The 72089-nt window shown below is 35.6% G+C and overlaps 3 protein-coding genes across 4 annotated transcripts; all 3 read right to left on the bottom strand.

The window, feature by feature from the left end:
• Positions 1 to 14001: 14001 nt before the first annotated feature.
• Positions 14002 to 47695, bottom strand: LOC145292939 (methylthioribulose-1-phosphate dehydratase-like). Of its 2 annotated transcripts, XM_080139110.1 has the most exons (9): positions 47557 to 47695; positions 36021 to 36115; positions 33690 to 33738; positions 29239 to 29356; positions 25800 to 25922; positions 23661 to 23734; positions 20726 to 20832; positions 18802 to 18934; positions 14002 to 14166 (listed from the first exon to the last, which is right to left on the bottom strand). In XM_080139110.1, the coding sequence occupies exons 1-9, from the start codon at positions 47572 to 47574 to the stop codon at positions 14161 to 14163; spliced, it is 723 nt and encodes a 240-aa protein (XP_079995236.1). In that variant the 5' UTR covers positions 47575 to 47695; the 3' UTR covers positions 14002 to 14160. The 2 variants fall into 2 exon arrangements, with proteins under 2 accessions (XP_079995236.1, XP_079995237.1); XM_080139111.1 differs by lacking the exon at positions 18802 to 18934.
• A 5911-nt stretch (positions 47696 to 53606) lies between these two features.
• On the bottom strand, positions 53607 to 53960 carry LOC145292715 (uncharacterized). Its single transcript, XM_080138752.1, has one exon. The coding sequence runs from the start codon at positions 53958 to 53960 to the stop codon at positions 53607 to 53609; it is 354 nt and encodes a 117-aa protein (XP_079994878.1).
• A 57-nt stretch (positions 53961 to 54017) lies between these two features.
• Positions 54018 to 54635, bottom strand: LOC145292714 (uncharacterized). Its single transcript, XM_080138751.1, has one exon. It carries the CDS (start codon positions 54633 to 54635, stop codon positions 54018 to 54020), a length of 618 nt encoding a protein of 205 aa, XP_079994877.1.
• Positions 54636 to 72089: the final 17454 nt, after the last annotated feature.

The following is a 72089-nucleotide window of genomic DNA, read 5'->3' as shown; positions in this document are numbered from 1 at the left end:
AGAAATTTCAAAATGGGGGTTGAATTTAAAAAAAACAAAACTTTTGTCTAAAATATTATATTCGGTTTATTGGAAAGAGCAGAAAATTTCACATTGACCCTGAAAATATCGTAAAACTTTCGATATATTTTTAAGGTTTAAAAATTGAAAAAAAAATCGCTCATAAAATTCAATTGATTTCATAAGTAAAACAAAAATGGCTGGTTGAACGCGCACCAGCACTTTGTAAACACTGTTTTTTAAAAAATAATCTTTCTATTCATTTTTTAAACAACTTTAATACAGAAAATTAACAACCCACTTTTAAAAGAGAAATTACGAGTGTTTTATATTTTATTTGCAGTTTTCTGTTAGGGGTGTCAAAAATTCCCCCACAATTCTGATACACCTACCGCAGGGTCCCGATTTCGAATCTCGCTAGATTCAGTCATTTTGATGAGTCGTAGACGACAAAACACGTGTCAGTGGATAATTATATTTAATATATATATATATATATATATATATATATATATATATATATATATGTAATTCTGGGATTTCATGTTAATATTAATCTGATTACAGGTTGAGCACAAATGTTTGAAAGACGGTGTACACTAGTGTACAATAATGCCAAATATCTTAATTTATTTTTGTTTGTTTCTATTTGCATGCTTCCCCACGAGGGCAGAGTTAGACACAAGGACGGCTGTAATAAAGGGAAAATCCAAATCCCTAAAAGGAGTACTCTGCAATGCAACAAAAATTTTAATTGTCTCAGTCTAGAAGGATTTCTCTTCACTGGCTGGCACATTTATATTGAAAGTTAGGAAGTGAAATGACTGCTTGGCATCATCATCATTCTTTTTCTTTTTTTTTTTTTAGAAGAGAATTTAGAATGCTGAAACAAACGCAACTGAAAGGAATTGTACTGCGACGACTGTTATTGTTGTTGTTGTTTAACTAAGGTACTTTCTTTTCTTTTGTTAATGTTAAAAATCTTAATCTTTATTATTATTATTATTATTATTACTATTATTATTTCAGTTCTTCTGCAACTTTCATCGCATTTCAACATTTTCTTTTAATAGTACAACTCCTCTAAATTGTGTTGGTTTCAGACTCCTAAATTCTCTTCTGAAAACAGTGATGAATTGTTTAGTCAAACAGAATTATTTCCCTTACATAAGCGGCTGTCTATAAAGAATCACCATAAAAAGTTGAGGGAATGTTGGCGTGGGTTTAATTAGAAAGGGGAAATAATTCTTGCTTACAAAATATACGGAGTTGCTGCCCTTGGAATTAAATGTTAATATTACATTTGGAAATCGTGAAATAAACTGATCAGAAACGTAAAATCCAAGCAAGAAAAAAGTAATTGCTAGTAACTATTAATGGAGGGTACTATTACTATTATAGCTTTTGAAAAAAAAAAAAAAAAAAAAATTGTTCGGTGTAGGTGTATAAAAACGTAGCAGTTTTGCGCCGCGGTATGAAAACTCACTCAACGTATGTTTATATATGCTATTTGACGTGTTTACAAACGACTAACGCCATGTTTAAACAAAAACAATTATTACAGCTCTGACCTTTTTAGATGAGGACTGATTGTTTATGTTACTTGTTTTGATTAGACTATTGTTCTCATCTTTCCTTCATGGAACGAAGTCAAAAGAATTGACAGGGATGCAACATGGTGGGTCAGACGACTGAAAGAAGCAGCACATATGCTAAAAAAAAAAAAATAATAATAAAAATACTAAGCAGACCAAGCTTAAAAATTAATAGCATTTTGGAACCTCTAATAAGAGGAAAAACAAAAATTGCACACCCTTAAAATTTCGACGATGAAAGGGAGATAATCCTTTGCCGATCTTTATTAGAATTGCCTCCCCCTTAGTCAACCAATGGTTTTCACATACAAAACCAAAAAAATAAACAAAGAATTTGAAAATATCTAAGCCATTAATTTTTCTCTTTTCTTTTCCAAGACAGCAACCAACATGCCTGACGACAGTTAAAGGTGACACCAACCGAAACGTTGCACAAATCACACTCATGATGAAAACAATATCTAATCAAAACAAGTAATTAAAAAAAAAAAAAAGTATAAGTGATATCCTTTAAATTTGATCACACTATATTTAATACTTGTTTTCTTGAAAACCCACAGGAAATTTATTTACATGCTTAATAACATAATTGTCCTCCATGGTAATCTAGCAAAAGCTGTTTGCCCCTCACAATTCAAAAGGTTACCAAACTGCTTTGGGTAGAATTGAAACCGCTATCTTCAGACAATGCTCACCTGGAATTATAGAAGACTCATCTCAAAGGATTCCAAAAAATAAAAAGAAATGATTTAAAACTTCAATGATGTTTCTGTGCTCATCTGTTTCATCTTCTCTTCTGGCTGTGTCGTTATCACTCACATTGGTTGCTCCAGTGGCTCACAAGTAAAAAAACAAAAATAAACAACTCCAAACAGAGAAATGAAATACTCTGACACTTTCTGTAAATATTAATTGTGCTCTTAGCATATGTGTGACACCATCAACACTTTAAATGCTAACGTCAACATTTTAGTTTTCTGTCATGTTTGGCAGTCGGTTAATCAATTCATTTCTTAATCTGTTCTGAGCCGCAACTTGCCTTTGACTGATTCAAACTGGCAACTGTTGTCAATGGTCACAAACTGAAGAATGTCCGTAAACTGCAAACTGTCGTAAACTGTCACAAAATTTACTTCCTGTCCTCAATTATGCTGTCATCTCCTAACTCTAAAAATATTAACCTCTATGGCCAGTACTTGTCCCAGTTATGGCCATATTTTAAATAAGCATCCTATTTTTTAACACCTTTGTGTGCCTTGGTTATCCTAAATTGTCTTTCTTCCAACCTGACTTCATATACTTTTGTTCTACTAATCAACTATTTCGTCTTTTTCATTTTTCCTGTTTTTTGTTAAATCACTGGGGAAAAGGTGGGTGACATTGATAGTATCATGAATGCATTTAATTCCATCAATACTAAATTTCTGATGAAGCACAGTTGATATGCTCCTTCTTGAAGTTTGCTTGTTTGTTAAATGACAGAGTTTACGGAGATTGTGTCTCAGGATCATCTTGCGTAAAGTCCTCATCAGTTGTGAAACTTGCAAAATTGCAGGTATGGAGTGGAGAAAAGTGGACCACGGGTTTACTTTCAGTTACTTTTCCTTATTTTATTCTTTAGGCCTTACATTCCATAAACAATGTTTCTGACAAAAAAGGGGAAGAATTGTTGTTTTCCGAGTTAGAATTCATCCATATTTGTTGTTGACTATACCGTGAAGTGTTTTTTCTATTTTAGCTCTTTACATCAAGTGGCTTCATGACATCTTGAATAATTTCCATAAAAAAAATTTAAAAAAATAAAAAAAATGGTGGCAGAAACAGAGAGCAACAAAGCCCACCAGTTGCACATGAAGTTAAGGAAGGTTTGACCCAGAACATACAAAGGGATTGTGCATGTGCAGAAGCATTGTTAATATTCTTACCCTTCTGAGTTGTGGGTTTGTGCATGACGTGTATTTACAACAATGATACCAGATCCTGACGCTGACAGCTCCTGGATTTTTGCAAGGGTCCTGTTAGCCAGGTTGCGGTCCTAATACTGCAGAGTGCTAGACCTGTCCACCATGGGTAGCCTGGCCAAGAAGATAAGTGTGAGATAACCACATTACCACTACTCCTACCACAGTGAGAACACGTTGGATTTTAGTGGAGTGCAACTGCTATAGTGTTGCGTGGGGAACATTCAAGAAGCTGCTGCTAATCTTTACATCTAGACACGTTTCCTTCAAAAGATGGATAGATTGACTGATTAATGATGAGGAATACTATGAGAGGATTGAAAATCTCTAAACCTAAAGAACAACAATTTTCCTTCCTTCATAAGATATGGTACTTGTACAGTTTATGAGCCATACTATTTTTGGGGTAGGATTTTCAAGTTAAATTTAAGTTTTCATAGTCCTTTTTGTTTATTAAATTGTTAGGTGAAAATGAAGAATAGCCCCACCTCCTCATGTTAAGAATGGCTTTCTAAATAACATTATTTCATCACGGTTTCTGCACAGACCATAAAAATCATCACTCATGGAATGTAAGGACGAATGAACAGAATAGGGAAAATTAGAATAACAAGATTGCCAAAAGTAAATCCAAGCTTCACTTCCTCCTTTCCAATAAAATTCCTCCCATTGATTTAATATTCGGATAAAATATTAGGTGGGCCCAAATTTTCTTTTAAAGTGGATAGTATAATGGAATTCATTTTCCACATTTGATCTGCTAATACTGAGAATGTCTGTGATTTGTCTGGTTGTCAAACGGCAATCCTGTTCAACTACGGCTTTCACCTTATTTTTGATTTAGGCACAGATAAAGAGTGGGGGAAATTTTTCACAGTGGATTCAGCAAGACGGGTGTTTTTCGTGAAAGATTGGCGAGGGAGGGCCAGAGATTAGAGCTCAGACAAGCACCTACCATGGAAATAATGATAAAACAAGGATAGGCTCGCAATGTCTATTCTGTGGGAGAGAGGTTGCAGGGTAGAGAAAAGGGCATCCCCTACTAAGCCACAAAGTCTATTTTGTACTCTGTCAAGGCAGGATAGGCTGTTTTTAGCAGCTCCTGCCCAGATATGGCAGCAGTATTCCATCCTTGGACGTACTTGGCTTTTATATAGATAGAGAATTGCATCAGTAGTGAGATATCTTCTGGAGCGGTAGAAGGATCCTACCATCTTTCCAGCGACCTTGGCAGCAGACTTGATGTACGCGTTCCATTTCAGATCAGAAGTAAAGGTCAAACCCAGAAGCTTGTCAAAACACGGGGCTTCTCCTAAACGAGAGCCATCCATTTCAATTGATGCCAGATGGGGATCACAGCGTTGATGATGTAAGGATAGGAGTTTGGTTTTAGATGCATTAAAGGTAACCAACCACGTCTTCCCCCACTGAACCACGCGCTCGAGATCAGAGGAGAGAGAATCAGAGAGAACTTTGTCATTTACAGCCTTTGATGTGTTGCCGTAGATGCTCGTGTCATCAGCATAGATGTCAACGAATGATTTAGGTATGTGTTTAGGGAGGTCATTGATGTAGATCAGGAAGAGAGTTGGGCCCAGGATTGACCCTTGAGGGACTCCAGCATTAATACTGCAGGCCTCTGATTTTTGTCCATCGACCACTACTCTTATGAGCCTATCGGAGAGAAATGATTTAATGATTGAGAAAACATTTCCAGTTATACCGTAGCTGGAAATATTTTGAAGTAGACTCTTATGCCATACCTTGTCGAAGGCCTTTGATATGTCAAAAGCAATTGCTCTAGAAAGAAAGTCTTTGTCAAGAGATTCACTAATCCTGTGAGATATAACCATTAGCACATCTGCGGTAGATCTTGCGGAACAGAAACCATATTGTGTGTCATTAAGAAGGTTGTTTCTGCTGAGGTGGTTGACTATTTCTCTATTTAATATGGATTCCAGCAACTTACTCATAACACACAGGAGACTTATTGGTCTGTACTGAGAGGGAGATGACTTATCATCTGAATTCTTAAATACAGGGAAAACTGATGAGGTTTTTCAGGGAGTCGGAACGCACTTCTCCTTAAGGCAACCCTTAAACAGTTTCGTACGTATGGGAGCAAGTTCTGGTTGAAGCTTTTTTAACACTATAATTGGGATGCCGTCAGGGCCAGTTGCTTTACTCGAATCAAGGTTCTTGATTAGCTTGGCGACCTCATGCACAGATATTTGTATGTTACCTAGCGTGTTCTGTGTTATAGGAGGAAATATGGGGAGTTGATGGCCTTCGTCGCATAGGGTAGAATTAGCTGCAAAGTTCTTTGCAAATAGTTTGGCATTGTCTGATGGTGACGAGATGACCTCTGGTCCATTGATAATGGTTGGGATAGAACGCACACTTCTGTTCAGGATCCTATTTGCTATTTGCCAAAATTGGTGGGAACCAAGCCGCTGATCAGCTACTTTGGATTTAACAGACTGGGCATATAGCTCTCTTGCATTTTTTATTACTCTTTTACAGTGGTTGCTGGCAGTCCTGAAAGCAGCTTTAGTCTCAGTGCATCTATTACGTTGGTAGTTATGGAAAAAGTGATTTCTGTGCGCGATAGCAGCAGCACATTCTGGGGAGAACTATGGCTGGCTGGTAAGTTTTTGTTAGAATTTTTTAGATGGTATGAATTGGTCTATGCCTACAATTAACCATTCGGTCAGATCTGATACTATAGAGGGCACATCCTTTTTAAACATGGAATGCAGAGGTAAATCAGATATGAATGTACAGAAGCTATCCCAGTCAGCCATAGAGTATCGGTATACAGTACGGTGGAGGGGTACGTCTGAGGACTTATTACATTTCATTTTTATCTTAACCGATACGACAGAGTGGTAGGAGGATCCTAGAGGAGAATGAACGGAACATGAACATAGCTCAGGGGAAGTTGAGAGAAAAGGTCTAGGAGGCTTGCATATTGACCAGTAGTATCGGGCACACGGGTGGGTTCGCGAACAATCTGAGTGAGGTCATAAGCAATGGCAAAATCATGACAAAACCTCCCCTCATTGTCTGTCTTATTTGAATGGGTCAGCCATTCCACGTTATGAACGTTGAAGTCACCACAGATGTGGATGTTAGCCGAGGGATGTGCAGACAGAATGTGGTCTATTTTCGCAGATATACTCTTAAAGATAGTAACGCCGCTGTTGTGGGGCCGATAGAGGGCAAATATAAATGCAGTGGTGTTAGCAAGTGCAACCCGGAAGCACATAGAGGGTAAATTAGGAACTTCTCTAGAGATATCCCTGCCACTCGGGAAGCCATCTTTAATGTAGGCACATATTCCATGCCCATGGCCATCTTGGGGGCAGATTTAGATGTTAAGTTAGAGTATCCGTTAATTATGAACTCACCTAGGGAAGTGGTCAGCCCTATTCCAGTTTCGCTTAGAAATAATATGTCCGGTTTCATCTCCTGTAATTGGGTTTTAACCTCTGGAAAGTTAGAACGTAGACCCCTGATATTGGAGAAGGAGACCTGGTAGTAGGGGTCTACGTTGGAAGATGGGATTCTAGGTTTATTCGAGTTTTTTTTCTGGAGATATTTCATGTTGAGGTTTTGGGATTTGTGGAACAGGTCGGCATACTTGGTTAGGGCAGTACAGAGAGGGAAAGTAAGAGAGAAAAAGACGGGAAATTTTTTTTTTTTTTGTAGCACATGAAAAGGTAAAGCCTTAACAATTACCCACTAGTATGGCATCGAGAGGCCCCACCAGAGACTACTGCATGGTCCAGAATCCATTCACAAAATGGCAATACAGCAGTCCCAGTACTTTGCGCCTGCTGATAGGACAGCCTCCTTAGTGGTTAATCCAAGGCTTGGGTCCCTGACTATCAGGCGGATAACGTCAGCCCAGACAAAACGTTTACCTCCAGCACCCTTACTAGTGACATGGCCACAAGGATAGACATAGAGACAGAAAAATTTCCGACATCTCAGACTACTGTCCACCAAGTACTACCAACCTTTAAGCAGCTTTTTCTTCACCCTTTGTCAGAAAAATCACCCATTTGAATGAGGACTGAGGGACAAAAAAGGAGAAGCGAGAGTTACTGGAGCTGCCGATACCACATCCACTGTATTATCTACTCTCCATCAAAAAAAAACAAAAGAAAAAAAAACGGGGAGGGGAATGGGTACAAGTGACTTATTAATATCTAAGTAGTATGTCCAGTACTCAATTATCAATTCAGGACACTTTTGATGATAATCTCCCCTCCCATATTAATGGTTGGAAGTTTTTGTCGTAATCTATCTCGAGTTTGAATCATTGGAGCTTCACCTTATAATTAACATCCAATAATTAACTTTTATCAACTTGTAAAGTCAGCTTAATATTAATTTACATTTGAGTTTAGATAATTATTCAAGGTTTTAACATAGGAAGTTCGTTTTCATAGGTGACTTTTTCTTTGCTAATGTCACTGTATTATATTTTGAATATAATAGAAAATAAGACTAACTATATTAGATAGTTTAATTGGCTAGCCAGGAAGCAAGCATTTTCAATATAAGCGATCTTGCAGTAATAGTATATATTAAGTATATTACTTTTAAAAAAAAAAGCTAACTTTATCTACTGTAATAGAGACAATAATTCCCGGCATTTTTGTTCCTTTCAGGTGTGTAGGGTTTTAGCTCCATTCTAGTATCTACCTTTTCCTCACTTTCCTTTCTAATGGACGACTTTTTATGTTATTCTTAGTAATTTTTTGCTACTTTTAACTGATTTAGACATAAAATAATGACAAAATTAACACATTGAAAAATTTTCATGTACGCGGACCTCTCAGATTTTTAGGGCTTATGCTCCATTCTAGTATCTACCTCTTTCTCACTTTCCTTTCTAATGGAAGGCTTTTTATGTTATTCTTAGTTATTTTTCGCTGATTTTCTTTCATTTAGACATAAAATAATGACAAAATTAACACATTGAAAAATTGGAAAATTTTCATGTACGCGGACCTCTCAGGTTTTTACGGTTTTAGCTCCATTCTAGTATCTACCTCTTTCTCACTTTCCTCTTTCCATTAGAAAGGAAAGTGAGAAAGAGGTAGATACTAGAATGTCATTATTTTATGTCTAAATGAAAGAAAAACAGCAAAAAATAACTAAGAATGACATAAAAAGCCTTCCATTATGGAAGGCTTTTTATGTCATTCTTAGTCATTTTCCGCTGATTTTCTTTGATTTAGATGTAGTACTTACCAACAAAACAAACGCCCACGTGGTTGTGACTTGTGTAGGCATGCGCGACAACAAAACTTGGGTTTTTATAAGCGGAAGTCTCAAGGTTTTCAGGAATCGGCTGGCGCATGCACAAGAGGAGGGATGAAGAGAGTGGTATAAAAGGCAGGTCGTGTGAGAAAGTTGTTGTTGTTGTCATTGGACGTTACAGTGACGTGTGCGTTAGCAGTTGATTAAGAAGTTGTTTTTTTTGCATCATGTCGCGCACCTCGGTGGAGGTCCTATAAGTCGTGCACCTCGTTGAAGGTGAAGGTCATAAGCTATTTCGGCGATTTTGTTTTGTCTCTTTTCCTGGACAACTATGGCTGGGGCAAAGTTTTATTTAAAACTGATACCCAAATTCGACGGATCCACTTTTGTTGGCGACTGAGTCAAAAGGGTTGAGCTGACCTGCAACCTCTGTGAAGTAAAGGGGGTGCATACTGTGATTCCCCTGAGATTGGCTGGAGGCGCCCTGAGTGTGTATCAGCAACTTAGTGCCGTGGAGAAGGCTGTTACCTCTATAATAAATGCTTTATACAAGGCATTTGCCATGGATCCCTGCACGGCCTACGAAACATTTGCCTCTAGGAAGCTCATGCCAGGAGAAACCGTGGACGTCTTCTTCGCGGAGCTGAAGAAACTTGCAGTTCTATTTGGCAATGGAGTGTCAGAGCAGACACTGGCGTATGCGTTTGTGGCCAGCCTTCTCACCCATGTTAAGCAACTGTTGAGGGCTTCCACCAGCGTATCTGTAACGCCCATGGAACATTTGTTGGAACGCGCTCGAGCCATTATCAGAGATGAGAAGGACCCGAGGGAACCGGTTGTAATGATGGCGCAGGCAGCCAAGACTGATGCTGAAAAGAGTCCCAGTTTGAGACCCACGACCAATGGGAGATGTTTCTGCTGCGGCCAGCGAGGCCATTTCGCAAGAAGTTGTACTAACAAGGGGCGGGGACACCCGCGCTGTTTCCAATGTGGTAGTTATGGACATTTAATCCCAAAATTGTACGGGAAATGCATCAGGGGGCAGGACGTCAGTGCCGCCCTGTTCCCCGGACAAGATTTAATTGATGAGCAACCGAGAATAAATGTGTACGTGGACCAAGTGCCTTGTTCAGCTCTTCTCGACTCCGGGTGCTCACACACCATCATGAGAGCCAAGTTGTGTTGAAACTGGACAAAGCAGAACATCAAAGTAACAACAATAGGTAGCAATATGCAAGCTTGCTGTGGAGCCGGAACTGTCAAAGTCCACACAGACTCTGGTGTGGCCGCAGACATTTGTGTTCTGGTGATGCGAGGGGATTTGCTGGGATTCGATGTACTGTTGGGATATGATGCTATTAAGGCACTGGGGGGAGTTGTTATCAGAAGAGATGGGACTGTGCGGTTTTTGGAAACCCCAGTGTGTGCTGCAGTTCACATTGATCGGCCTGATTTTAAGGTGGACTACGACCATCACCAAAAAGCATGGACTGCATCGATGAAGTGGACAGAAGGAAGGGCGCCAACCGAACTTAAGAATAGCATTGCAGAGTACTCGATACCGACAAGGCCCGTTATGAATACAAGAAGGAGCTTGAGGCATGGATCCAGAATGGATGGCTGATCCCCTACCTCAACAAGCTGGGACCACCTAAGGGTCTGATTCCCTTAATGGCGGTAGTCCAGCATAACAAATCAAAAGTTCGTCCGGTGCTGGACTATCGTGAACTCAATGGATACATAAGAGACGTACACTGCCGATGCTGACGTGTGTGCCAGCAAGCTGAGAGAATGGCGCCAGAAGGGCTCCACTGTGTCTATAGTAGAAGGCTTGTTTGCAGGTGCGAGTGGATGAGACATTGTGGCCGTTCCAGAAAGTGTGGTTCCAGGGTCAGAGATACTGCTTTACTCGACTTGGCTTTGGGCTGAATGTGGCACCGCAAATCATGAAGACCATTGTAAATGCAGTGTTGTCCCAGGAAAAGACCACTGAGGACGCAACATCGGCATATATTGACAATGTGTACGTCAATGAAGATATACAATCTTCGTCACACGTCAGAGAAAAGCTCAATTCGGGTTGGAGTGCAAGGATCCCGAACGTCTGAGGGATGGAGCATGGGTATTAGGATTGGACGTCTGCGGGAAAGACAGTACCTTAGGATGGAGGCGTGGCAGTGAGATTCCAAACATCCCTGATGTTATTACGCGGCAGACTATTTTTTCCTTGTGTGGGAAACTTATTGGTCACTTACCAGCGTGTGGCTGGCTCCGAGCAGCTGTGAGCGTCATCAAACGCAGGGCAAGTTTAGTAACTACAGGTTGGGATGATGTATCTGATGATGCTCTTCTAACTCTGATAACGACGGAAACCCTAGAGAGAGTTGACAAGGAGGACCCTGCCCGTGGAGAATGGTGTGTCGATGGGGACACTATGAATGTGTGGGTTGACGCTAGTTCTTTGACATTGGAAGTGTTATTGGAGCAACGTGGAAACGTAATTGAAAACGCGTGCTGGCTGCGACCGTGAATGATGCTCAACTGGAACTGGATGCTGTTGTGAAGGGTTTAAATCTGGCACTGCAATGGCAGTCAAAGAAGTTGCACTTGTACACGGATTCTCTCTGCGTCTACCACTGGGTGTCTGACACTCTTTCGGGATGAACGAGAGTCCGCACTAAGGCAGCCAGTGAGATGTTAATCCCGCGGAGGCTAAACACCCTGAAGAGTCTGGTATCGGAGTATGACCTGTCGGTGAGTGTAACGCTCGTGGCATCACACTATAATCGTGCAGACCAACTAACCCGTGTGCCTCACAAATGGTATGAAGCTGTGAAGACAGGCGTGGAGTTCGCTGCTCGATCTTGCGCAATTGGCGCGATTAGCTCATGCCAAATACAAAGAATTCATGTGCAGAGTGGACATCCAGGTATCAAAAGAACTCTGTATTTTACGAGGCGTGTGGACCCGGCAGTGACAAGGGCAGATGTCAGGCAGATCATCAAGTACTGTGAGGCATGCCAGTCTATCGATCCTGCACCTGAGCAATGACAGAAGGGGCGATTGGAGGTTGAGCATGTGTGGCAACGAGTAGCGATGGATATTACCCATTACAGTGGTAAGCCCTTTCTAACCCTTATCAACTGTGGACCCACTCGTTTTGCGGTGTGACGGAAAATGACCAGGCAGGACTCAGCAAATGTTGTCCGCCAACTGTCATCTATCTTTTCTGAGCGAGGTGCGCCGGAAGAGATATTGACGGACAACGATGCTGCTTTTTGTAGCCACCAAGTTCGGCAGTTGTTGAATGAGTGGGGTGTCCGACTACGACTGTGATGTGCTCATGTGCCATCAGGGAATGGCATTGCTGAGAGGAGCCATCGCAGCATCAAGAGAATTGCTGCCAGAAAGCAATGCACCATTACGGAGGCCACGTATTGGTATAACATCACACCAAAGGATGGAAAGACACTAACAACAGCACCGGCCAATGCCATACACATATACTGTGTTAGGATAAAGAGCATTGACACTGTCCAACCAATCGACGAGGAGAGTCATGACAAGACTCCCTGGAAACCGGTGCACTACCAAGTTCAAGCTAGGACGAATATCTGGAGTGGTCAGCCAGCAGTCGGTCCTTGTTGATGGAACCCCACGCCATGTGCGCGATCTTCTCCTAGCCAGTGAAGTACATCCCACAACTACAGAGAGCGATGAATCATCAGATGATGAGCTGCTGATGAGGTCACCGAGCAAGAGAGTGGTAGTTGTAGTTCGTCTGATCAGGCAGGATCAGAACCAGAACTAGTACGACACCCAGAACCAGAACCTGAATCCAAGATTGTAAATAACACCCTTCGCAGAAGCCAGCAAACTAAGAGGCCACTCCCGGAGTGCACTCTATGTGATCATCAGATCAGGGGGGAGTGTAGTACTTACCAACAAAACAAACGCCCACGTGTTTGTGCCTTGTGTAGGCATGCGCGACAACAAAACTTGGGTTTTTATAAGTGGAAGTCTCAAAGTTGTCAGGAATCTCCGGACGCATGCGCAAGAGGAGGGATTGAGAGAGTGGTATAAAAGGCAAGTTGAGTGAGAAGGTTGTTGTTGTTGTCATTGGACGTTACAGTGACGCGTGCGTTAGCAGTTGATTAAGAAGTTGTTTTTTTGTGTCAAGTCGCACACCTCGGTGAAGGTGACGGTCATATAAGTCGTGCACCTCGGTGAAGGTGAAGGTCATATTAGACATAAAATAATGACAAAATTAACACATTAAAAAATTGGAAAATTTTCATGTACGCGGACCTCTCAGGTTTTAAGGAGGGTTTTAGCTCCATTCTAGTATCTACCTTTTTCTCACTTTCCTTTCTAATGGAAGGCTTTTTATGTTATTCTTAGTTATTTTTTGCTGATTTTCTTTCATTTAGACATAAAATATTGAAAAATTAACTTTTCTTGTTTTATATTATTATTATATTTAGAATATGAACATGTACAAGACGTGATCATGCCATTTGTTGTGCCAGTCAAAAGTCATTGTCTGATTCTCCCACCAAACCAAAATTACAACTCCAGTTTAAAAAAAGAAAAGAAACATTTTTATTTAGGGGTTAAATGGCACTTGCTTTCTTAAGTCAAACAGCAGACTTGTAAAATGAGATTTTTGACAAACATGTACAAATTAATATAATCCTTTAGCTACGAGCCCAAAGTGCTCGACTTGCCAGAGAGGCACACCAGCCCAACTGATTGCAAGCACTTAGGAAAACCAACTGCTTCATCCAACTCCAACTTATTGCCTCACTCCTGGAAGGCTGGCTCTGTCTCTCCTTCCCATCTCCTTGAACTTTTTCACCCCTGATTGATGCTGGTCTTTGTTAGTGGTCAACATTCGACCTCCCAGAAGCTTATTACTCGAGATATTCACTAAAGATTACAGCTAGATAGTCTCCATACAAAGGAGCTTATCTGCAGATAATTTGGACATTACTTTTGTCAAACATGTTGTTTTCAGCATGATTCCCCATTTAACGAAGCCAAGCATCCATCACCTGCACCATTTACTATTTGTACAGGCCGCTAAAATATGCAACTCAGTGCATGTTTACAAAAGATTATCAATATTTCTTGGGGGTTGAGAGTAAAAGTAAACAAACAAACACAAAAAATTTGATTGCAGATTTTTTTTTTTGATGTGATGATTCCATTATTATTGTAATGAATGGTTTGCGCTCACATAAGCACCTTTTGGAGGTTTCGGAATGGATGTTGTGTCAAAGCCAGCTTTCTTCATTTGCACCGCAATATCAAAGAGATAATCATAACATTCACACCTAAAAAAAAAAAGAAACAAAAAGAGAAAACGTTTGTGAATTTTTGAGATGAGGATTGGTTATTTGTATTATTATTCAGCTGACAACTGTTCTCATCTTGAGTGTGATTTTCACAACATTTCGGTCGATATAACCTCCGACCTTCTTCAGGTGTATCGTATCGAACTCGGGAATGTTTCTGTCGAACCCAGGGAATTTGGACGGAATTGAAGAAGGTCGGAGATTATATCGACCGAAACGTAGTCCGATGAATAATAATACAAAAAAGAGAAAAGATTTCCGTTAGAAATTATCTGAGAAACATACAAAAAAAAATCATTCAAACTAATCGCAGCAGATTTATTGCCAGAGAACGGGTGAATTTTTGTAAACACATTTTTATGGAAATCATTCCTGACAAGCATAAAATGATGTAAGAATTGAGCAAGAACAGAAGATGATTAACACAAAGACAAGAGGTGTCTATTGGCCTTAGCAGTGAAAAGACCAAAGCTATAGGTAGGAAGAAAACACTCAACATGAAAACAGGCTTACAAGCCTGCAGTCTGTTTTCCTCCTACCTACCATCTTGTCTTTTAAAGAATAAAGTCAATAAGTATCTCCTGTCTTACGTGATAATCATCTGTTGTTATTTTAGCTCCTTATATCAAGTCGGTTCTTCATGCATTGTCTCAATTAACTTCAATAAAATAATTTTTTTTTTATTGTTTATTTTTACAGCCTCTGTTCAGTCTAAAAAGACAAAGGATACCCCCTGTAAGGATATCTGCATGTGTAATTGTAAAGCAAAGGTTGCGCAATCCTCAACCACACCTCTACTAAGTAAGCACCATTAGATTTCACTGACCAGCAGAAGTCCAGGCCAACTAGAAACAATGCCAATATAAGCAGAGAGCACATATGTATACCCAAATGGTCTTAGTTTTAGTACTGTCCAGGCTGAATATCACTTAACTTTGGTGATTTAATGGGAACCGGTATGTTAATGTGATTATGCTGTATTCTTAGTATATCTGTGATATGCATAGCAAAAGCTGAAATCTATATGACTTTTCAGAACATGGCGGGTCACAACCATCATGTGCGTTTGTGTTTCATGAAATAATGTTGAGTCTAATGATGTCTTCCTGCAAGAACTACAAAAAAACTAATATAGTCATCTCCTTTGACTGAGATAGACATAAGAATGAGGATTGTTTGTGAATCTGATATTCTCATGAAACTAACTCCTTCATAGAAGCCGGTTCAATCCACCTAGGGTGAGTGCTATTTTGGAATGTTTTGTGTTTGTCTGGAAAGGACAACACAAAAAAAAAAAAAAAAAAACTCCTATACCTCCCCCCCCCCCAATTTTCTTATCAGTTTATCCAAACCGGATGCCTGACATTCACCCTCTATGTTATATATTCCAACCAAGATATCATTTTAAGATTCTAACCGTTTCTTTAAGTGCAATTGTTTGAATCTCTCTTGCACTTTGTTCACCAGGTATATTTGTCAGACAGTTTTTGCAATTCTTTTTCACGAGTTAAGTTGCTCCTATAATTAGTGGAATGATAGAGATCTTCCTAAGATTCCAATTTCTTTTCATGTCATACATAATATTTTAATATTTCGTTATCTTTTCCCCTCTCAGCTCTGTTTAACTCAGCATCATCAGGGACACTAACTTCCAAGATTGCTTTTTTGTCCTCATTCTTGTCCCATATCATTATGTCAAGTTTAATAGCTTGGTTTTCAAGCTAGGTAGCTGTAGCAATTCCATAGTGATATATAATAACGCATTCAAAATGATTCGTAAAATTTCGATCTTGGTACACAAAAAGCAAATAAATTTACAGATAAGTTAATCGTTAAATTAATTGATTAATTGATTGATTAATTGATTAATTGATTAATTGATTGATTAATTGATTGATTGATTAATTGATTGATTGATTAATTGATTGATTAATTGATTGATTAATTGATTAATTGATTGATTAATTGATTGATTAATTGATTGATTAATTGATTGATTAATTGATTGATTGATTGATTGATTGATTAATTGATTGATTAATTGATTGATTAATTGATTGATTAATTGATTGATTAATTGATTGATTAATTGATTGATTAATTGATTGATTGATTAATTGATTAATTGATTAATTGATTGATTAATTGATTAATTGATTGATTGATTAATTGATTGATTAATTGATTGATTGATTGATTGATTAATTGATTGATTGATTGATTGATTAATTGATTGATTGATTGATTGATTGATTGATTAATTGATTGATTAATTGATTAATTGATTGATTAATTGATTAATTGATTGATTAATTGATTAATTGATTGATTAATTGATTGATTAATTGATTGATTGATTAATTGATTGATTAATTGATTAATTGATTGATTAATTGATTAATTGATTGATTGATTAATTGATTAATTGATTGATTGATTAATTGATTAATTGATTGATTGATTGATTAATTGATTAATTGATTGATTAATTGATTAATTGATTGATTGATTAATTGATTAATTGATTGATTGATTAATTGATTAATTGATTGATTAATTGATTGATTGATTAATTGATTGATTGATTAATTGATTGATTGATTGATTGATTTATTAATTGATTAATTGATTGATTGATTAATTGATTAATTGATTGATTGATTGATTGATTAATTGATTGATTGATTGATTGATTGATTAATTGATTGATTGATTAATTGATTGATTGATTGATTAATTTGTTGATTGATTAATTGATTGATTGATTAATTAATTGATTAATTGATTGATTGATTAATTGATTAATTGATTGATTAATTGATTAATTGATTGATTAATTGATTGATTGATTAATTGATTAATTGATTGATTAATTGATTAATTGATTGATTGATTAATTGATTGATTGATTAATTGATTAATTGATTGATTAATTCATAAATTGATTGATTGATTAATTGATTGATTAATTGATTGATTGATTGATTAATTGATTGATTAATTGATTAATTGATTGATTGATTAATTGATTAATTGATTGATTAATTCATAAATTGATTGATTGATTAATTGATTGATTGATTAATTGATTAATTGATTGATTAATTGATTGATTAATTGATTAATTGATTGATTGATTAATTGATTGATTTATTGATTAATTGATTAATTGAGCAACAAAGTTCCTTTTTTTTTTTTTTAAGAAAGAAAAAAAAAGTCATGTGCAGGCGGGTGTTACAGGAAGTCAATCATTGACAAAACAAAAACCATTATAAAAGGTTTGAAATCTTAGCAATCTTAATGGCAAAATGAATAGTTTCAGTTTTCAGAGAGAAAAGAAAGGCAAGATATGAAGAGAGAAATAAAGTAAACAGCAAAGCAGTAATCAGCTTTTTCTTTAAAAAAAAAAAAAAATTTTTTTAAATAAAAAAATACAAATCTTGGATTTCAAGGCAGAAGTTGAGAACATACATTACTGGTATATGTACTTGTTTAAATGGTAAATTTATTGGTCCCCCAACAAAAAAGGAGGGTGGTCCTGTAAATTCACCTTTGTCCATTTGTCCGTTCATCCGTTTGTCTGTCCGCACTTTTTTCAATAACTGCACCTTGGAATTTTTTTAAATTTTGCACAAACATTAAACATGCTATGAGTAAAAAAGTAATAGAACGAATTTTCCGGGAAAGTTGAACTCAAATTTAAATATATTAAGGCATTTGGGGACTTTTTGGCTTACACACACACAAATGATGGATTTAATCATTTCTTTTTTTTGAATGGTGCAAAACTAAAATTTACATATGTTAAGGCCTAAAACTGCAGTGTTTGTTCATTTTCACCATGATTTGATATTCCTTGGGGACTTTTGGGGCTAACTGGGGGAGGGGGGGAGAAGCACTGAACTTAGTAATTTTTTTTATGCCTCATTCACTGTGCACTCATGGGGGACCATGCATGCTTCACTCGTTTTAGCAAACATCAGCAAAGCTTTGGTAAAATGGACAAATCACATGCACCATCGGACAAAATGGGGCTAACCTAATGACAAGACTCATGTTCTGCAACCAAAACCGAGGAGAGAGTATTATAAAGTGGTTTTTGTTAAGGGGTCATTTCAGGTCCAGGCCTAGTGCAGACTAGGCTCATACTCCATAGAAAAGAAGGTGAAAAAACAAAAGGTGGGAAAAAAAAAAAAAAAAAAAAAAAAAGGAAAGATACAGTGGAAAAAATAACTTATTTGCAGCAAGAGTTATAAAATCTTTCATTATTTCTCTTTTTCGCAAATTTATTTTTTTAATTTTAATTCAGGCAAAATAAGTCACCTTGCCACTTGGACACGGAGATTTTGCAGAAACTTACTATGACTTACTATGGTAAAGTATAGACATAAATAAAAGAAGCCGCATCCTAACATTTAATAATGATTTCATTGATTAGTCGTGGAAAGAGTTTCTGTGTGGAGAAGAAGATTAAAGAATAGAAAGGCCTGTTAAAAGAGAAAGAGTTCATGTATGTGCGTGTCCAAGTTAGTAGTAGACATGTGCGTCCATGTTTATGGATGGGCACGAAAGATTAAAGACAGCGCTGTAGAAGATAAAAGTTCATTTATGTACTGTATTGTCATGCTGGATTATTTGTATTCCATCATAATCGAACTCCGAGCCCGAAGGCTGGGGTGAGTTGTGTGGCGGCCCAAGAGAAGTTGAGATAGATTCATGCCACGTGGAGTTGTTGTCAGTCCAAGATCTGGGAAGAAAGAGAGAGATTGCTGCCATGGTTTTACCTTTACGCGCTTTTTCATGTGTTCGGCTCATCAGAAAGATGGCATCTGATTGGGAAGGCCCGAAAGGAAGTTCACTGCTACAACCAATCAGCAATGCTGTTATATAGCAAGCATATCTAAAATCTTAAGCCGCCAGCACATTAAGTTGACTGGGTTCAGAGAGCAACTTCAAAAATGGACTGATTGATACAACCATATGAATAACTTTTAAATTCTTTTAAACCGATATTTATTTTCTACATACTTTTTGTATCTTATATTCCATTTCACCTCATAGATGTACAGGCAGATAGACACACAGATGTTGAGCTTTACTACATCATCCTATAGATCTATAAGCAGACAGACCCAGAATTGCTCAAATGAACACGAGGGGGCAGTAGTGTAATCTTTATTGACACAAATGTATGAACACTAATTAGGGTTCCTCAATTTAAATTATCCCCATGGGGTTCCACGTTCATTGGTGGGAGGGAGTGATGTAACCCACACCACCCCTTACCATGGTGGGTTATCATGGCAAGTTCGGTAGCTCTATGTCAAATGGTGTGAGCATACATAGGGTTCCCAGTTATAAGATAGAGCACTGAGGTTCCACCTCCGTTGGTGAGGGTGAGCGGTATAACCCATTAAAACTTCCTCCAACCCATGGTGGGTTATCCTGCTATAATTGGTATATATATTTGTTTATTATCTATAATACTAGCATTTCCTGGTGTTTGGAGGTGTATATGAAGCCAAAAAAAAAAAAAAAGTTGTAGTAGGAAGGCAGGCTCGAACCCGTACCGTGAAGGAGGAAAAGAACGGGAAAAAAAGTGACGTCTTTGCTGTTACGACCACCGTCAGACCGGGAGTGACATAGGTTTAAATTAAAGCTAGACAATCGAAAAGAGGGGATGACTTTCGAAAATATCGGCGAAAAAAGCGACCCCTCCCTGTAGAAAAGTGCCCAGTTGAGGGGGAAGAAATTAATATTTTTAACCAATTTTTCGGTATTTTTCGTCTGAAGGGTTGAGCTTTAAAACGATACTGATGTTGTGAAAATCCATCGCCTGTCAAAAGTTTTAGGCAAACATGCAAACATACATACATACATATATCGATAGCTTAAATTTTCGACCCAAACTGATTAAAAAAAAAGCTTGACCTTTCTCTGAATACTCTATGTAAAATTTCAAATGTTTAGACGAGAAATTGTCTGAGTAATTTTGTAGAGACCGCAGAAATTACATTTTTTTTTAACTTTGACCTCTATTATGACCCCATAACATTTGTTTTGGGCTCAAATTAAGTTAGATCCATGTCCAAGGAACCTATATCTAAAATTTCAATTGTTTATACCCAAAATTGGTGGAGGAGTTTGGTAGAGTTCTCAAAGGTCAAATCGTTGAACTTTGACCCCTTAACAGCCAAATTTCTGCCCGAAAACAGATTACAAAGATTTTTCCAAATCCCAGTACCCTGTATATCAAATTTCGAGTCTGTAAACTTAAAATTGACAGAGTTATTGCATAGGGAAATGTACACAGACACACACACACAGACAGACACGTTCACCTTTTTAGATATATAGATAAATATAATAATTTTCCCTAATTTTCAGTGACGATACTTATATTTGCCTAACATGTAAGGATATTGAAGAATTTTTATTTAGAATGTGTATGTTTATCTGTATAAGCACAAAAAAAAATGAATAAAAATAATGGACACTAGAAAAGTCAACAACTCAACAAAAAGAAATAAATACTCACATAGTTTTGGCTTCTTGCCACGTCTTACCCCATACATATACTCCATGTCGACGAACAAGGACTGCACAGGTCTCCGGATAATCTTGCATTGCTTGGGCCATAGCTTCCTATAATGTTTAGAAAAGGATAAATATTATATATCTAATGAGGATCAGTGATGCAGCTTGCCTTATAAAAGTTCTTCTGATAAACAAGAACAGTGAGCTGTTATTTTAATATGCAAGGGAGGGAGGACAGATCCTTCAGTAATCTAGACACAAACTGTTACAAGCGTATCCGACTTTGCTGAAATCCAACAGTATTTATAACATGGTGTACAAGGCAGACACCTTTCTTGTCCTCTTTCAGGTCTGATATCACTTTCCCTCAACTAAATCATGGCAGCTCCCTTCACTCATCTTATTATTCAACAATTGACCACAACCTTCCACCAACAACTGCTTGACTATGTGTTTGAGGTATTTAGTGTTACGTATTAGGGACATTATCTAAATAGCAAATAAGTGAGCTAGTATGGATTTTAACAAAGGTCACACTAAGTACATGCCATGATGACCCAAATCTGCAAAACAGAATGATTCCCAAGTATGAATCAAAGATAGATGACCAAGTCAAGGCAAGTGGCAGCAGGTCTCAGGGCATTGACACAACAAGACATAAAATCTTTGATGCTCATTTGCATTGGTGATCTTTTAAACCAACACATTTCAAGTCAAAGCATCATTACGTATTTCCGTGCCATGTGGAAATGATGAATTTTCGTAATTTTTGGATATATTACTATTTTCAACATGACAATTAAGTATACAATATTGTTTTTGCTTAAAACGACATATTTAAAAAAATCAATTTGTTAATTATCTTAAGCACCACTTGCCTTTGTCTTCTAAAACAGCTCCATTTGATTGGATAGTACAATTCTCATTAACCAAACACAAAGCAATTAGTTTTTAATGCATTAAAGCCTGACTTTCATGCTTTTTGAATTCACCTTCATTCCTACAGGATGCATTTACAGAACCATCTTTATGACATTAAAATAAAATTTATTTCGCAAATACCACTTAACTTAATCAGATATTATCAGATAAGTTGGCCTCGAAATTTAGCTGCTAACACACCTTGTTTGCAAAATATTTCTAAAATATCATAAAGTTGTGAATTGTGTATCTTCTCCACTTTCATTTCAGTTAATATTTAACCTCATTTCAGCAAGCAAGAACAAAATTTTATCATAGGCGGACATCCCCACTCTCGCTAGATATTAAAATGGAGTTGCAAAATCAGTCATAGTGTTGCAATATTTTTGATATGAGAAGGTATGATTAAAAAAAAAAAATTGGAATATTCTATTTATAAAAACTGGCAATGGAAACTAACCAATCAAATAGAACCACATTCTGCTAGCAACCAATCAGAAACCAGAATCACTTCATAAAAGTACTGGATCTTTTAGAATTTTTCGTGTCCACATGAGAAAGATTTCTGCTCTTCGTCAGCAAACTTTTACAGTTCAAAACTTGTACAGATTAGCTACCCATATAAAACTTCTTCATCTCATGACTTATATAGATTAGCTACTGCGCGAGCCTTTCCTAGTCTCACACAAAAACATGTTCACATCTCAAGCTATATTACTTGTCATATACATACGCACACACAAACATACGCGCCCACGTCCGTTCGCGTACATACACTCACATTCACGTGTATACACACACACACTAACGTACACACATGTACTCACACACGCGCACACAGATGGACGACGTCACTTCCTTTCAAAGGAAATCCACACATGCGCAAAAGACCAGCAGAAACACCTATAAAAGGAAGAGACAAGCTGTTTCCAACCCTTTTCAAACCTGCCTTCCGAGGTGGTTGGACGGCGCACCAACCACCGGCGTTTCGGCAGGCGCGCGCGCACGCGTACCTCGCACCACTTGCTACTATGTGGGACAAAAGGCTAACAAACAGTATGTACACCATACACTCTTTCTCTCTCTATCTACTACTGGTCCCTGAGAACACCTTCGCGTAGCTGACTGCTAACTAACGTCAACCCTCTATTCTTTTCTTTGTCTACACGATGGACTGTCATTTCTCGTTCTATTACATTACTCACTTCTCTTCCCACGCGCGAACAAACGATAGTGACCCGAACTTGAGATGAACACACATTTCCTTTTCTTTCTACAACACCAGTCCTGCAACGAACGATGGTCACACCCGCGCTGACATGAACACATGTTATATCTAAAACATTCATTCTTTCAACAGTAAATAAACGACGTTTATCTTATCCATCAATTGAGTTTTTGTTTCCTTCAATTCCATTCGTTTCATTATTTTCTTGTAGCGAGTTAGGGTATTATTATATCCTGGTCCTCTACACTACCCACTGGAAACTCTTCTAAAATTAAGCATGACTTTCAATTAAAAAAAATATATATATTTAGTAATTCTAGAAAGAAAAAAGTGAAATCTTGATCAGTAAACATTAACATCTATACTAATATGAGAAACTTCTTAATCAGCTATCTTCAGGCTATTTAATTTGATAAGGAATGGTGCAAATGCAAAATGGAATACTTATTTCCTTTCATGCATATTTGTTGTTGTTGTTCAACACTGGTTGGATATACATCTTGATACAAGGAACGTGCCAGAAAAATGCTCTTATCGAAGCCAGGAGTCAAGTAATAAGTTAAAAACCCTCATATTTTAATCAAGAATCTTCGAGATTGGATCTCCTACATGCAATGAGTGAGCAAACATCATGGTACACAAAATTGCTAACTTTAATACATGAGAAAACAACTACAAATTTATGTTTAAAGCAAGAGACATGAAACACAAAAGATTACTTTTTAGAAAAAAAGTCCTTAACATCTCACTTTGAATTTTATTTCCACACAAAAATTGAAAATATTACCTTGAGATCAGCTTCAAATGGGGTGTTTTCTACAATAGGGACAACAAGGAGGTCATCGTAACGATAGTTGGTACCTGAAGTCAAGAATATTCAGAATATATTAACAAAAACAATAAAGAAATTAAACAATTTTACTTTTTTAATTAAAAGTTTTGTGCATGAAACAATAATTAGTCATACCTATTTTCCATTAACCATAAAAAAATACTTTACTAGATCAAAAAAAAAAAAAAAAAAAAACAGACACAATCAAATGGCATCTCCATATTAGAAGGGAGATAATCTTCTACAATGTTCTGGCTTTAAGATGCATAATGGCGTTGTTTCTAGTTTGGGAAAAATATATAATAATTAGCCCTACATATCTGGCATTACCTATAAAATATTTTGCTTCAATTTTTTTTTAAGGATTTTGAAAGTTAAATTTAATTAAAACAACATTGTTTGGTCGTTAAACTTGAACCGAATTCTTATAAAATTAAAACTTACTTGCAAAAAAACGCTACATTGTTTTCCCATACTTTTATTGTTATCAAAATCGATGAAATCGCCTATTTTTCAATCAAATCGATTGATTACCTATTCTAGTCAGTGACTCATCATGGTGTACCAGGTGGAAGCTTCACTCCAGATTTATAAGTTTGATTTTACAGTCACTAATCTAGACTTTGTTGAGGTCGTTGTAGTATTAGGCAAGGATTCTGATTTCTTCACCATTCGGTCTGGTATTCATCAGGATTGCATTATTTCATCAGTTCTTTTTCAACTACGTCATTAATTGGATTTTAAAACAGAGACTAACCATGTGTTCCAGGTGTATAAGTTGGACAAGACTTTACAGTCACTGAGCGAGACTTTGCTGATGACATTGCAATATTAGGCGAGACATACGGATTTTATGGTATGTGTGGTGCAGCTTCGCAAGTTGGCATGAAAACTAATGCCTCAAAAAAAAAAAAAAAAAAAAAAAAAAATTCTCTCGACTGACATTTTTCTACCACACTGACTCACTATATCCGTTAACGGGGAAATAGTCAAAGAGGTTGAAAACTTTAAATATCTCAATGCCCCACCTTCACAACAACAAGGCAGAAGAAAGATGACATCTCAATTAGAATAAACAGGGTTTGCTCTGCTTTCTGTTGGCTTCATAATTGCTTTTGGTTATAAAAAAAGAAGTTAACAACTAAATGCCACATCTACCAGACCCTTGTTTACACAATCCTCTAAACGAGTGCAAAACCTCGAGATTCGTATCTCCAATCACATCTCAAACAAGACATGGTGTAAAATTCTTAGACTGGAAGAAGTACTCCATATCAGGAGACTCAGATGGTTTGGGCATGCCCTTCATCATTCTCCAACTGATTCACAAGACAATAGCACCAACGCCACTATCAGATCACGCAAGAAGAATGGTCATCAACTGAGGATGTGGCTTGCAATGGTCAGAGCTGAGTTGAAAGTTATGACTGACCAGCATCTTCGGTATGCAACAATGGAATCATAAATGGCTGAAGCAGTGGACAGACCTTGATGGAGTGCTTTCACTCATGATGTGACTAATTCACTCGGAACTGACTCAACCCACCCTGGGTGAATGCAGTCATAAGTACATGGTTTAAGTTTTGTCAAAAGTGGATGTACATATTTGATGTTTTAAGAGGGTTTTATCCCTATGGTCACTTAGATATTCAGCACAGAGCGATTAGCATAGAGATAAGAGAACATTTTATCTTCCTCAAAGAATTTATAATAAATTTTATCAAAAATCAATAAAGTTTTAAAGAAGCTTCAACCTCAATAGCATGTTATGCTAGATGGCCACTTATTGATTTAAAATCACTTTCATTGTCTTCCCCCAAAATATTTTATACATGATATAAATTTCATAAAAATAGGATATATTTGAAGTTTTAAGAGCTTATACCCTCATGGCCTCCTTAAGGTGCACCTTGAAATTTAGGAATATTTTCATTGTCCTTACAGTAAATTTTACATAAAAATACACTTTTAGATTTTATGTAGATTCTCTAACCTTTCTTTCTATAAGCAAAAGACAAACATCACACAGTTTATATATATAAATCTATTAAAATTAATGAACTATTTTTGGTTTTAACAATTGCTCGAACTTACGCAATTTGCATTTCTTGATGCCTTTTATCATTTCAATGTTACTAATTTGGAATTCTTTCCCTTCAAAAAACAATGTTGCCATTAATGCATTTTTGGAGTGCGTATGAATCACAGCACCTGCATCTGGAAAAAAAGAAAAATACTATTAACATATCTAGTCTACTAGGAGGATTCATCACAAGCTGCCACGATGTGAAAAGAAAAAGAACTACTAATAAAAATATACATCTAATAATAATTTTTTAAAAGTAATAATAATCTACTAGCAGGACCTGTGGAAATTCCACAGGAGACTCATTCATATGTAATATATTGATGTTGGCATTCTTTAGATGGTCAGTGTAAATGGACATGCCATGATATTATTGTAGCTCTTTTGTTAAAACTGAAAAAGTATTTATCTAAATTAGCAGGGATGCCCAGCGTAGCCTGGTCGTAAAGTACGCTTAAATATGATATTTTAATTCCTGCAGATTTTGTATATATTATTATCAAGTAAATGTTCTATCGATTTTTATATATTACTAACCTGAGTGTAGAGCAAAAAAACTAAGTTGTAGTAGGCAGGCAGGCTTGAACTCCTGACGGGAAGGCGGAAAATAAAGTGGAGGTGTGTGTAAGGGTGTCAATTGAGCAAAAAAAAAAAATAAAAAAAAAAATAAAAAAATAATAAAAAATAAGAGTAGTAAGTAGGCTCGAACCCATAATGCAACAGAGGAAGAAGAGGTGGAAAAAAAAACAAAAAAAATGCTCTTATCGATAAACCTACTGTGGTTGTGACGTCATGGGCAGTCGAAATAAGGCCTTTTATGCGATGTCATTTACGCGAGCTTTGAATGACCTCCCTGTAGAAAACTTCCCAGTTGAGGTTGAGAAAATTAATGTTTTTTGCCAATTTTCAATATTTGTTGTCCGAAGGGTCAAGCTTCAAAAGGACATCGATCTTGTGAAAATCCGTCGCCTTTGTCGAAAGTTTTAGACAGACATACAAACATACATTCATACACACATTTAAACAGACAGGTAAGATTTATATTATAGACTAGCGTGGGTGCCCAGCGTTGCCCGAGTGTTTGGAGGGGTAAAAGAAAAAAGTTTTGGTAGGTAGGTAGGCTTGAACCTGAAGACTTGGCGCGAAGGTGAAAAAGATAGTGTGAAAAAACCTGACTTCTTACCACTTAGCCACAATGGGACAGGAACTGAAAAGAGTTCTAATTCAACGATTAAAAAGTTAAGTGAATTTAATGAGGTCAAACATCACGTCATAAGGGAAACTTAAGATGTTGGGGAAAACGAGCTCTCCTAAAATGGGGAGTGTCCAAATGATTAGCAATTGTCTGATATAAGGGGTTCCCCCCCCCCCCACTCCGCATTGATCAAAGCTCATTGCTTTCTGGATGTCCCCGGCACATGTGCAGATTTAGTTTCGCTTATATATGAAAAAGCCAAACAAACACGCAGAGATTTTAAAAAATCATGTGTAAAAGTCGTTCAAATTAAAGATACATACAACCTAGTTTCATGAATCAGAGATATCACACGCTAGGGAATATATAAAAAGTTCTAAGAAACAGTGTTCCCCCCCCTCAAAAAAAAAAAAGCCTTTATCGGGCATACACAAAATGTGCACAAAAAAAAATAAAGGTAAAAGATTCAATTTGAAATTTATTTATCTTCAAAGTGCACTTTTATAAATTTTTATTATGTAATGTACATTTTGTTGCACTTTTTAAAATAATCATTGAAAATTTTATATCTATATCATTAATTGCTAGATGAAAGATGTTTTTAAATTGCAACAAAATGTACATTACATAAAATAAATCCAAGGTAATTTTTTGATTCAATTTAAATTAAATTTTTATACCTTACTTTGTAAAATTTATAAAGGTAACTTTGAAGATAAATACATTTCAAATTGAATCTTGTACTTTAATTTTAAAGCCTATAGTAAAAACATTTTCTTTAACAATTTTCATTCCTTGGATGAAATGCTTTTCTAACTTGTATCTTATCTTTTTAAGATTATATTTTAAAACTCTTTTTCTCTTTAGTTCAGTTTGTATTTCTCCTCACACCACAACTCATTTTTGCAACCCCCTCTTTGTATTATTACAGGTCTGAATATTCTGTTTCAGTTTGTATTTCTCCTCACACCACAACTCATTTATTGCAACTCCCTCTTTGTAATACCGGTCTGAATAATGAGAAAATCTGAATTTTTTTTAACAAAAACTTTAGAATAAATTTTAAATTAAATTTTTTAAAACTTCTTTCGGAATAGAAAATCTTTAAAATTTAATAAGGAACATATTTCATATAGGCTTCATTAACAAATATTCAGTACATAAGAAAAATAGAGATGAAAATTTCAAAAGGAGTGTATTACTGGTTACGGTCAATAGTAGTTCTCACCAGCGAAAGTCTTTTTTATTGTTATTCTATTATTATTATTTTTTAAAACATTGTGTCCTGCTCTTTCACGCGAGGACTAATTATTTATATATATATATATATATATATATATATATATATGTGTGTGTGTGTGTGTGTGTGCATGTATGTATATTATGTGTTAGTGTATCGCTGCATACGTAAAACAGAGGTTTCTGGCATACTGCAAGTAACTAAAGGGTCATGATTGCTTTATCTGCACGCATTGAAGAACACAAGAGGAAATGTACTATTTAAAATGACAGAGCGATCAGCACCTATGCAACAGGGTCATCCCACAGGTACCCTACATGCGGAAGATCAGCATTCAGATCGGACTGACAAGTGATGAATGAACACCATAATCAGTGCATATGTAACTGCAGCTTTTAATTAATAAGACTGATGCACAAGAACTACATATCTAGACTGTTAGAGTGTACCAATATGAAATAATCATGTCAACACACCAGTTCCCATCTGATAACCAAAGTTAAGCAACGTTGAACCTGATAGATACTAAAGTGAGTGACCATTTGAAGATACCAGGTGCTGTATGTGCTGTTTATATCAGCATTTTTTGCAGTCGTCCTTAACCTCTCCCTGCCACTGGAATCAAACAGTGCGACTTAAGAGAGGTGTGGTTGGAGATTGCACAATCCTTGCTTCACAGTTACAAGCACAGCAACCCTTACAAGAGATATCCATTGTCTATCAAGATTGATCGCGGGGGACCATAAAGCATGCAAATAGAAACATCAATGGTCTGTTACCAAAGCTTATTTTTTGTAGGGTTATGATCTGGAATATGAGAGGTCTTTATGAAAGATGACCTGAAACTCTGCAACATACAATAATAATTCACAGTAACCCCTTTTGTCTTAATGGTAATGTGCTTTGTTTGGAGTGAATTTGAGTAAAAAAACAAAAAACTTGAGGTATTTTACATATTTCGCAAGAGAAAATCTGAAAAAAAAAAAAAAAAAAAAAAAAAAAAAGGACTGACCTCTCATTGTATAAGCATTCATGAACAGGGGAGTGCACTGACTTTTTTTCAATTTTTTTGCCGGTGGAGGTTCACTAGTTACCTCCCCTTTTGCATCGATTACAAACATATCCTCAGGCTGCAAATGTATATAAAATCAGGTAATTAACAGAACAAACAAAAAGATGGAGAAAAAAATAAATAAAATAAATAAATATGGAAAAATTGGAAAAATTTAATGTTACCAAAGACAAGATACCTACCTGGATAACAAACTTATCCAGGTAGGTATTTTGCCTTTGGTAACATTAAATTTTTCCAATTTTTCCATATTTGTTTTTTTTTTTGTTTTTTTTTTTTGTGTGTGTGTTTTAGCTTATTTTAAAGCGGTTTTAGTTCAAAACAAATACTGTTCACTCTTCAGTAATAAAAAAAATTTTTTTTAAAAACATGGCTGCTAATAAGCCATGCATGAGGAAGTTTGAAAAGTGCTCAAAAATCAAAAATTAACAAAATATAGGTAGAAATACTTCCATAAAATTTCAATCATACAAAAATGTAATGTTCAACACATATTTTCCTCAATTTTCAATTTTTGTGCAATTATCAAGGTACGGCAGCCATGTTAATTTTTGTTCAAATTGAACAGAGTGGACATTAGATTTGTTTGGAAGTAAAACAAGTTAAAAAATAAGTTAAAACACAAATTATTATTTTCAAGGAAAACTTTAAAAAACCTGATTACTTTGAAATTGTATTCATATTTTCCACAACAATATGCATATATTACTAAAAGATAAATATTTTTAAAAAATAGTCAACTCCCTTCAAGCAGTTATGAAAATCAGATGTTTTATTTTAGTCACAGGCCTTAATAGTCCTCTCTATAATAAAGCAAGGTATATCTATAATTATCCATCCTGTCACGCAAAAGATGACAAGAAAATAGTACCAGATAAAATCAATCAAATGTTAGAAGGGAGAAAGCAAATAGCAAGTGAGACAACCCCCTACTATTTGAAAGGAACTCCAAAAGAAATCTTTCACCATTTCCATAAAGAAAAGATTTTTTCATGATGCAGAAGAATGGGAAACTCAAAGTCTGCAACAGTGTCAAATAATTTTTTTTATTTCTCTAAAACAAAAAAAATAAAGAAGTCAATCAATATTTTATAAATTATTTTTTAAAATACTGAACTCAAATTTTAAACAGTGAAACAATAACATTTTATTATTTCATGCAAAAAATAAATATAAATTTTTTATCTGACACTGTTTACTGCAGACTGAGTCACCTGCTCTTCTGCTTTGTGTTCATATATATTGATTCAGGTTTTTCTTCTTTTTAAAACTTTCTAATTTCAGATATTTTCTTTCTTCTTATTTTTTTAACTTTACAGATTGAGACATCATTTTATATGTATATGAATATTAGTTGCAAACACAAGCAAAACATTTTTTTTTGTTATTTTTGATTGAGGATATACAGTCGTAACCTATAATCTTCTATGTTTCTCCATCTCTCCTAAACATTAGGTCAGTCTAATAATAGTAAAGTAGAAATGACAATCTCATTTACATATACACTCAGTATCCTATCGTGGTCTTTTTTGTTGTCCTTTTCTGCAAGTTTCCCTTTTTTCTATCTGTTTTTGCCATTTTTTTTTGTTGAGACTCTTTTTCATTGAACACATTTACAAACACCTGTTTTAGCATCACTTATTTAATTGTTAGTTTCAACTAGTTATGCAGAAAACAAGATTTCAATAATTATTAACACTTTCTTTTATGAGCATGTTGTGATATTTCTTTTTAATTTTCTTATCATTTTAAAATGACTGACCTTCTAAAATGTTAAAACATGATTCAAGTTCCTCAAATTTTAAAACATGTGTCCCCAGTTTCTCAAATTTTAAATCGTCTGACTTAGGTTTTTAAAATTTTAAGATTTTAGCTTCTTACATTTTAAAAGGCCAAACTCCAAGTCGGAAAGCGTCTACTAGTAAGTATAAATACCAGAACCATGAAGAAATGTTTGCTGCAAGCCATGAACCAATAGCTATTACGTTACGCATGCATATTCGTAATGCCATCATTTGACCGTCACTTAGCAAATTCAATTTTTTTTTCATTTTCACACTTTTGCCCCAATTTTCCCAGCTAAAACCCAAATATAAAGTTTTGCATGGGTTTGTATACCCTATGTATGAAGTTTCATGTCTATAGAATAAAAACTGATAGAGAAGTTTGATAGGCAAAATTTTTTAAACAAATATATATACGCATACATAATAAACCTTGTGTGTCGCTTTATTGCTCATGAACCATTGAGCAAATACCTTGTATGTTTGTTTGTTTGTTTAACCAGCATATCAACCTTCTTTGGGTCATTTAATGCTGTATACAGAACAAATACTTTGGGTTTTAGAATTTTAAAAAGAATGACCTTAGCTTCTTACATTTTAAAAAGTCAAACTCTGACTCGGAAAGCGACCCATGAACCATTGATGACCCATGAACTATTGAACAAATATACTTGATAGATAAGAGAAAGAAAAATAAATTGTTGGACAAGCTCAATTCTTTAAGCGACTCTAATAGAATCTGTATTATTTGGACTCACCATGGATGTTATGCTCACATTTCAATCAATGTTGTAATGTAATCGTATGTAGACATTCACAAAGAAACAAAGACAAGGAGAGAATTTGACTCACTTCAAAATTAAATTAAATAAAGACAGTTGGGATTCCCTTAGGATAAGGTAGACTTTTCTACGGTCGCATCAGATGATGTCAAAATGAAGAAACAGAGAATGTGGAAGAAACTTCAACCCAACCGGATAACTTTCCGATATATAGTTTAAGATGGGGACAAAAGGATCATTACCAATTTTCTGTCTCCACATACACTCAAAAAAGGTAACTGTCACAAAGCTCCTGGCTGGTTCCATTAATTTTTTTTTTCCCACCCCCAATATTTTCCCCAAAGATTGTCTGCTCCTTTACCACTTATTGATCGGCATCTTATGCCATATTAAATGCATGACGCCATATTCCGAACAAAACCTAGCGGACGGTTAGCTACGTCTGGTCCAAATTCTGCACAAGTTCCATTTTTTGTGTACAAGTTGAATTCATCTGAAATGAATTTTACCGTTAGTGTAAGAAATTTAATTTTTAGTTATTTATTTAGATACATGTATGAGGGGGCATTCCAAAAGTAATGCCTCCTATTTTTTATGGATGAGAGAAGATTGCAAATTGTATTGTTATAACTGAACTTATGCATTCATGATCTGAAAGTTTCATCTCTCTCTTGCAGATATTGACTGTGTGAGGCTAACAAAGCGACTCGCCATGAATGTATGTCCCAAGCAGAAATGCATCACTGAATTCCTAGCAAGAGTGCATTGAGAATAGTGGTGACTATGTAGAAAAATAAATTCTGGAGCACATAAAGGCCGCTTGTTCTAATGGTACCACTCCTGTCTTTGCAGCTCTTCAAATTTGAGTTTTTAAAAGAAATAAGACTTTACTTTTCGAATTGACCTTGTATATATATATATATATATATGTTGTTGTTTTTTCAAATGATAAATACGGTTAAATAGTGGCTCATTTTTATTTACTTACAAAGTCGCCCATAATTTATTTGGACATATATAACATTATTTATTTTCAAACTGTAATCTACGTACATGCGGGTTTCAAGATAACTACCTCTCATCAGCGTAGCTTGACTATTTCTAGGAATCAAATTCCAGACCATGTGTACATCAAAGTATAAGTTATCAAATTTAACAAATTTTCATTACTAATGATTATTATATTGTCCAATTTCTACTGTACACTCTTTAACCCTTATCCTTGAGTGGCCTATTGGCCTTGATAATGTGGTGATACCTATGAAAAAAAAAAAAAAAGAAAAAGTCCAATGTGAACAAGTTCTAATTGAATCGTCCCCCTAAGTAATCCAAGTTACAAAATTCCCACTGTTTACTATGCTAAAATCACAATGACTAATGTATACCTATTAACCCTTATCCTTGAGTGGCCTCTGGGCCTTGATAAGTGGTGACACCCATGTAAAAAAAAAAAAAAAAAAAAAAAAAAATATATATATATATATATATATATATATATAGATAATATGAAAATATATTTATAGCAATTAAGTTATATAGAGGCGTCATTGTTTCACCCACATGAATGAGAAATCATCAGGCTAAATGCCTATATTCTTCTCTTATTTTATCTTGTCCTTTAGTCTTCACATTCCATGAGTGTTGTTTCTGACAAAGGGGAAAGCATTGCTGTTTTCTGGATCAAAATCTATCCTTCTAACACTTAGCATTGGTTAGTTTTTGATTTTGAAGTAATATTTTTTTAGCTTTTTACATCAAGTAGCTTCATGTCTTGTCTGGAGCGATTTCCATGTAAAAAACAATGTATATATTTTTATTTATTTACCTTTATTAGCTCTTTCTGCACACCCGAGGGAGCAATATAAATTTCATCGCTGCAATAAAAATACATTTATGTTATGTATTTTATAGGCATCAAATAATAACACGATCAACTTGAAATGCTTCTTTAAAAGTTGATCTGAAAAAGAATAAACATTTTGGTCCTTATTTAAAATTCAACCGAATTAAAAAAAACAAAAATACAGAAAAATCTTTATGATGTACGTATGCGTCATATTCATGTCATATTCCAAAAATTACATAAATTGATCAAGTAGTTTTATTTTTAAATAAGAATCCAATTTTATCTGTAAGCAAAAGGAGACTGTCTTGCGTTGCCATCTTGAACCAAAAACAAACAGCAAATAAGTCTACAATAATTTAGATTTGCTAGATCAGCCTTGTAATGCTACTAATTTCACATTAATCACTTTAAATCGTTTAAAAATGGTTTACTTTATAAAAATAAAACTAGTTTACATAATTTTTGGAATACAACATTTTCATTTCATACGGTTACGTACATAATATTTTTCTGTAGCTTTTTTTTTTTTTTTTTAATTAGGTTGAATTCTAAATAAGAACATTTTTTTTGATAAATATGCCAATTAATATCCTCAGTAAATCCTCCTGCCCCCCCCCCCTTAAAAAATCACATACTAGATTTTTTGATGTGCAAACACTCTGAAAAACTTGAAAGAAAGAAAAAGTATATTTTAAAATTTAGAGCGAGGGGATCAGTTTTATATAAAAACTAGCCAGGGTCCCTGGTGTTGCCCAGGTGTGTGAAGGTGTGTGTAAAGGTGTTGGTTGAGCAAAAAAAAAAAAAAAAAGAAATTAGGAGTAGTGGTAGGCAGGCTCGAAGCTGTAACGCACCAGAGGAAAAAGAGGTGAAAAAAAGCAAGTGGTTTTATCAATGCACCCACCACAATTATGACATCACGGGCGGTCGAAATAACGTGTTTTATGTGACGTCGTTGATGCAAGGTTTGAATTACTTGCAAAAATGTTGATAAAAAAAGTTACTCCTTGTAAAAAACAGCCCAGTTAACAGAGAAAAAAAATGAATGTTTTTGTCCAATTTAATCTGTAAGGGTTATATAGTTTTGTGCAATTTATAGTGTAAGGGTGTTCACATCTCTCTAAAGTTTTCTTCCGTGAATTGTAGCTGTGTTCAGATGCAGGATGGCTATGACGCCATGCGATCATGTGAAAATGGTCGACGTCAGAACAGTTTTTCAACTTTGACAGACCAGCAGTATGATATACAATCACGTATGCACGGCTCTCACACATTCTTCAGATATCTGTCACTGTCCTTGTGCCTGAAACCAATGGCCTTCTCTGCTAGTTGTATGCAAGCGACGGATTCATTTAGTATGAATTCCGGACGACTTTCCCAATGATATATCCATGTGTACGGAACAATCTTCTTGCTGTTATACTCGTCAATCAAAATTATGGAATTGGACACTTTTTCCTCCTGTTGTGTTGTAGCAGAAGTAGTGTCCATGGTGCGCATGTGACGTGGAGTCCGGTTTCATAATGTAGAATGATGTGTAATAGTAAAATCTTGTTGCTTATAAAATACATTTCTGTTGATGTCAGAATTTTTTTTTTAATCTTTTTAATCTTGTTTGAGGTAAATATATAATGTTTTAAAGGAAAAAAAAATATCCTTTTTGGCTTTCTTAAATTTCTAATAATGTCGCCACTTTCAAACGATACCTCAAAAGTGCTAATAATTTTAATAAATTTTATATCATTGTTTCTGTTTTGCAAATATCTATGTGCTCACACCAAAGCTTTTTAGAAACACTGAAAATGAAATTATTGTTAGAAAGATACTAAGCATGAACGTCGTCATCATCATACTTGATTTAACGTCCATTTTTTACATGTTGGAATGCATCAGACAAATTTTAGAAATTGACTAATTTATCTCTAGCCAGGTCCTTATTTATCCCTCTTTCTCTGAAATCCATTCTTATCACTTCTTTCCGTATTTTCCTTGGCCATTTCCTGCCAACTGACCCAGGAATTCTTCTCTATTCTTTCAATGTGACCAAACCAACAAAGTCTCCTGTTCTGCACGCATTTCCCTCCAGCCGAGTTTCCAATTCTATTAAAATATTCAAAGACATTTTTGCAACATTTCTGACAATTGGGGTATCCATATAATAATCTGTTAACTTTACAAAGTAGGACACTCTCTCTTTCACCTCTGTGTAGTAGCTAACAAAAAGTGGGCCTTTGGGCTGCCCTTTACTATGATCAACCACTTGACTTTACTTTATAGATCAGAGATAAGATAGGTAAAAAATTAGGTTTATACTTGTGTTTTATACTGATTCCGCCACCTGTACCCGTGCACCAACCAAGATGAAAAAATTGCCGACATAATTCAGGTATCAAATTCCGCGGATGCTCCTGGAATAAAATAAGAAAAAAATTGCAATAATTAAAAATGTATTATGTGTTGTAACATTATTCAGATTAGATTAGGATATATACAGATAACGACACAGATGAAAATCGCATTCCAAATAAAAACTTGTTTTTAAACTTATGCATTGGGAAAAAGTTAGTATGCTCAGAATAAAATAGAAAAAATTATTTGGTAGCAGTTTATAGTCAGTTTCCTTATGTCTCAATTTTAACTTTTGTGGGAAGGTTTCGAAGATTTGCAGAACTATACATTTTTGGAATGGTTATTGTCTCAGAAATCAGAAAATCCATGTTTGCATTTGCCCAGATGTGTATATGGCGGCCATATTGGAATTTACAAAATGGCGACCATAAAATGTATGTTTTGCAATATCTTAACCTCTAAATAAGCTGATTTTAACTGCTAAACCTACATTTTCAGAGTCAAGGAAGCCAATGGTGGTGGTTATAAAGCAACAACATTTTTAACATTAGTGCATAACTGGGTCCAAACTGACCTGGTGTGGTTGTGGTATGGTTGTTTTATTGCAATATCTTTGTAATAAAAAATATATATCATTTATAAATTCATATTTCAGCCGTTCCTAAAAAAAAATCTTGCTTTTATATCATTAATTAAAATTGTTAATTTACCTCTGATACTTTAAGAAATTGTAGTTTTTCTATTGCTACTCCAAGCCTCCATATGTGGATCCAAAATAACCAAACTGTGGCTGATATTTATTGCAGAAATTATTACAAAGACACAGACATCCCGTGTATGGGTTCAAATCCAGTAAACAGGTAAAGTACAAGCCAAGCAATGAATCAGCATCATTCAAGTCATCCCATGCACGAGAGAATGTCCAGGTTCTGGGATTGGCACTGGCTGTCCACCAAACATAACACACGCAACAAGAAGCTGATGGATCTCCTCAACGCTCATGGCTATGGCCGTATCCTTCTCATGGAAACTGCTCTGGCAAATGCTTTTGTAGAAAATACTAGAACATACCAAGGACTCTATGTACCGCCATTCCTGAAGAAGGGTACCATTGTGTTTTTTACAGTAGATAACAGATTTTGCAGAGGATACTCCTGATGGGAAAGGAACCACCCACGGAACCATCATGGTAGTGAACCAAAAAGTTGATCCTTCTAACGAGCCTGTTGCAGAACCTCTGATCATAGGTGATGCAAAAAGTCTATCAGTCACACCCTACCATGTAGATTTGCTTGACTGTGATAAGCCAAAAGCACAGGCTACCAAGAGGTCAGAATAGTTTGCTATCAACCTCAGGATCCTATCAGCTGACACAGCTTGGATGGGTTGTTGCATCTGATTTATCCAAAATGAAACCCTTAGAAACTTCCAGCAAGATACCAGGCTGGGCAGGATACAACTCACTGCTGTCTGAAAGCCTTCCCTTGACACAGGTTGGAGTCTTGTCACTACTCCCAGAGGTGGCACACGAGTGGTCAATTCTGTTGACTGTGATCATACAAACAAATCAGCTGAAGAAGTTGGCAGTTGAGGAAGATCACCCCATGGTCATTACCTTTGACATGGCTCTATATGAAAGGGTGGTGCAGCTCCTAGATGAAAGACCTGTCTTGAAACAAATGGTTGTTCCCAGACTGGGTGAGCTGCATGTCATCATGGCTGACCTCAGAGTGCTTGGTGCCTCCATGGAGAACTCAGGCATAGATGATGCCTGGGTGGAAGTAGGTGTGTATGGTCCTGCCACAACAAGGCAAATCCTGAAATGCACACTCTACAAGCAACCTCTCCATGCTCATATCTAATCATACATAGCACTCTATGAAATGGCTCTGGAGGAGTTCTTCAAGGACAACCCACAACCGAAAGATGTGTGCCTGATGGCAACAGAAGGAGTAGAAGCTGCCTGCTCTGAGAGTAAAGATATGAAGATTGAATCCGTGAAGCAAGCAAACAGCACCCTCCTGGAAGCCTTGACTACTGCTGAGGTCATCACAGCATTCCAAAATTGGAACGAACAGAAATCCCAGAATGTGATGTTCAAGACCATGATAAGATACCTAGATTAGGTGGAAGCAATTCAGTTCTTTGTAGCAACAACTTGAAATGCTGACCTGGAACTCCATCAGCAAGCTGGAGAAGCAGTGAGCAAGCTGTTCTTTGCCATGGACTGCATCAAGTATAAGCGACTCTGGCCAAGATACATTGCAGATATGCATGACTTGAGGACCAATCACTCTCAGACATGGGAGGAATTACAAGCAGGCAATATATCAGTCACGCAAAGTGTGATTCCCTTTGTGTCTGTTGGGACAGACCATGCATGTGAACACCTAAACAAGCTGATGAAGACTAGCTCTGGCATCATAGGCATCTCTAACATTGCCAATGCCAGACAGAGATTTTTCCTGGTCACACCAGAACTTTCATGTCTGTCAAAAGAATTCAAGAGTCAGTTTGACATGGAAGCTGACAGAATCACGGAGCAACATGAGCTTGGACCAAGTGAAGTCAAAAGGGTACATGGTACAGTCGACAAGATCAAGGAAGTCATACTCAGCTATGGAAACCCCTTTATGATTAAAGGGGACAAGTTGTTCAATGTGATCACTAGGGCTATGATAAAAGAATATTCTTTTCATTATTCTGACTCTCGAGTATATATCAGTTAATATCTTATATGTTTTTAGATAGAGTGATGTGGTTCTCGATTGATTAACTGTGTCAGATATATACTAGAAATTCAAAACAATAAGAATATTCTCTTGTCATAGCCTTAGTGATCACTAATACCTACATCCAAAATGAGTATGTACCACACATCTTGAATGTTGACGTTTCTGCACAGAAGTTGTATAAGGATTATGTGTCAGATGTCAGCCTCTGGGCCCCTATGAAGAAAGAATAACAAGATGTTTCTTTCTGGGAAGAAGATTACAGTGAAACTCAATATATACAGATGCACATAAAGTCATGAAGAGTACATAGGGCCCGAGCAAAGCCGGGCTGAACTGCTAGTAGACACAAGGAAGGAGACCAAGGACCTGTTTGCAAGGGTCATGGTACTTGCTAGGTCAAGCAGATATATCAACCAGAAAGAGGCCATAGGAAACCTGACACCGAGGGCACTATTTGCTCCTGATAGAACAATTCTGCCATGACACGACAAATCTAAGTTAATCCATATACTTGAGAAGCTGACAAGAGAAGACATGCCCCATGAAGACCAGTCACCTCAAGTTGGAAGTTCTACCCACTAAGATGCAATGGATACAGAATTTACGGAGCCCACATCTACTGATCAGCCAAGTTGGAAAATAGCACTGGTGGATGGAATAGTGCTTGTGCAGAAGCAAGAAACCAACGACTGTAGTGACAGTCAAGAATCTGAGTAGCTGCTTCAATGACAAACTGATACAACTAACGCGAGATTATGATGAAATCATCCTCATTTTCAACACATAGAAGGCAGATTCTCTGAAGAGTGCAAATCAGAGATAAACGAAGACAAGGAAAAGCGGTACTTATACAGTTTAGTGACGACATTAAAAAATGGAAATAATGAAAAAAAAATTTATTGTACGTAACTGTTATAGACTGAAGTTCTCCGAAAAAAAATTTCACTTCATTTGATCAAGTAGTTTTTTTTTTACAGCGAAAAACAATTATTTATCACGACGACGTCAACGTGGCCATTTTGGAAATGTATCTAGCAGAATACCTCCATTTTAGGCCAAATTTCGCAATCTAGCCTTTTTTTCTCTCGCCATATTGAGATGCGCACAACACATCTGCAATTTTTTTACGTTTTTTTTCTTTTTTTTTTTTTAAATCTGCAATTTTTTTGCGTTTTTTTTTTTTTTTTAAATAAGAATACTATTGAATATGCAAAGAAATTGAAGAATGCAAAGAATTGAAGAATTTTTATACGAGATTATTTTCGAAACATGCGCAGTTGGACACGCATGGATAACTTCGAAACTTTGTTTATTTACTTCTGTTACAAATTAAAAAAAAAAAAAAACACCCCAAAAATGGCATCTGTCTTCGCAAAAAAAAAAATCTCATTCTAGTGGGGAAAAAAAGGGCTAGATTGGCCTAAAATGGAGGTATTCTGCTATGTACGGCAGTTACCTGCCCTTGGGGAATTCCTGGGTCTGCAATAACATTTACAAAATGGCCACGTTGACGTAGCCGTGATAAATCATTGTTTTTCGCTGTAAAAAAAAAAAAAAAACTACTTGATCAAATGAAGTGAAATTTTTTTTCGGAGAACTTCAGTCTATAACAGTTACGTACAATAAATTTTTTTTTCATTATTTCCATTTTTTAATGTCGTCACTAAACTGTATAAGTACCGGAAAAGCTTCTATTCAATATCAAATCAAAGATGACACTAACATCAAACACATCCCAATGAGGTTCCTCTCCCATGACAAGACGAAGGCTAATCTGACTGACTATTTTGTTGCCAGAACTCTAGAGTAAAACAGGGATCATCCAAGCTGATTATAACATCTGCTTCTGGATAAACTAGAGACAACAAAGACCTGGTCTTTGAAGTAAATAACCATGAGGAAGCAGACACACTGCTGATCCACCAGGCTGTGCTGGCTTCACAGTGAAACCCACTTGATGCACAGTTGGTATTTTTTGCCCCAGATACGGATAGGCACAGCAAACTATTATCTATTGCTAAAAAACACATCCATTTCTATGGCCTCTGGTGTTGTGCAAATTGAACAACTGTAGCGAGCTCTAGGTAAAGAAGGAGCAAAGGCTTTACCACCCTTTCATGCGTTCACTGGGGCTGACAACGAAGACAAGGAAAAAGCTTCTATTCAGTATCATGTTTCAGTGCAGCAGCCAGTGCCAGAACGATGAAGATTCCCAAGCTGTGATGCACGAGTGCTCAACCGCAAAACAAATTAGCTGCAGATTTAAGCTTTTTGGCCAATTTTTAGATATTTTTCATCTGAGAGATTGAGTTTTCTAACGATACAAATCTTGTCATGGTTCGATGCATCTATGAAAAGTTTTTGGCAGACATACACACACACAAAACTAACACACATTTTCCCTTTTATATAATAGACTAGCGAGGGGTACCCAGCGTTGCCCGGGTGTTTGTAGGTGTGTGTGTGAAAAAAAATAGGTGCCCGTGAAAAAAAAAGCCTTGACGACGCACAGTTGGAAAATAGTAAAGTGAGAAAAAAAAACAGGTGCGCATTTTTGATTGACGTGACGGCGATAGGTATTCAGTAGTTAGCATTTTGTGCGGGACAGTTTTTAATGAGGTCAATTAAAAACCCACTCCCTCGTCTCGAAATGAAAGCTACCATCTGATATGATGAAGTCGACATTGACCAAACGTTAATTAGCTCTCTAGAGACCACTGGTTCTGGGCCTGTGATTAGAGTCGAATTTCGCTTTTTGTTTATACCGAAAACCGAATGTAACGCGTGCCGATGCGGGAAATGTGGAATAATTAAAGTTTGAAAGTCAATAAAATTAAATAGACAGGCGAGCTCCGTGGTTAACTGCGAGATATTACAATTTATAGATGATATAAAAAGTTTTAAGAAGTTGCGAACCGAACAAGCGCTTCTCTGAAAGAAGCCTTTTGTGGACATCGAGGAAAAGCGTACATACATACATACATTTTCGCTTTTATATTTATAGACTAGTGGGGGTACCCGGGGTGTTTGTAGGTGTGTGTGTTGGAGGAGGGGGGAGTAGATGCACACCTTATGTTAAACTTCTTTTAAAAAAATCGGAAAAACAAACAAAAAAAAAAACCAGTGAACATGATGTAAAAAGAAGAAAAAGTAAAATAAAAAAAAACTTGTTTAAAAAAATCGGAAAAATTTTTTTTTAAATTTTGGTAGGTAGATAGGTACGATCGAACCCGGAACGTTGAGGCGAAAAACCTGATAACTTACTGCTCGCCCACAAAAGGAAAGTAACCAAAAACAATTTCATTTTAATATTTATAAACGCACAAGTGGCAGGTGTGCTGCGAATTTAATTAGGTCAAAGGAAATTAAATTCCGCACTTAATTTTCACTGCGGGGTAGTTCTTTTGGGTTTATTTTTTACCCAACTTTGTCTTGTTTTGTTTTCCCAAAATGTTGGAGAAAACCAGCTCCCCTTTCTTAGGGGAGTGTCCAAATGAAAGCAATTGTCTGATATGACGATTTTCACTGACATTGACCAAACGTCCATTGCTTTCTGGACGCTCCCGGCCCATAGGCCAAGGACTGCTCCTTAGTTTCACATCAGTTTCGCTTTTATACAAAAAAGCCCAACCAACATGTGAGAAGCCGAAATAGCGATAATTTTGTAAAAGTCGACGTAAATAAATCTAGCCGCAACGCACGTTCGCAATTCGTACATATTATGATCTACGCGGTATATACGAAGTTCTAAGCGATAATAATCATTTAAATTAGACTTAAATGTTTCACTACTTTAACATTAACCTTTCCTATTGCAACTCCAAAAGAAAATTAGTATTTGTTAGAAAATGTATCAAGTATTCAGCATCTCATATGTAAGTTTACTCATTTGCTTCCTAGCAAAGTTAGACACAAGGTCATTCTATAGCAGGGAATCCAACCCCCTTACAAAGTGCGTACTCTGGACAGAAGCAAAAACTGCAATGATCAATCAGCCCAATCAGAGATTATTAACAATAATCTCAAAGGAGGAGGTAATGCCTGAGAATGTCAACTGTATCGAATAAAACACTTAAAAAGGATATTACGGCAAAACTGAGTTTTGACAATCTTGTTACACCCACTGCAAATGCACCGTTTTCATCTTTGGGTCAGTGATGATAGAAGGGGAGGCTGGCAGTCTCTATATAAAATTAGGTGAGAAAACCTAACCTACAATTTTTTTTTTTTTAAATAATAGAAAAATTGATTTTTTTTGCTTCCAAAACAACAGTAAATAATTATTTTAAAATATTAATTGCAAAATATTGACAAGGAAGAATCTAGTAAATCATTCCCCCATATTGGAACCAGTCGATGCTTGAAAACAAAACTGCTTTTAAATAAAGGGCACTCTGGCAACCCTGTTCACCTGTTCTTTTAAATTTTCATACGTTTCTTATAAGTTTTGGTGAGGCAGAAAAAAAGCAACTTCAAGTCTGCATTGTCAGAAATATTCACGTTATACTTTATTATTATTAGGTTATGGAACAAAGATAGAGTCCAAAAATTCAGCCTCGTTCTGAGTTCGGGGAAAGGTGGGTTATGTGGTACTCTGTCACCGGCGTCGGAGGGAGAACCTAGCCCCTTTGAATAAAGTGCCAAATTATTAAGTTCAAACAATAGAAAAATGGAAAAGGTGTAATATACAACAAATAAATGCTACCAAAGGCAAGATAAGTTAAAAAGAAAAACCAGAATCAAAGAAATTAAAGAAAGAAGCAGTTCAAAGCATTTACAAGCATTTATTACTATAGACAACATTTAAGAATTAGAATTTTTGGTGTTTGTGCACTTTTGTCACCATACTATTTTTAAAGAGTTTTTTCAGGTTAAATTCAAGCTTCAAAATATCTTTTTTTTTATTAAATTGTAAGGTGGAAGCACAGAATAGTTACAAAAAACCCTCCTCTCCCCATGTTAAGAATGGCTTTCAAAATAATGTTATTTCAGCACGGTGGCAAAAGTGCACTAGTACAAAATTTTTTTTTAAATTCAACACTTCAAAGAATTAGAAATTTTTTTGGTAAACCTCCAGCCAGGTTATTGCGAAAGCCGTTTCTAACATGGGAGGGAGGGGGAGGGTATTCCAAAATGCATTTTCTTATTTTCAGCGTCCCCGTAGTCAACGTCTTAAAGGTAAGTCTTCAGGTGGTCCCGCAGTGCACTTTCACCAAAAAAGCTACTTGATCAATGTACGTAATTTTTGGAATATGACATCTTCGTTCTGTGATGAACACCAAAGATTCAAAACAAAAAACAAGCATGGCAACCAGTGAATTCAATGAAGAACAGAGTGAATAATAAGGGTCCTAAAATCATAAACTATTTGTCAGCAACAATTTTAAATGTGACATCCGTTCAAAACAGATCCGAATATCCTAAAAATTAATTTTTTTAAAACGGTAAATCTTTAGTTTGTACTCTAACACATTTTGACCTTTTTTTTTTAATTAAGAAAATTAAAATTTACGATTTTACTACTAAACTGTATTGAACATAAGGCTGACTTTGATCTCACCACTTTGAATGGAGTTGTCTCCATCGGATTTCATCATACCTGACAAAAACACTTATGACTTGCTCAGTTGTAAAAATGTGATTTTCTTGAATAAAAAAAAACATGGTGCTTATGTATTTTTGGTACCACATTATTTTTAATGTTTTTTCAGGTTAAATTCAAGTTTCATGTTATCTTTTTTTGGCAGAAGTACACAAATGAGGCCCCCATAATGAATGAAATACATATCGGCTCCAATGCTGTACGCAGCGTATTCCAGGGAGCGTTCATTAATCTGAAAAGAAAGGAAAGAATTTTAGCGTGTGTGGCCTTGTTTATTTTTATTTGAGCTTGAATTTTGCGCTTTTTAGATTATTTTGTTAGGTTTTTTTTTTTTTTGGTTGGATATTTTATTTGGCCGAAGATTATAGTTATAGGTAATTATTAACAGGAAAATTGGTGCATATCCAGATTAGCACTTGTGGCGATAAACAAACAAAAAAAAAAAAACCTTTGTGTACCTACCTATCATGGAATGAAGGGTATTATTTTAGAAAAAGCGTGAACTCGAACTAGTAGGTAAAAATATATTGGTTTTGTAGATTTCGGTGTGCTAAAAAGAATCTGAAAACCCTACCCGTCGCAAATTAATAGTTTCGGAGATATTAATATTTTTCCAATGGATTATTTTTTTTATAAAATCAGCTATAATGGCCTAAGTCGGCTGATTGCGTATGCGCACAGACCGAAGAGAAATCACATTTATTTTAAAAAAATCAGCATTTTATTAGTTTCAAAAAATAAATATCACAACGCATGTGCGCACGAGCGTAAAATGACTTGTAACATTGGAGGAATTTTTAGCGGGCATTTTAAAAACAAATGTGGTTCATTTTTGTTACGTAGTTTTTAATGCTTTTTAATTGATCTAAAAAAATTCAGTTTTCATGAGCAGTTTCCAAAAACAACTGTTTTTCCGTAAGTAACGTGCCAAAATTTATCGAGCAGAGTAATGATTAACATTTCACAAAAATTCTGTCTTTACATTGGTGGGGGCGGAGAGGTGTTTCTAAAATTTTACCGAATGAAGATGGTTGTCAAACCGAGCTTTCATTTCAATGTTGTTGGTATTTTTTTCTCATATCGAAAAACAGTGAAATTTTATTTGGTACAAGTGTACTTATTGATCTGCGCTATTTGTTACGAGGGATCAGATTAACAGTGTGCCATTACTGCTACTACGACAGTGAACATTTAAAAATGGCGGGTGTTGCCGGTGCTACTGCTAGTGTAATGTAATCTCATTAACATCATGTTAATGAGATTACATTTTTTTAATTCCTCAACATAAACAAAATATTAAAAAGGTGTCAAAATCAGCATCAAAACAAAGTCAAATACAAAATTAATAGGGTTTTTATTTAACGTAACATGGAATAATGAATCAGGCTTTTATTGTTGACATATTTTTTTATGTGTGTGCCGATGCAACACATGTCAGTAAAGTAATAAATGAATAAATCGCTCAATATATGTTACCGTGACATAAGTTGACATATATTCGGTTGTTTTTTAATAGTATTTTGTCTAGTTTATTATTTATAACATCTTTTCCCAAACTTACCGTGTTAAAGAGACAGTCGGGCGCCATTTTGAATTTTCCAATACATCGGTAAACACTGCATGTTTTTCGAGCTGAATAAACATGTTACATTGAATAAAAACACAAAAAAATATCCAGTTTGGTAGAAAAGTAACTTATCTTGCCTTTGATAACATTTATTTGTTATATATTTGTTTTTTGACAACTTTTTCGAATCTATGTGTACAGTAATACAAACCCGAGGGAGAGAGTCTTACAACATGAAAAGTGAAAAAATAGTAGATAATTTTGAAACATTTTTAAAGCATGTGCATGAAAAATATGGTACCTCTCTATACATGGCGTCATCGACATGAGACCATTTCATTTCTCCTACTGATCTCGATATGTATTCCATAAAAATCATATAATAAAATAATTCGCAAAGTTCAAGCCAAAATAAAAATATCGACCCCCCCCCTCAAAAAAACAAACAATCCGAACAAGCCAAAATAAGAAAAACTAGGCGCTCCCTAAGTCGAACTGCGTCCGATGCGTATTTCGCTGGAGGGGCAGAGGGCACTCGTATACGTTCGCCTAATCCGAAAAGCGCAAAGTTCAAGCTAAAATAAAAAGAAAGACACCAAAATTTTTCCCTTTCTTTTCAGATTAATAAACGCTCCCTGGAACGTGCTGCGACGCGTACAACATCGGAGCCGATGCATATTTCGCGTGCCGTGTACTGTACGTCAGCCCTTTTTTATTATTAAATTGTTAGGTGGAAGCACAGAATAGTTACAAAACACCCTCCTTCCCCATTTTAAGAATGGCTTTCGAAATAGTATTATTTCAGCGCTGTACCAAAAATACTTGATCAAATTACGTAATTTTTGGAATATGCCACCTTCGTTTACGTATCATACAGACTTTCCTGTATTTTCTTTACTTTTAATTTCCGCGATAAGTGCAATTCTAAATAAGCACCGATTATTTTGGTACTTTTTTTTTTTGGTATTATTATACAAACACCGTGACAGCGTTAGGGTTAGGGTTAGGGTTAGGATTAGGGTTAGGGTTAGGGTTGGGGTTAGGGTTAGTGTTAGGGTTAGGGTTAATTCGCTGTCACGGTGTTTGTATAGTTTTACCTTTTTTTTTAACAAAGAGCGCCGCGCCGAGCCATCCTATGGCTGGATTTGTAAACAATTTTTTTTTTTTTTTTTTTTGTTAAACATTTGGCGAACCTGAACCAGAATCATCCTCCAAGAACCATCTTGTCATGTTAAGAACGGCTTTCGATTTTTTGCCATTTTTTCAGGGGATTCTTATTGATTGGACACTGATATATCGTGGGGGGGGGGTCTCTGGTTCAGGTTCGCTAAATGTTTTCTCTCTTTTTAAGATAATTACTGGTTATGAATAGTTTGGCCAATTTAAACTATTATAGGTGAGTTTCCCCGAATAACTAACAGCAAACCAGTAAAATAAAATAAGATACACGTGTTTGTATTTATTTATATTATTGCAAAGTTTTAACAATGAAATTCTACTTAAGTTTTTATTCTGAAAGTCACTGAAAATTACTGATTTTTACTAAGAATTAAAAAAAAAACTATCGGATAAAGCCTAATGCAACGGAATTCTTACCTTGTCCAGGTTCGACATTTCTTGTTTTATTGAATTCTAAATCTGTCTTAACTTTGAACTAGTAATGAGGAATTTCTTCATTTCCCACGTGACGTGCCACCGCCAAACGGTGTTGTTGCCAGCTGAGATTTTAAAAAACCCGCTAGATCAGGGGGGAAAAATCTCCAGAAAATCGCTAGATTTGTAACTTTTGCCGCCTGAAATTTTCAAAAACAGCTAAATCGAAACAAAAAATTTCTCCAAAAAAGAAAAACATTTCTTAACCTACATAAAAATATTATGAATATACAAAATATTCCGTGTTTTCTCACTCGGTATTTTTGGAATTATATTGAAGCGGTTAGCTCCTCCGAAGACTTCCAAATTTTATCAGCTAGTTTTATCTGTCTTGCAACAAGGGTATATTTTGTTTTGCAAGAAACAAGCCATAAAATCAAACAGCGTTTATAAAAGTTGTACGAGCCCTTTCTAGTCTCACACAAAAACGCGCATTCACATCTCAAGCCATTGTTCTTGTCATACACATACGCGCACACAAACATACGCACGCATGTACACACACGTAGATATATTCATGTTCACACACTCACATTCACGTGCATACACACACACACTAACATACACGCATGTACACACGTACGCACACATGGGCAACATCACTTCCCCTTTGAAGGAAATCCACACATGCACAAAAGACCACCGGAAACAACTATAAAAGCAAGAGACCTGACCTGTTTTCCTTCTTTTCGACTCAGCTCCCGAGCCTGCGTGCCTCACGTCACCTGCTACTATGTGTTGGGCAAGAGTCAACAGACAGTACGTACACCTTACACGCTTTCTATCTCCATGGCCTGGATTGACTTTTTTTCTCTCTCTCTCTCTCTCTCTCTCTTTCTACAACAATAGACTTTCCCTCTCACCAGCTAACAGCGAGAGACACACGCCAAACTGGATTGACTTTCTCTCTCTCTCTCTCTCTCTCTCTGCAACAATAGACTTTCCTACTCACCAGTTAAAAGCGAGAGACGCACGCCAAACTAAACACGTGCTGTACCCTTTTCTTTCATTTGTTTCTTCACAAAATAAATCCTAGTTCGTTTATTTCAATTTAACACATTGTTCGTTTCTTTCTCAATGCAATTCATTTTTCCTATTTTGTACGACTGGGGGATATGTATAATATATCCACCAGTCCACCACAAATTGGTGACACCCGAACGTGAGATGAACACGCATTTCCTTCTATACCACAAGTCCCGCAACAAACTGGCGACTGACTGATGTGAAATGAACACGCATGGTAACCCTACTTTTTTTTTAAATGAATTGTTTTGAGCGAGACGCACGTTTTATTTGATAAAGAAAAAACGAACATTTCAACAAAGAAAAACAGGTGAACTACTACCAACAAGAATCTCAACGAACTACAATGACAAAACCCCTCGTCAGACTCGGCAGAAAAATAAACACAGAGCTTTCGACTTCATACCGAATATAAAGAAAAATTCGAGCTCGACAAACATTTTTCACAGTTTCCTGACATTACCCTGCAACAAACGCGAGAAGCAAAATCACATAGGCCTATACACATTCTCTTCTGCACAGCAGATGCAACAACAAAGAAACAATTACTGGACATCCCTATCAACACATGGAAGAAGTTGAATCAACAATACGAGTTGAGATGCACCACGCACGCTGATAAACTCACAACTGGAAGGTTTGTTGACAGCCGGCAACTGGACACCACCGTTCAACACGAACGAATGTGCAACAAGCGCCCGTACAAGCAATGTACACACACTACCGCAGACTCACTTGCGAAGACACCATCAACTGGACACCCACCGTTCAACACGAACGAATGCGCAACTAACACCCGTACAGACAATGTACACTCTACCGCAGACTCACTTGCGAAGACACCGTCAACTGGACACACGTATCAACACGAAGAAAATTTTCCTTCCAAACAAACAATTCACTTCACTGTCCAAGCAACTCGTTGCACATGTCAGCACACAACAAAAAAACAAACAAACAAATGTCAGCCTAAAAAAAGAGTAAACACCTTTTCTACGCGTCAGTAAATACTTTTTTTTACGAACACACTCCGTTTTTGACGTTTTTTTTAATAACCACACCAACAGCAAAAAAAACAGGATGAAAAGTCAATTGCCCAAAACATTACTTATAAAAAAAATATATATACACTGCATATTTTTTTTTCCCTGGGAAGGGGAGTATTGTACGAGCCCTTTCTAGTCTCACACAAAAACACGCGTTCATATTTCAAGCCATTTTTCTTGTCATACACATATGCGCACACAAAAATACACGCGCACGTACACACACGTAGATATATTCACGTTCACACACTCATATTCACGTGCATATACACACCCGCTAATGTACACACATATACGCACACATGGGCAACGTCACTTCCCCTTTGAAGGAAGTCAACACATGCGCAAAAGACCACCAGAAACAGCTATAAAAGCAAGAGACCTGACCTGTTTTCCTTCTTTTCGACTCAGCTCCCAAGCTGAGCGGTTGACGGACCATCTGCTCCCTTTCGGGGCGCGCATGCCCGCGCGCCTCACGTCACCTGCTACTATATGTGGGGCAAGAGTCAACAGACAGTACGTACACCTTACACGCTTTCTATCTCCATGGCCTGGATTGACTTTTTCTCTCTCTCTCTTTCTCTCTCTATAACAATAGACTTTCCCTCTCACTAGCTAACAGGATTGATTTTCTCTCTCTCTCTTCCTCTCTGCAACAATAGACTTTACTTCTCACCAGTTAACAGCGAGAGACGCACGCCAAACTAAACACGTGCTGTATCCTTTTCTTTTATTTGTTTCTTCACGAAATAAATCCTAGTTCATTTATTTAAATTTAACACATTATTCGTTCCTTTCTCAATTCAATTCATTTCTCCTAACAACTGGGGGATATATATAATATATCCACCAGTCAACTACAAATTGGTGACCCGACGTAAAATGAACACACATTTCCTACTATACCACCAGCCCACTACAAAGTCAAATTGAGATATATTACAAATTAAACATCACAATATTGGCGTATCTAAATATTGAATATTGCCGAATAAAATTCTCAGCAAATATCAGAAAAATTGATATTTACAGGATAAAAATTGAAAAGAAATCCGCAAAACGCAGGCACCAAATTTGTATGTGAATAAAAATGGATAGAACTGTGGTGACCTGCTGAGTCCAACTGGAATAAATGACAGATAGGAACATTTCACAGCAATCACCGCTTTGAAACGCCTACGTGTTATTAAGAATGTGTAAGAACATAATTGTTGTGATATGACCACATGACTACATAAAAACAAAGGAACTATGTTTATGCTCCCTCACGCTTGAATACGGTGTTTAGTCCCGAAGCAGCAAGCAGGCACTATAAAGGTTTTTACCTGCCAAAATCAAAGTGAGTTTCTCTCCAAATTCTCAAGTGCAGCACATGTTTGAGAAAGCTCCGTCTTTGTGGGACGTTAAAACACCCGTCATAGTTTTTTGTGGGTCGCAGATGAACTACAATACCATTGTGGAAATTTGTTGTGTTGCGACCGACACTCTGAACTCACACGAAAAAGAAACATGAAAAATACAAGTCAGAGAACAATAAAAGTGTATTTAACACAAACGTAAAATACAAAGTAAAATATATAGGTTGCAAAGCAATTGTGTTTGCGGCTTTTTAAGAAGTCCAAAAAAGTTCTTTTAACGTCTTATGTGACGGCTCCTTTCAAGTTAAGAAGTAGAGAGATGGAATAATACATCTGTTCTCCACTAATGTTCGTATGAAAGAGGGCGTTTAAAGAGAGTCTTTAGTCCAGCTTAATAAATAGGTTGCCATGATTGGTCAATGAGCGGCACCTTTGGCCAATGAGACAGGGCCTTATTTAAATTGTAAGGAAAGGGAAATAAGATGAAAAGGGAGGTAACTCTAGTTTTTTTTATATTCTCTCAACAACAACAAAAATGCGATGAATGAATTCGTTGCATGTCCCTTTAGGACTTAATATTTAAACATTAATGCTTAATATGAGCTTTAACATAAAGCTTTCTTAAATAAAATTTCAGGCATTATTATGACCCGATTACAAGAATGTTTATGTAGTTTTTAATAAAAAAAATTTCTTTTTTCTCAGGCATTATTATGGCCTGATTACAAGAATGTATACACAGTTTTAATACAGAAATTTTTTTTTTTTTTTTAATAATTCTTCTGAAGTATCTGTTGGTCCCATATTAGGATTCTTACAAACTTCAATAGAAGAAGGTGCGCTTTCATTGGATTCCTCTTCAGCTGGAGTGCCAGGAAAATAGTTATGAGTTAAAGACAACTCTAATGGAAACAAATGCTTGAAGCTATGTATTTCCACTGCACCATCGCCTCTTTTTATTCGAGCGGAATGAACTTTGCCATCGCTCCTACTAAACAGTTCAATAACTCTGCCCAGTTTCCAGAAAGGTCTAGGCTTGGCAGGATTCTTTATAAGAATCACATCATTTACCTTGATTTTATTGTGAACTCAATTCCATGCAAATCCTTGCAACTTTCCCTTGGACTCAGCAAATATTCCTCATGCCACAGGTCTTTGAATTTAGAAGTCAATTCTTCTCTGTTTTCCAAGGTACTTACAAGTAGAGATCTTGTGACTGGTTCTGTTTCAACTAAACTGGGGTTGTCAGCTTGAAAGGAAAGTTCAGAGTTTATGTTAGGATGAATAAAACAGTTGGGTGTTAAAGGGAATAATTCAATGACATTAAATTTGAACTCAACCTCAGATCAAAAGTCTCAAACTCAAATCCAACTGTTCTCTTCTCTCTGCACTTTCCACACTGACCCCCAAAATAAAGAAGACGGCTCTTTTATAGAGAGATCCAACCATATCTCATTTGCATACCCCCTCCCCCCTCTCGTCACATCACGTGATTTTCAGTCCATAAATACCAGGGGGCGGCCATTTTTATTTTCTCTTTTTTTCTTTCCTAACACGAGCCGCACGATGCGTGAGGTAAGGTTTTTTACTTTTAACCACATTCAATATCAGCAGAACATCTTTAGATCAGAGGCCTAGAGTTCACTGCCCTTTGGACGTCTGATAGAAGGGTTAAGATTTAAAATTTTGGATCGACCTAATGTTTTAAACAAGCATGATTTTATTACCCTGATCATTCTCTCCCAAGTACTACCAATCCAAGGGGAGTAAAGAGGTATTTTTATGTGCATGATAGCAGAGCTGGTAAATGCATTATTGAATTCATTGTTGTTGATGAGAAGTTTAATTACATCACCACCTAAAGCAGCATTAAAGGAATGTGCATTATCACTGTATATATGAGTGGGTACTCTAACAATATTAGAAAAACGAATTAATGCGAGAATGAAAGCTTGAGTGCTCATATCCGGCACAAGCTCAATGTGAATAGCTCTCACATTCATACATGTGAAAATCAACAGATACATTTTTGTAGACTTTCCTTCTCTCTGTACCCAGATGTGACCCATGTAATCAATACCAGTATGTTGAAAGGGATTTATTAGCCTAACTCTGTGTTTCGGCAGATTTGTTAACTTGGGGTATTTAAAAGCCAAGATGTTGAATTTTTTACAGGTATAGCAGCTTGAGATTACAGACTTCACCGACTGCCTTGCTTGGGGAAGCCAATATCCAGACAATCTCAATTTTGTTATTGTCGTGCCTATGCCCAAATGTCTCCACCGATGATTGCTATCCAAAATTATTAATTTCGTTAGTGGATGTTGCTTGCCAATCAAAATTGGAAAGACCAAATTATAGTCATATCTTGAATTGGCAATTCTGCATCCACTCTTAAGACCCCGTCGGAGTCGAGAAAGATGTTGAGATTCTTAACCAGTGAGGGAATCTTCTTATCAAGGGGGTCCTTCAGATAAGCAATCTCGACATCAAAGGCTTGTGATTGCATCATTTTAATCAAGTAAATTTTGGCAGTCTGTTTTGGATTAGACTGTTTCTTCACTCATTTATATTTATTCACAAATTTGAATATGAAGGTAGTGGCATGGCATAACTTGTCCAAACTCGAGAACCTGTCAAAGGGAATTAGTGGTTTACAAATAGTTCCACTTATTGTACTATGAAAAACATTTTCCACATATCGCTGGTTTTCCGGACTCAGGCAGCTCAAGGTACTTGTAGGCCAATTCTCTGGTTCCTGAACTATCCATGCAGGTCCATATGTCCATAAGTCCAGTTTCACTTTAAATTTTTCCAGGCTGACACTACGAGAAAGCAGATCCACCGGATTTTCCGCAGAGGGGATATATTTGTAGTAAATGTCCACTCCAAATTCTTTGGTAAAATTCTCTTTCATATCATGAATCTCTCTTATTCTATTCCTGGTATATAGGCTTTTTGCCTTCACATTGTCTTAGAGAAGCCATGACAAAACAACTTGAGCATCCACAAAAACAATAATGTTCTCAATTTTAACATTAGAGTATGTTCTCAGCAACATGCTCAATGCTTTGAATGCAATGTATACAGCAAGCAACTCCATCATTGGCAAAGTTTTAGCTTTCATTGGTGCTACTTTCACTTTAGAAAATATTATATGGGATTTCCCATTTTGCATCCCATAAATAACAAACCCATATGCCTGTGGTGAAGCATCACAGAAGATATACAACTTCAGTGGACCGTCACTGTCTACAGCCTGTCGTGAGAAGGACAGATTCCTCAAACCAGAGAGATCCCCAGCTAAATTTGACCAGATTGTCATTATGTCTGTTGGCACCTTTTGATCCCAACTCAATTTGAGCAACCATAATTTTCTAAGAAGGATTTTCGCTTTAACTGTTACAGGAGCACAGAGTGATAAAGGATCAAATATTTTTGCTGTCTGTGCCAAAATATCCCTTTTAGAGCGTATATTTTCCTTAACTGAAGTGTGAGAGATGCTGATAGTATCTGATTCAGGGTTGTATTTATACCCAAGAACCTTTTCATACTCACAGTTATGTTGCACAATACTACCATCCTCAATCATGATTTCTCGTAGGCATCTATAGTTGGAATTACACAACCTCAGAAATTTCCCTTTTGCAGTCGAGGCACTGCATTTTTATAAAGGCTGATTATCTCCTCCAAAGAATTGCTTGTCATACATAAGTTGCCAACTTCAGATTTCTCCAATATGTTGAGTTCTTTAACAGGGTCTTCAATGTCGGCAAGACGATCATTAACATTAGATCGAAACTCAATTTCTTTCTTTCGTTCGTCAACGAAACCACAATTCTTCAAATCAAACTCTGCTTTGATGCATATTACTTTAATTTTTTCATTCAAGGAACAAACTTCAACTAGCATCTCCTTGATAATATCTTCCTCTTTCTGAAAAGTCCTTTTTCTTAGTCTTTCACGTTGTTCCAGCATTTCGATGTTAAGTGCAATATCCTCCTTTAAGACTTCCCGGGCAACTTCGAGAGCCCTTACACCCTTTAATGTCTTAAAATTCTCCATTTTAGGATTCACTCTTATTTATTTTAAATCCAACGTGAATTCAGTTTCTTTTTTTCTCGAAGAGCGACAAACAATTCGTAAAGAAGTCTCGCCGGAGAATCTCAGCTTTGAAACACGTGTAGTCCCAAGTAATGTTTCTATTTTCTTGTCTCCTCATGACAGCAGAGTTTAACTCAAGAATAGTAAAATATATATATTTGGGGGTCGGGGGGGGGGGTAAGCAATAAATAAGCTTTGATTTAAAAGGGTTTTTTTTTGTCACAAGACAAATAGTGATGAAATTGTTTTTGTCATATGGCAAATAATAGAGAAGAATTTATTTATTTTTTCTTCTTTCTTTTCAACAAATATTACCAAATCCGCACGAGGTTATAAGATGACTACTCGTTCGGTTGCGCAGACTACAGTTCGTTCATGTGTATGTAGAGATTTTTTTTTTATATATATAAATAGGGGACTTCTTTAAAAGTGATCTCCTGTATTTTATTTTTTTGTGTGTGTTTTCTTTTTTTGCAACAACCAGCTAAACTTGAGAATTGTTTTGCAAAATGTTGTGTTTGCGGCTTTTTAAGAAGTCCAAAAAAGTTCTTTTAACGTCTTGAGTGGCAGCTCCTTTCAAGTTAAGAAGTAGAGAGATGGAATAATACGTCTTTTCTCTACTGATGTTCGTACAAAAGAGGGTGTTTAAAGAGTTTTAGTCCCACTTAATAAATAGGTTGCTGTGATTGGTCAAGGAGTGGCACCTTTGGCCAATGAGACAGGGCCTTATTTAAATTGTAAGGAAAAGGAAATAAGATGAAAAGGGAGGTTTTTTTTTTATAAATTCACCACATCCAGCAAGAACTCAAACCTCCTTTTAAACATTCCAAACCACTGTTCTTTTAATATGAACATATATACATACATAATAACTTATATGGATTACAGACTGTTTCCACCAGGAAATAGTCATATTGACTCCAAGTCCTCCTGTGGAACAACTATCATAAAAAGCAGTAGATTCAAGCTTGTGCTATACACATAAAATCCGCACACATACATTTAAAAACGTTCATTTAAAACATTTAAACACAAGAAAACACTTATGTTGGAACACCTTATTTTAATACTTCTACCATTTATTTAAATGTTATTATTTGATACCATTTATTTAAATGTTATTAGTTGATACCATTTATTTAAATGTTATTTATTTGATACCATTTATTTAAATGTTATTTATTTGATACATTTATTTAAATGTTATTTATTTGATACCATTTATTTAAATCTTATTTATCTGATACCATTTATTTAAATGTTATTTATTTGATACCACTTATTTAAATGTTATTATTTGATACCATTTATTTAAATGTTATTATTTGATACCATTTATTTAAATGCTATTATTTGATACCAATTATTTAAATGTTATTTATTTGATACCATTTATTTTAATGGTATTTATTTGATAGCATTTATTTAAATGTTATTTATTTGATACCATTTATTTAAATGTTATTTATGTGATACCATTTATTTAAATCTTATTTATTTGATACCATTTATTTAAATGTTATTATTTGATACCATTTATTTAAATTTTATTATTTGATACCATTTATTTAAATCTTATTTATTTGATACCATTTATTTAAATGTTATTATTTGATACCATTTATTTAAATTTTATTATTTGATACCATTTATTAAATCTTATTTATCTGATACCATTTATTTAAATGTTATTTATTTGATACCATTTATTTAAATGTTATTATTTGATACCATTTACTTAAATGTTATTATTTGATACCATTTATTAAATCTTATTTATCTGATACCATTTATTTAAATCTTATTTATTTGATACCATTTATTAAATCTTATTTATCTGATACCATTTATTTAAATCTTATTTATTTGATACCATTTATTTAAATGTTATTATTTGATGCCATCTATTTAAATGTTATTATTTGATACCATTTATTTAAATGTTATTTATTTGATACCATTTATTTAAATGTTATTATTTGATACCATTTATTTAAATGTTATTATTTGATACCATTTATTAAATCTTATTTATCTGATACCATTTATTTAAATGTTATTTATTTGATACCATTTATTTAAATGTTATTATTTGATACCATTTACTTAAATGTTATTATTTGATACCATTGATTTAAATGTTATTTATTTGATACCATTTATTTAAATGTTATTATTTGATACCATTTACTTAAATGTTATTATTTGATACCATTTATTTAAATGTTATTTATTTGATACCATTTATTTAAATGTTATTATTTGATACCATTTATTTAAATGTTATTAATTTGATACCATTTATTTAAATGTTATTATTTGATACCATTTATTTAAATGTTATTATTTGATACCATTTATTTAAATGTTATTCATTTGATACCATTAATTTAAATTTTATTTATTTGATACTATTTATTTAAATCTTATTTATTTGATACCATTTATTTAAATGTTATTAATTTGATACCATTTATTTAAATGTTATTATTTTATACAATTTATTTAAATGTTATTTATTTGATACCATTTATTTTAATGCTATTATTTGATACCATTCATTTAAATATTATTATTTCATGCCATTTATTTAAATGTTATTTATTTGATACCATTTATTTAAATGTTATTATTTGATACCATTTATTTAAATGTTATTATTTGATACCATTTATTTAAATGTTATTTATTTGATACCATTTATTTAAATCTTATTATTTGATACCATTTATTTAAATGTTATTGATTTGATACCATTTATTTAAATGCTATTATTTGATACCATTTATTTAAATGCTATTATTTGATACCATTTATTTAAATGCTATTATTTGATACCATTTATTTTAATGTTATTATTTGATACCATTTATTTAAATGTTATTATTTGATACCATTTATTTAAATGTTATTTTTTTGATACCATTTATTTAAATGCTATTATTTGATACCATTTATTTAAATGTTATTATTTGATACCATTTATTTAAATGTTATTATTTGATACCATTTATTTAAATGTTATTATTTGATACCATTTATTTAAATGTTATTTTTTTGATACCATTTATTTAAATGTTATTTATTTGATACCATTTATTTAAATGTTATTTATTTGATACATTTATTTAAATGTTATTTTTTTGATACCATTTATTTAAATGTTATTTATTTGATATAAACTCAACGATTCCATGTTCTTTATTGAGTGCCGTCTTTTCCTGAATTTTTTTTATTTCTTTATTTAAGGATGTAAATTGGTAACCCCGTTAAATTTATTATTAAGTGTTCCGAAAATTCATCCTATAGATTGGCTACCTTCTAACATCAGCAATGCATCCTATAGAACCATTCTGAAGGGGAGATTGTGGAGAGTAGTAAAACAAAAAAATACAAGTGTATAAATGGGAATAATAGCATAAAATGAACGAAGGTTTTCAATTTAAAAAATAAATTATATCTACATTTAAACGCAGATGAAAACTCTTAGCTATCCCCGCCACCCATCAAAAAAATGAGATCCTGCTTTTTTAGGCGATTACATGTGAATATTCAAAAAAAATATTTTAGAATTTAAAACGGGAAGGGGTAATTTTTTTCATATAATTTTTAAAATTAAAATGATCTCTCATTTCTAGGACATTCTAACTTTTTGAGGCAGGTAACTAATCTTTAATATTTGTCTAATACTCTCTCACTCGCAATTTCATAAAACCACACGAAATCACTTTAAAAAGTAAAACATGCAGATTTTATCTCCCATAGCAAAAAAAAAAAAAAAATGAATAAATAAATACTTAAGCCTTGAGTCCTAGACTGTTACAAAGCCCTGGAAATAAAGGTGTTACTTTACATTAAATTGGGCAGCGCTTTTCATGTTCATCACCATTCACAATCGAATATATTTTTGTCTGCTATTTTTTAAAATGAAAGAAATATTTTAAAGATGAAATTTTATTTTAAAATATTTTACTATTTTAAAAACGAAAAGAAAAATTACAATTTAGATATTTGCCAATTTTACAATATCTTTTTATTTTTGGTTTATTTGTATTATTTTTTACTTTTGTAAATAAAATTAATGCTAAAGTATAGTATTTGTTCTGATACTATGCTTGGTAAATGAAGGAGAAATCTTTCAAGATTGAGGATTAAAAGTGTTGCCTCAATCGCAAGTGCCTCTTTTTGGGGTTAGCAGGGTTTTCACTTAATGACCTTGTGCCTAACTTTGCCATTGTAGCATCTCTTTTTTACATGTGGAAAACTTTCTTTCTGATTTTAATGTTTGCTAAAAAAATAAATGCAATAAATTTCACAGAGGTGTTAACATATGTTGTGTCTTAGAAATATGTCGTTCACGCTGACAATTGAAAATAATAACAAATGTTAAAAACATTAGTAAAAACAGATAAAATCAATAATGCTGGCTCTTTGGAGGAAGCAAGTAAGTAGGAACAAAACAGTCAGTCGTTAAAGTGTAGAATAGTGTAGAGGACTAGAATATATATATATCCTAATCCCGTTACAAAAGAAAATAATGAAACGAATTGAAAGAAGGAAACAAAAATTCAATTGCTGGATAAAATAAACATGTCGTTTATTTACTGTTGAAAAATGAATGTTTTAGGTATAGCACGCGTTCATGTCCACGTTCGGGTGTAACCATCATTAATTGCGGGACTGGTGGTGTAGAAAGAAAAGGAAATGTGAGTTCATCTCATGCTTGTTTGTTTGCGTGTGGGAAGAGAAGCACAAGTTGTAGATAGAGAGAGAGAGAAAGGTAATCCAGGTTATGGAGATAGAAAGTGTATATATACTGTTTGTTAGCTTTTTGCCCCACATATAGTAGCACGCGCCTGCCGAAACGGCGGTGGCTGCTGCGCCGACCACTCGGCTCGGAAAGTGAGTTGGAAAAGAAAGAAGCTGCTTATTGCTCTTGCTTTTATAATTGTTTCCGGTGGTCTTTTACGAATGTGTGGATTTCCTTTGAAAGGGAAAGTGACGTTGCATATGTGTGCATGCGCGCGTGTGTGTGTGTATACACGTGAATGCGAGTGTATATATGCGAACGTGAATATATGTACGTGTTTGGACGTGCGCGTATATGTTTGTGTGCACGTATGTATATGACAAGTAATATGGCTTGAGATGCGAATGCGTGTTTTTGTGTAAGACTAGAAAAGGCTCGCACAAATGGTTAACAGCCAGGAAATTGCGAACAATAACAAAAATCAACAAATACCTGATACCAAACACAATAAAATTCAAGTATTTTGTATATGTGCTGAAATTATATTTACGCTTATTTTATTTCATTTCTTTTAGCTGTCTTTACAACAAATAACTGGTTGCTTGTCGCTTAACCGTTGGAGACTTCATTCTTGAAAAATTGTATAAAAATATCTATGACTACCACTAACTGTAAATTTGGGAGTGCAACTCGATAGGTGTATCAGAATTTGGGGGGAATTTTTGACACACCTAACACAAAACTGCAAATAAAATATAAAAAACTTGTAATTTCTCTTTTTAAAGTGGGTTGTTTATTTTCTTTATGGACTGTACTTCTAAAATAAACTATTAAAGCTGTTTAAAAAATAATAGAAATATTATTTTTTATTTTTTAAAAAATAGTGTTTACAAAGTGCTGGTGTGCCTTCATGCAGCTATTTTTTATGTAAGGAAATCAATTGAATTTTAAAAAAATATTTTTCCATTTTAAAACTTTAAAAATCTATCCAAATTTTTCTATTGGTTCAATTTCTACAATATTTTCAGGGTCAATGTGAAATTTGATGTTCTTTCCAATAAACCAAATATAATATTTTAGAAACGTTTTTTTTAAATTCACCCAACCATTTTGAAATGTCTATTAAAATTTAAATAATTAATTTAAACACCAAAGTTTTATATATCACAAATTGAAAATAAAAGATCAATAAATAAAATATTCTAATTTAAAACAAAAAAAGAAGTGTTTTTTGGAAATTTACCTGTAAAGTCCTAAGTGTAAAACCTTTTTTTTTAAGTGGAAGCTTATGTTATGCTTAGATTGTCAAGTAAATATTGGACGCTGACGACAATGTTTTCTATTTTATTCAATGTTTTCTTTTTTTAGATATTTAAAAAAAAAAATAACTCGATAAAGAAGAATTAAAATATATTAAATCAAAAATTCATGAAAAAAAGAAAAAATACTTCATCGACTGTTTTTTTTTAAGGCAAAAACTTATAAGTAAAATGTGACTATTTTCACTGTGGGGACACATATTTCTTCACGCACAAGGCTAGACGGCTAATGCTAACGTGTGGTTTTTACTTCCTTCTGTCCATCCGTAGTTCAAAACAAGAACAAACACTGGTTCAGAATTTTGCTAACACCGTAAAAATGCTTACGCAATGGCGGTATTTTCAAATAGTTGTTTAAAAAATTCTTTTATTTAAAAAATACATGTAATTGAAAATATAAATATGGATAAATTCTTAACAATGAAGAATGGAAGTACCCATTGAATAATATTTTATAGGTAAGTGATTTTTTGGAATTCATATATATTTTTTATAATCGAAGTAAGTAAAATTTCGTTGATTTTCTTCAAATCTTTCTTTAAAGAAAACCGATTTAAAAAAACAAATATTGCATAATTTGCTATTAAACCTGTTATTTGTTTTTAATTTGGTCTTTGCTCCTTTAATTGAAAAAGAAATTAGGGTTTGAATTACATTTTTCAAGTAGTTATAAGCTTGGAAATATAGGCGGTCGAATTATTCAATTTTTTATCACGCATTTTTAATGTCGGTATCTGACACTGCTAGCAACTCGAATGTAGGGTTGGTGGTAGAATAAGTCATTTGTTTACAATTTTTGAGAAATTAAGCCGTTAAGCAGTAAGAGGCCATTTGTTTACTTTTTATTCAGTATGTAAAAACCACTTTGAACAACATATTTTGAAATGAGAAAAACACTTGGGGTTAGCATGTTAAAAATTAAATTCTTTTTTTTTTTTTCTAATTATGTTTGCTTGTTTCTGTATTTAATAAAATCATTTAATCAGAAATTCTGTATTTAATAAAAATCATTGGGGCTGATAAGTATTTTACCATATATTAAAAACATTTGTTATCCAACGTAAAAGCTAATGTAATCCCTGACAGCCATTTTTTTCACTACCGAGGAATCAGTAATGCACATGCGTGTAAAAAACGGCGTTCGAAATAAACACCCCCAACCTTCCCATGTTAAGAACGGTTTTCAGAATAAACATACCCAACCACACCATGCATAGTGAATAGAGGCATTGAGTCTACGGTTCCAGGTGAGCATTGTCTGAAGATAGTGGTTTCAATCCTACCTAAAGCAGGCTAGGGGATTAGTTGGCCCAAAACATGATGAGACGACAACTATGGAAGGCAGTAATTATTGGGGATACAGTTACAAGACTTAGCATTCCTATTCTGTCGCATTTAACCATCTGAAGAAGGCCAGAGGATACGTTGGGCGAAACGTGGTGAAACAATAACTATGAAGATGAGGATAACAGTCTGCAAAAAAATAAATATATAAACTTGGCATTCTCCATCAACACAACAAAAGCAAACATTTGGTGAGCAGTAAAGGATTTTCCTGAATCTTTTTTTTATCTATTTAGTCTTTTTTAAATTCTTCAAAAAGCTGTTGATTAAGCACCACATTTTAAATAAAACATAATACTTTATAGAGATGAGAGAAACGCAATGGAGTTTAATTCGATATTAATAAGCAAACTTTATTTGTCATTTTCGTTAGTAGCTTTGGTAGAGTGTGCAAGAGAGAAACAGGTTAGTATGAGAGTTCACAACAATTAGATATAGGTCAGGCCTGTTGAAGGAGAAAGAAAGAGACAGGTGTTCAGTGTAGATATGTATGTAGGAGCGTGCGTCTGATAGTAGAGACAGGGCAAAGGGTTAGTGTCTCGTGGTAAGAAAAAGTGTGTGTGTGTGTGTGTGTGTGTGTGTGTGTGTGTGTGTGTGTGTGTGTGTGTGTGTGTCAGTGTATAGTCTTTAGCATGACAAAGAATTTTCGTTTGGGTACAGCATGTGGAAATAAATGGTAGTTTGAAGAGAGCCATAGCTAGCTCGTAGTACTCACGTTTGGCCGAGGGCGGAGCCCCCCCCCCCAGCGATGTGTGCTGCTTGGGATTGAGAGTTTCAAATTTCGCCTTTTATATACTCTGTCACATGATTGGTCAAGCCAGGGAGAAAATGAATTTCAAATCATTCATTTACGCTATGAACTCAAGAAAGCCAAGTCAAAGTCCGTGGACCCAAAGCTAAGAAACTTTTCTATCCGTAACTTTTGAAGTCTACTAATCTAAAAACACTAACATCTGTGTATTGCGAACTTTTGTTTTATTTTTTCCTTATTCCAGCTTTGACTTTAATCCTGAATATTTGTCTTGTTTTCTTTTTATTTATATTTTTTTCCTAAATCTTTGTTGTCAAATATACTTATTAACAAATACTTTTTCTTATATTTAAAGCGAGAGAAAAAAAAAAGAAGTCTTCCATGAAATTGAACATTTCCCAAATTATATTTGCATATTATCTGAACTCAAAAACATGCGGCTTTTTTTTTTCTCTCTCTAAAGTATGCATAACTTCTAGCTAGTCTAAACTTAATACGTAACCCTAAAGGTATTACTTCTCAACAGTTTTTTAAATGAGTTAAAATAACCAGACTTTCCAATTTGATAAAAGTTCTATTATAGCATATTTATTATGGGGTGGAGCTGGAATGGTCGAACATTCTAGCTCGAGGTAGATAAAGGCAAAAAGTATCCATGCATTAACATGGAAGGGGAGACTATCTTCAAGTACTTTCCTAAGCTGGGAATGGGGCAACGGACTTACTAATAGATATTAATAAGTCCTTCTCACCCTTTTTTTTTTTAATGGAGAGTAGATAATGTATGTGGATGTGTCATCGGCAGCTCCAGTAACTCTTGCTTCTCCTTTTTTGTCCTTCAGTCCCCATTTTCAATGAGTGATTTTTCTGACAAAGGGTGAAGAAAAAGCTGCTTTCCAGGTCGGTAGAACTTTGTGAACAGTAGCCTGAGATGTAGGAGATGTCACTAGTAAGGGTGCTGGAGGTAAACATTTCATCTGGGCTGACGTTAATCCAAACCTTGGATTAACCACTAAGGAGACTGTCCTATCAGCAGGTGCAAAGTACCGGGGCTGCTGTATTGCCATTTGGTGAATGGATTCTGGACCATACAGTAGTTTCTGGTAGGGCCTCTCGATGCCATACTAGTGGGTAATTGTTACGGCTTTACTTTTTAGTGGGGTAGTTGTACCCCAGCTAATCTTTTATCTTATAGAACCCTCGATAAAAAATGACAAACTCCTTTTAACATTGAACCTTTGCAAGTCTTTATTCCACGAGATAATAGTGGTGGAGCTCGAAGTTCTTGAGTCAGGTCCACGTCGGACTGTCGGTGCTGGGCGAGGAGGAGAGGAAGGTGTGTCTTCGCTCGCGGCTCTGTGCTGACTGTTGGATGTCCCCTCCACTCTTTTTGGGGACAGCAGGATCAATGCGCCCTGCCTGTCGATTGGCCAGTCTATGGCCGAAGAACTTACAGGGAAGCATTGATCCGCCAGACAGTATAGTTCATTAGGGGGGGGGGGTTACTACAACTTTATCATGTGCTACAAAAAAAAAAATTTCTTGTCTTTTTCTCTCTTACTTTCCCTTTCTGTCCTGCTCCAACCAAGTCTATCAACCTGCCCCACAAATCCCAAAACCTCAACATGACAAATATCCCCCCCCCCAAAAAAAGCAAAATAAACCTAGAACCTCATCCTCCAATGTAGACCCCTACTACCAGGTCTCCTTCTCCAACATCAGGGGTCTACGTTCCAACCTTCCAGAGGTTGAAACACAATTACAGGAGACGAAACCGGACATATTCTTTCTATGTGAAACTGGCATAGGACCAACCACTTCCCTAGACGAATTCATAATTAAAGGATACTCTAACTTAACATCTAAATCTGACCCCCAAGATCGCCATGGGCATGGAATATGTGCCTACATTAAAGATGGCTTTCCATGTGGTAGGGATATCTCAAGAGAAGACCCTAATTTACCTTATATGTACTTCCGGGTTGCACTAGCTTACACCACTGCATTTATATTTGCCCTCTATCGCCCCCACAACAGTGGGGTTACTATCTTTAAGAGCATATCTGAGAAAATTGACCACATCCTGTCTGCTCATCCTTCGGCTAACATTCACATATGCGGTGACTTCAATGTCCATAATGTGGAATGGCTGACCCACTCAAATAAGACCAATGATGAGGGAAGGTTCTGTCATGATTTTGCCACTGTCTATGACCTCACTCAGATTGTTCACGAACCCACCCGTGTGCGCGATACTACCGGTCAGTATGCAAGCCTTCTACACCTTTTTCTCACAACTTCCCCTGAGCTATGCTCATGTTCTGTTCTCTCCTCTGGGATCCTCCAACCACTTCGTTGTAGCAGTTAAGATAAAAATGAAATGTAATAAGTCTTCAGACGTACCTCTCCACCATACTGTATATCGGTACTCTATGGCTGATTGGGATAGCTTCTGTACATTCATATCTGATCTACCTCTACATTCCATGTTTAAAAAGGATGTGTCCTCTATAGTATCAGACCTGACAGAATGGTTAATTGTAGGCATAGACCGATTCATACCATCCAAAAATTCCAATAAAAACCTAACAGCCAGCCATGGTTCTCCTCAGAATGTGCTGCTGCCATCACGCACAGAAATCACTTTTTGCATAGCTATCAACATATACTGAGACTAAAGCTGCTTTCAGGACTGCCAGCAACCACTGTAAAAGAGTAATAAAAAATACAAGAGAGCTATATGCTCAGTCCGTTAAATCCAAAGTAGCTGAACAGCGGCATGGTTCCCACCAGTTTTGGCAAATAACAAATAGGATCCTGAACAGAAGTGTGCATTCTATCCAAACCATCATCAATGGACCTGAGATCATCTCGTCAGCATCAGACAAGGCCAGACTATTTGCCAAGAACTTTGCAGCTAATTCTACCCTATGTGACGAAGGCCATCAACTCCCCGTATTTCCTCCTATAACAGACAACACGCTATGCAACATACAAATATCTGTGCGTGAGGTTGCCTTGACAGAGTACAAAATAAACTTTGTAGCTTAGTGGGAGATGCCCTTTTCTCTTCTCTGCAGCTGCTCTCCCACAGATGAGACATTTTTTTTTTTTTACACAGATGTCACCACTTATGAAGGCCCGGAAGCCACTCATGGATAAGGGTTATTGCAAGTAAATTACATTAGTGTGGAGATTTGATGAAGTGTTTACTTAAGGGGGGTGGTTCATTAGGAATTTGTTAACGTTGGACTTGAACACATCCAAGTTGTAGTCAGGTGGGAAGCAGGCAGATGGAACAGAGTTCCACAGGCATGCAGTTCTAAGAAAGAAGCTTTGTTCATGGAATCCACATTTTGATTTAGGCACAGATAAAGAGTGGGGGAAATTTTTCACAGTGGATTCGGCTAGACGGGTGTTTTTCATGAAAGATTGGCGAGGGGGGACAAGAGATTGGAGTTCAGACGAGCACCTGCCATGGAAATGAGGATAAAACAAGGATAGGCTCGCAACGTCTCTTCTGTGGGAGAGAGGTTGCAAGGTAGAGAAAAGGGCATCCCCACTAAGCCACGAAGTCTATTTTGTACTCTGTCAAGTCAGGATAGGCTGTTTTTAGCAGCTCCTGCCCAGATATGGCAGCAGTATTCCATCCTTGGACGTACTTGGCTTTTATATAGATAGAGAATTGCATCAGTAGTGAGATATCTTCTGGAGCGGTAGAAGGATCCCACCATCTTTCCAGCGACCTTGGCAACAAACTTGATGTATGTGTTCCATTTCAGATCAGGAGTAAAGGTCAAACCCAGAAGCTTGTCAAAACACGGGGCCTCTCCCGGACGAGAGCCATCCATCCCAATTGATGCCAGATGGGGATCAGAGCGTTGATGATGCAAGGATAGGAGTTTGGTTTTAGATGCATTAAAGGTAACCAGCCACGTCTTCCCCCACTGAACCACGCGCTCGAGATCAGAGGAGAGAGAATCAGAGAGAACTTTGTCATTTACAGCCTTTGACGTGTTGCCGTAGATGGTCGTGTCATCAGCATAGATGTCAACGAATGATTTAAGTATGTGTTTAGGGAGGTCATTGATGTAGATCAGGAAGAGAGTTGGGCCCAGGATTGGCCCCTGAGGGACTCCAGCATTAATACTGCAAGCCTCTGATTTTTGTCCATCGACCACTACTCTTATGAGCCTATCGGAGAGAAATGATTTAATGATTGAGAAAACATTTCCAGTTATACCGTAGCTGGAAATCTTGTGAAGTAGACCCTTATGCAATACCTTGTCGAAGGCTTTTGATATGTCAAGAGCAATTGCCCTAGAAAGGAAGCCTTTGTCAAGAGATTCACTAATCTGTGGGATATAACCGTCAGCACATCTTGCAGAGCGGAAACCATATTGTGTGTCACTAAGAAGGTTATTCCTGCTGAGGTGGTTGACTATCTCTCTATCTAATATGGATTCCAGCAACTTAATCATAACGCACAGGAGACTTATTGGTCTGTACTGAGAGGGAGATGACTTATCACCTGAATTCTTAAATACAGGGCAAACTGATGAGGTCTTCCAGGGAGTCGGAAAGCACTTCTCCTTAAGGCAGCGCTTAAACAGTTTTGTAAGTATGGGAGCAAGTTCTGGTTGAAGCTTTTTAAACACTATAATTGGGATGCCGTCAGGGCCAGTTGCTTTACTGGAATCAAGGTTCTTGATTAGCTTGGCGACCTCATGCACGGATATTTGTATGTTCCGACATTGCGAGTCTGTTATTGTTTTATCGTTATTTCCATGGCAAGTGCTCGTCTGAGCTACAATCTCTCATCCTCGCTTGCCAATCTTTCACGAGAAACACCCGTCTGGCTGAAACTACTGTCAATAATTTTCCCTACTCTTTATTTGTGTCTAAATCCAAACGTAGATTCCATGAGCAGAGCTTCTTTCTCAGAAGTGCACGACTGTGAACTCTCTGCCGTTTGCCTGTTTCCCACCTGACTACAACTTGGATGTCTTCAAATCCAACATAAATAAATTCCTGACAAACTGCCCCCTTAAGTAAGACACTCTATCAAATCTCCAATACTAATGACTACTACAATACCATCTCATTGATTACTGTACACGCAGTAATCCTTATCCCTGAGTGTCCTCCAGGCCTTGATAAGTGGTGACCTCCATGTAAAAAAAAAAAGTGTAATGTGAACAAACATCTTGCTACTCATCTCCCTACAGAGTATCCCTGCAAATTATGTCCTTGATAGTAACCCCTACTTCAAAGTGGCACTACGCCTTGTTTGGAGTGAAAATTGATTAAGAAAAAAAAAAAAAGAGAGACATCAAAAACTTACAGAAGGAACTGCATGAAGGTTGCAAACATCATAAATGAAAGACTCTCTGTAGAACAAAGTGAATTAGAACCTGGCACACTCACATAGACAGTCCGTGTCATTAACCACTTAGCTACTGTCAACTATCTATCATGAAGTGAATCAATTTTATTTTATTTTCATTTTTTTAGGAAGTTTTTATCAACTTTTTATTTTTGGGGAAGGCTAAAACCCAAAATTTAACTCGAATACAACTACGAGTTACGTTTCGAAATTTTTTCAGATGAGGATTGGTCATTTGTATTTATCTTGAGTGTCATTTTCACAACATTTCGGTTGATGTAACCTCTGACCTTCTCCAGGTGTATCTTGTCAAACTTAGGAATGATTCTGTTGAACTCGGGAATTTGGACGGAATCCTTTATTTACTTCATGGGATAGCATGCTCTTGTTCTGTTAACCATAACTGGATAGATGTCCAAAGTAATTCGCAATTGTATTTTTTCAGTCATCCACACTGAGAATTGAACCTTCACCCTTCAGGAGAATATCACTTTTACAATTGATTTTCCAAGTGGTCTAACCACTGTGCCACAGGTCCTTGTAGACAGTTTAGGAGCCTTAGACCTACTTTTATTTCTAGTTGTTAATACCACTACTTCTTACTAATTATTATTACTATATGTTACTTGGTATTTACTTATTACTCTCTATATTATCTATTATGTATAATTAAGGGTTCCCATATCGTGTTAAATTCTTTACTAGAAAAATAACAATAATATACATATAAATATACAGTAATATATACTAGGAAAATAACAATAATATATATATATATATATTATTGTTATTTTCCTAGTATACATTACTGTATATTTATATGTATACAGTAATACAGGGCGACTCAAAAAGAACAAAAGCTAAATGGAGGCCATCTAGAATATATGCTGTAGAACAGGAGAAAAAAAGGCCAAAGACCCTAGTGTTTTGATGTGATGTTTTGAATATAATAAACTAGTTATGACCAAAGCTTCATTTCATTTGGACAAAACGCTAAGAAATGGGGCCTAATTAGAGTTGGGTCCGTTTTTTTGGGGTCACCCTGTATATACTAGGAAAATGGCAATAATATACATATAAATATGCAGTAATATATACTAGGAAAATAACAATAATATATATATATATATATATATATATATATATATATATATATATATAGTAACGTGTAGTAATAATAATCTAATATATAAAAGGCAAAATGGGCGCGCACGTTTGTGTCTGTCCATGAAAGGGATTTTCTCGCATTGGTTAGATTCTGGGAAAAGTTTTCTTATACTTCCTAGATTGTAATATCTCAGATTCGCAAACAGACATCATTTCTATCTTTTTTTTTTTGATTGAGTTTTAAAAAATTCCTTCATTTCGACTGTTTATTTATCTTTTTCATATAAATAAATCGAAACTAGTGTAGTATCTGTTCTGTAATTGGTCCTTGGTCAATGTAGGGGAAACCCTTCATACTGAAACAATTACTATTTATTTGGATACTACCAGAGTGCCTCCATTTTTTTTTGGGGGGGGGGGAGGCTGCTTTTCCCCCACATTAAAAACGATCTTTGTGGGAGATTTAAAAGCAACGCCAATTCTGCATGTCATCTTTTTGATTAACTACGTTAAATTTGAACGGTTTACATTTCCGGTCCCGTCATGGAGTAGGGGTAAGACGTCAGATTTTCTTTCACTTTCTTTTCCACCTTAGTTCAGAAGAGAAGGCCAATGAAAACGAAAGAAAAAAATTATGAGAACATGAGAATGATTTGAGGAAAAAACATTATGGCATGATTGTTAGACAAAATAAACTCAGTGTCTGAATTTCTCCGCAATTCAATTTGCTGCACTACAACTCCTTTTAACACAATTTGCTGCATCAACTCTTCATAACTTAATTCACTGTATTAACCCCTTCGTAACTCAATTATCTGCATAGGCTATTAGTGATCTACTATTCTACTCTTGAATCACTTGAGAATTATCCGTATGATACACTGGGAGGAAGCTCCACATGCCTCCCCGTAGTGACAGTCCACAATACCTTGTAGTCTACATTGCACTATAGAGAACCTAGTGTTGATTTAATAAAATTATTTTTGTAGATAATGATTTGAATAAAATTTCAAAATGCAAAAGTCAAGTATCATGCTGAAATTGTGCTTTAAGCAGAAACATTTATTTCGAACGCACCCCTGTGATATCAAAGAACCTAATGGTTTTATATGTGGGGCCTTTTAGCTTGTGTGGTAATAAAACTTTTCAAATGCATTTGTGATGTTAGGCTGCATAAGGTGTTAACTTTGGTCAAAATCGCCTGTTTCTTCTTTCATCGGATTATTTTGGTTATCGATTATCGATACTTATCGAAGACATTCCCATACAAAACCTATCTAAGAACACTGCCAGGCACACAAAGTACCTACATGTGAAATTTAAAAAAATTGGCTAACGTTTTTCGAATACATAGGTAACATTATGAAAATAGAACGTTATAAAATGACTAAAGTTTTAAGTACGTGATGATGTTTTAGTGTTGTCCCATTTAACTACTGCAACATGCCAAGGTATGTCCAGTGAGAGCACACACAGGCACATTGTTCTTAGGTGCTTCCATACATCCCCGTCACAATAACAACCAAGAATTGCCACTTTTGGTTGAGAATTTGTTCAGCAGAAAGTGCTGAAGTGTGAAAAGCAGTCCCCTGTGTATTTTATATGTACAAAAATCTACATCAACACATAAAAAGTTGTGAAAAGTGATTTATTTCATTGGGAATTTTATTATCCTATTATCTTAAACTGTAATCCTCAACGTCCGTTATCTCTCTCTCTTGGCTGTCAAAATTTGGACCCCTGTCCTCTCCATTTCGCTATTCCCTCTATATGTAAATTAATGAATATGTATATTGTAAACTGTTTTTGACTACTATTTGCGGGTATGAGACCAGTGGATTCACCAATCGTTTTTATAACCACCGGCTGTGCTAAACCAACCAATGAAAATGTTCCAAAGCTACTATAAAAATTCTTGAATTTTGGATTCAATCAGTTCGCTGCTAACTACATCACGGACCTCATCTGATTCTTGGCTGCTCTCTTGGTTACTGCCAATTACACTTAGGATCTGATCTGAACTACACCGCCATCTTTGTTCAACATAATGTCTCAAAACTTAACAGGTTATGCGCCTAGCCATCATCTTTTCTTTGATGGATCAGAATCTAAATTCGAATTGTAGCAGGTAAAAATTCTGGGATATCTAAGGATTCGAAAACTACAGAAAGTGATACAATCTCCAAAAGAGAATCCCAACGACCCTGAATTTCTCGAAAAGAATGCGACTGTTTTTGCAGAACTGATTCAATGCTTAGACGATAAAAGTCTGTCTCTGATTATAA

Source organism: Euprymna scolopes, chromosome 14, assembly GCF_053919585.1.
Source record: "Euprymna scolopes isolate OS-2025 chromosome 14, ASM5391958v1, whole genome shotgun sequence".
Lineage (NCBI taxonomy): Eukaryota > Metazoa > Mollusca > Cephalopoda > Sepiida > Sepiolidae > Euprymna > Euprymna scolopes.
This window is presented reverse-complemented; position numbering and strand designations above follow the sequence as displayed.

What these genes read in the sequence shown, in the direction of transcription:
- LOC145292939 (XM_080139110.1), bottom strand. An exon ending in TGCAGAAAGAGCTAATAAAG is followed by an intron (nt 29,357 to 33,689) that starts GTAAATAAATAA and finishes ATACATTTGCAG; the next exon opens with CCTGAGGATATGTTTGTAAT. An exon ending in GAATGCTTATACAATGAGAG is followed by an intron (nt 25,923 to 29,238) that starts GTCAGTCCTTTT and finishes CTTTTTTTCCAG; the next exon opens with ATGCAGGTGCTGTGATTCAT.
- LOC145292715 (XM_080138752.1), bottom strand. Translation starts at nt 53,960, where the DNA reads ATGAAAGAGAATTTTACCAAAGAATTTGGAGTGGACATTTACTACAAA.
- LOC145292714 (XM_080138751.1), bottom strand. Translation starts at nt 54,635, where the DNA reads ATGATTGAGGATGGTAGTATTGTGCAACATAACTGTGAGTATGAAAAG.